This window comes from Populus trichocarpa, chromosome 14 (genome assembly GCF_000002775.5).
Source record: "Populus trichocarpa isolate Nisqually-1 chromosome 14, P.trichocarpa_v4.1, whole genome shotgun sequence".
In the NCBI taxonomy this organism is placed as follows: Eukaryota; Viridiplantae; Streptophyta; class Magnoliopsida; order Malpighiales; family Salicaceae; genus Populus; species Populus trichocarpa.
The window spans coordinates 7,187,405-7,258,403 of record NC_037298.2 but is presented as its reverse complement, the minus strand read 5'-3'; the positions used below and the strand labels follow the sequence as shown (position 1 = coordinate 7,258,403).

Sequence of the window (70,999 nt, the reverse complement as noted above, 5' to 3'; positions counted from 1 at the left end):
TTACACGTGATCTTGTTTCCTTTTTGCGTAGAGGGAATTCGTTCTCTGCAAACTGAAGAAAGATCCACATGCGATCAAGCCAACATATGAAGAAGGTGAAGCAAGCTTCAATGTAACTTCTGATCATTCTGAAAATCAAAACTCAACTGAGTGTCATCATCCCCAAACCTTTGAAGAAGGTGAATATGGTGCCTGGACGGTTTCTAATTTCACTAACAACGAGCCAGAGGTGATAAACAGCACCACTAACAAGCAGTTTTTTTTTGCAAGTTATTTCATGTGTAAGAAGAATATATCAACAACTTGTGTTTCTTTTACAGGAAGATACTTATCAATTCCAAGCACAACTGGACTCATTGCGTGGCTACGATATTGAGGGATGTTATAGCCTGGACTCTGCCCTACAGTTTCCATACGGGGATATTTACTGAAAAAACCCCTTCCCGCAATGGGTTCCTAGCATCCATGTCTGTCAAACTTTATCTATATATAGCACTGTACCAACTTCATGCCCTGAAGTTCCTATTTTTAAGTCTTAATAGCGTATTTGTATTAAACCTAGGACCAACTGGTCAGTTCATCCGCTGCATGCATTGGATGTGGCTGATCATATGTCATAGGAAAGTACCTTTGTTGTTTTTCTGGAGTGGAATTTAATGCATCTCGAATGTGTTCTGCTTTTTACTTGATTGCTGACTGTTTAATTGTAGCCTGTGAGATTTATAAGACCGTGTACTTTCTAAAAATGTCTTTGGTTCAAGTAAAGGTGCGCATTTCCATCTCAAAACCTGCGACGACGGTTCAATGCACATGCCTCAGGCTCAGGGTCCTCCATGAGAAATGACGGCATCCAGATGAAAATCAACCAGCACCCGCGTAAATATTTGCTGGTGAATTATACATCCACATGAAGTAAATAAATTTAATAAAAAGTTGAAAATATTTAACAACTTGAACTTCTATTGTGAAGTTTATGTTTTTTTTTTTGATGAAATCGTTACTTAAACCATTACATATTCATATATAAAAGGAAACATAAAAATAAAAAAAAAGTAGATTGAAAGTTGTAGAGCACAGGAATATGGAAAGAAGGGGATAAAAAGGAAAACATAGGTGCGTATAAGGGTAAAAGGAACAGGGACTTTTTGATACTGCAGTCCGACCTTTTTTTTTTATATAAATTTTCTAATATTTTTAGTTTTATATTAATATTTTTTATTGTTTTTTTTATATTATTTTAATATGCTCATCTCGAACACATTTTAAAAAAATAATTTAAATATATTACAATCTTGATCTTTACTTAATAAATAGGACTCATGACTAGATGGGTACCTATTTTATGCTGCAGATCCATATTATTTTTCCAGTACAATACTTAGGCATCACAAATGTGTTTTTTTTTTTATATAAAAAAACCCAATAATTTATGTTATAGTCCTGACCAATAACTCGGGTTATTGTCCACACTATCTAAATAAGCCGCTTTTATTTGAATCATATGGAAAAAAAGGGAGGCAGCAATAGCAAACAAGTGTGTGAGTAAGCAATTATAATAACATGGAAAAAAACCTTTATCTATGAAGAAAAACGATCATTTACCTAATTGTAATGAAAATCAATACACATATAAAATTAATAGAATAAAAGAAATGAAAAGAAATATTATGGAGGCTGTATATATTAAAAATATCATAAAAAGTAAAAATAATTGAGAAGAGGTATTAATTAAAAAATAAATTGAAAATTATTTTAAAAAGATTGATTTGAATTAATTTGTTGCAATGTTCTTACATGGAAGGGGAAAATAGCCCAAGTAAGTTATGGCTATCATTTCTACGAAATTGGAAACTTGGATGTTAATCTGGTCCTTTACTTTTTGCTCAATTATCATACCTCTTTATTATTTCAAGCTGTAAGGAATGGTCATATACTCTGTTGGGTATGGAGATTGTAGTCGGTAATTTTTGGTTCTTAAGTTCTGTTCGTTCGATTTTACTTTGAATATCTGGTGATGTAGCCGCCCCCGTGTTTTTTTAGAAATTAATTTGCTTTTACTGGTGTATGCTCTTATGTACTAATAATTCACTCGATGAATCTAGGTTTTCTGTTTCAATATGTGCAGGGGGGATATGTTCTCTGCAAATTGAAGAAAAAACCAGATGTGAAGACCACCAAAAGTGAACCAAATCACCATATGGTCTCGATCTCTGATTTCGAAGCTGCAACCGAACTGCAGTATTGAAGGCGAATGCGGGCCTTCGATGGAGATGCCTAAGAAAAAAACCATGTGATCACGTCAGGGTGATGCGATTCATTGTTAAAGAAGGACCTGAACTTGTCAAAAAAACCAAGGACTAGACTCATGACCACTCAAGATTTGTGTTTTTTCTTTTTTTGTATGTGGTTTTTATTTGTGATATTTAATTAAAGAACGGGCCAAATAGCAACATATAAAATAATTAGAAAAAAAATATTTATTGATATTGTTAAATACTCTTTTAAATAACAAATTATAATTTTCATTATTTTATTTTATTTATGACCGCAAATAAACAAACCATTACTAATAATTGGCTTTACTATTACATATAAGGACTTCTTAATGGATCTATATTTGAAAAACTCTTTTGAAATATCACTTGAACTTATGCACAATTTTTTTTTATATATAGATTTTGAAATACTTTAAAAAAAAAAACCATGAAAACTCGTTCAAGTTAACCTAAAAATCAAACTTGTCAAGCAAGTGTGGTTCCAAAGAAAAAAAGACCACACACTCCTATAGTATAAATACATGGAAAAGGATACTCACCGTGCAGAGAAAGTGTAGTCATCAATCCTTTTCCGTGTCAAGCTAGCTACTTGTACTTCCCACCTGCCATTAATAACCTGAGCGGAGGATCAAATCAACAAGAAGCTCCCTACAGACACTCGCCATGTAGAGCATTAAATAGAGATTTCATATAAATGTTTTTTTTTTAATTTAACGTGGGTGTCCGGGCCAGTTTGCACGTACCTCGACTAATCCCATGGGTCCTGAAGTTAACGACCATGTAAATCTCCAGTGGCCATCATATGAGCAACCACAAGACTCGAACCTGAGACCACAGAGGAAGCAAACCTCTTGGTCTCAAGTTTTCATCACTGGACCACCACCTACATAGTTGATTTCATATAAAATTTTGCAGCATAACATCAAGGCTTGTAACAATGTATTTCGAAGTATAACATCTATGCTAGATGCAGTTTAAAATCTTTTTAAAAATAATTATGATCAAACAAAAACATGTATTTACGTAATTAAACAACAAATTTAGCAGGTAAGATTCAAACTCTCAACCCCGTACGTAGAAAAGCATTTTATAAATAGCTCGCATCATTTATTAATTTTATATCATGTTTATCGTTCTGAAAATCCTTCTATCTTTATCACGAGACACAACAATGTATATTATATAAAAGACGAGATGTCACGCAAGCCATCGAGAATTCAGTTAGATTTTTTTTTCATGCTACTTGATCGACTATCAATGTGTTTGGGAAGAGCGTATTTCGAGAGGGAAGAAAATAAATGGAAAGGAAATAAAGATGGATGTACGGATTTTTCATGTTTGGGACACGAGGGGAATTGGAGGGTAAATAACTAAATATTTTTCCAAGGACATATGTTGATTGTTTTTTAATTTCTCGCATGTTTAGAAGTATATATTTTCATCCTTCTTTTCCAAACAGAATGTAAAGGCAGAACAAAAACAAATGAGTACATAGTTTGACTTGCATTGGTCGTTATTAGTGATTGTTCGCGAATGTTCTATGATGGTTACAGAAGTTAAGTGCAGACCCAAGAGCTTGGATTCCAAGTTGTGGAATTCTAAGTTCTCACTATTGGAGTACTAAAATGTGATTTTTTAAAAAACTTTATGTTATTTATAAATTAATTTTTAAATAATAATAAAATATTATTTTTATATATTTTCTAGTAAAAAACATTTTTTTTTAGAACTTACCACATTCTATATATATAAACACTGTACGGACAAGGAGGACACGGTTTAATATTGGACCCACTTAGACCTCTGATGTCTTCGAAACTACGAACTTCTGAGTGAAGTAGATTCTGTGAGGGGACTGGGTGTTTGAAGTCTTGGATATATAGAAGCGCAAACATCCCCTGCATCCCCATTCCCCTATATATATTTAACGCACACCACAGCTTCCAGTGCACACCAACAGCTTCCTTTTCAGTACTTACTTGTCTCTATACTTCATTCTTCTCTTACAAATTATAGAATTTATTCTTGCAACCTCTGATGCTTTGGTAACTTTCTTTATATATATATATATATAATCTGCCTTAACTTTCTCTTAGTTATACAAACGTGATCAATCAAAGACGACAAGTACAACAATGAATTCTCGACCACCTCCCGTAGGCTATGGATTCCATCCAACCGATGAAGAATTGGTGACCTATTACTTGAGGTTTAAAATGCACGGTGGCTATGAACAAGAAGTCAGCATAATCGCAGAGGCTAATGTGTGCGATTATGAGCCTTGGGTTCTGCCTGGTACGTGTTCATAGTCTACGTGTCCAGTGCAATGTTTGTTTTTTTTTCCTTATCACTTTCCTATTTTTTCCCTGTTTTCGAACTTGCAATTTCTCAATCAACAACAAATCATGCAGAGCTTTCAGCAATTAAAGAGCCAAACGACCCAGAGTATTATTTCTTCTGTCCTCGCAGTTACAAGTACGCAAATAGCGACCGGGCTAATAGGACAACTCAAGCTGGATACTGGAAAGTCACAGGCAAGGATCGTATAGTCAAAACTAAAACCACCAAGGAGCATATTGCTACCAAGAAGACTCTGGTTTTCTACGAGGGGCGTGTTCCTAACGGGATCAAGACCAATTGGATCATGCACGAGTACCATCCAACCTTCAGCTTCCCTAACCAGGTACCATTGCTGCACTTCTTAAGTTGTTTTGTAGTCTTTTCTTTTGTCTCTTCCTTCCAAGAAAGAGACTTGAATTCGAGGGTATAATAGCAATAAAATTAACGAAAGGCTTGGGATCAGACCAGTCGATCACCAACAGTACTCCTTGGCACTTGTGTTGAGAATTTTGGTTTTGGATACCAGCTAACTAAAATGATCGCTCGTAAGACTTGAAGTGCTCTTTCCCCCTGTAATATTTACACGTGATCTTGTTTCCTTTTTGCGTAGAGGGAATTCGTTCTCTGCAAACTGAAGAAAGATCCAGATGCGATCATGCCAACATATGAAGAAGGTGAAGCAAGCTTCAATGTCACTTCTGATCATTCTGAAAATCAAAACCCAACTGAATATAATCATCCCCAAACCTTTGAAGAAGGTGAATATGGTGCCCGGACGGCTTCTAATTTCATTGACAACGAGCCAGAGGTGATAAATAGCACCAATAACAAGCAGTGTTTTTTTTTGCAAGTTATTTCATATGTAATAAGAATATATCAACAACTTGTGTTTCTTTTACAGGAAGATACTTATCAACTCCAAGCACAACTGGACTCATTCCGTGGCTATGATGAGGGATGTTATAGCCTGAATGCCCTGTTTCCATACGGGAATATGTACTGAAAAAAACCCTTTCCTGCAATGGGTTTCCTATCATCCATGTCTGTCGTCAAACTTTATCTATATATAGAGCACTGTACCAACTTTATGCCCTGAAGTTCCTATTTTTAAGTCTTAATAGCATATTTGTATTCAACCTAGGACCAACAGATCAGTTCATCCGCTGCATGCATTGGATGTGGCTGATCATATGTCATAGGAAAGTACCTTTGTTGTTTTTCTGGAGTGGAATTTAATGCATGTCGAATGTGTTCTGCTTTTTTTACTTGATTGCTGACTGTTTAATTGTAGCCTGTGAGATTTATAAGACCGTGTACTTTCTAAAAATGTCTTTGGTTCAAGTAAAGGTGCGCATTTCCATCTCAAAACCTGCGACGACGGTTCAATGCACATGCCTCAGGCTCAGGGTCCTCCATGAGAAATGACGGCATCCAGATGAAAATCAACCAGCACCCGCGTAAATATTTGCTGGTGAATTATACATCCACATGAAGTAAATAAATTTAATAAAAAGTTGAAAATATTTAACAACTTGAACTTCTATTGTGAAGTTTATGTTTTTTTGATGAAATCATAAGTTAAACTATTACATATTCATATATAAAAGGAAACATAAAAATAAAATTAAAAAGTAGATTGAAAGTTGTAGAGCACAGGAATATGGAAAGAAGGGGATAAAAAGGAAAACATAGGTGCGTATAAGGGTAGAAGGAATAGTGACTCTTTGATACTGCAGTCCAACCTTTTTTTATATATATATATATATATAAAATTTTAAATATTTTTAGTTTTATATTAACACTTTTTAGTGTTTTTTTTTATTATTTTGATGTCCTCATCTCAAACACAATTTAAAAAACAATTTAAATATATTACTATCTTTATATCTAATTAATAAATAAAACTCAAGACTAGACTAGTGCTCGCTCTATGCTGAAGTTCCGTATTGTTTTTCTAGTACAATACTTAGACGTCGCAAGTGTGTTTAAAAATAGTAAAGAAACCCAATGATTCATGATATAGTCCCAACCACCTAAATAAACGGGCTTTATTTGAATCATATATACATATAAATAAACCATCACGACAACATGGAAAAAAACTTTTATTTAAAAAAAAATGATTCATTTATCTAGTTGTAATGAAAATCGATACACATATAAAGTTTATGAAATAAAAGAAAAGAAAAGAAATATAATGTAAGGCTATATATATTAAAAAAATTATAAAAAATAAAAATCATAGAGACGAGGTATTAATTAAAAAAAATTGAAAATTATTTTAAAAAGATTGATTTGAATTAATTTGTTGCAATGTTCTTACATGGAAGGGGAAAATAGCCCAAGTAAGTTATGGCTATCATTTCAACGAAATTGGAAACTTGGATGTTAATCTGGTCCTTTACTTTTTGCTCAATTAACATACCTCTTTATTATTTCAAGCTGTAAGGAATGGTCATATACTCTGTTGGGTATGGAGATTGTAGTCGGTAATTTTTGGTTCTTAAGTTCTGTTCGTTCGATTTTACTTTGAATATCTGGTGATGTAGGCGCCCCGTGTTTTTTTAGAAATTTGCTTTTACTGGTGTATGCTCTGATGTACTAACAATTCACTCGATGAATCAAGGTCCTCTGTTTCAATATGCGCAGGGGGGCTATGTTCTATATAAATTGAATAAAAAACCAGATGTGAAGACCAACAAAGGTGAACCAAATCACCATATGGTCTCGATCTCTGATTTCGAAGCTGCACCGAACTGCAGTATTGAAGGCGAATGCGGGCCTTCGATGGAGATGCCTTCTAAGTTTATAAATCACTCAATCCATGGTTACGGAGAGAGTAGCCTACTGGATTTTGATTTTGATAATCCAAATCTGGACATATCAGCCCCCGATGAAGGTGAAAGGAATTCTCTTACGGTTCTGCCTTCGGGTTTGGAAAATGGAAATCCGTGGGAGAAGACTGAAGAAGGTTGTTTGCGTCCCTCAGTGGTTTCACCAGAAACTAGTCCAACAGATGCTATGCTTCCTGACCTTTCACAGGTTAGAACTTATATGGATTCTTTTTAATCTCAGTTACGTGGAGTATAAATAAACAACAGACAGCTCATTCTTGCATCGAATTAATATTTCGATCCTTCCTGCAGCTAATCCCTCATCTACGGGCAGAGCTGAAAGCCTTAATCTCGGAGCTAGAAAACAGCATTCGTTCTCCATTTCAGCCGGCTGCGTCTTTGAGCACTGAGGAAATCCCGTTTCACAGGGGATTCGATGCCCCCGTGTCTACCTGAACAGATCTGTTCCTGTCTATATCTGTGTCTTTAAGGTGCTATTTGAGTATTAGTAACATATTTGTACCGAAGAATAAAGCTACTTTATGGCGAATGCTGCAAATTTATATTCCTAAATCTGCTACCGAGGCAACTTATGTTGCTGTAGGCCTGTAGTTGTTTAGATCCTTGCGTGGTAGCTCATCTGCACATTTCACTGTCTTTATGGTGGATGCTTCTGAGCTCGACTTTATCCAGTCCGTGCAGCTTCAGGATGCTAATCTCTGAAGAACAGATGCCCTCCAAAGTCCACGGCTATGTTCAAAGGAAAGCTTTTCCAACTAGTAGTAGAAGATGAAAGTATTTTGTCCTAGAATTCTGATGCGATTGTTGTCCAGTACTGAAGTTGTTAAATTGGAAGTACTACGTAATTTCTATATATATTTACCTGGTTCTTATAGCCATCGAGAATTTCAGTTAGATTTTCTTTTCATGCTACTTGATCGACTATTAATGTGTTTGGATTTTGAGAGGGAAGAAAACAAATGAAAAGGAAATAAAGATGGATGTACGGATTTTTTATGTTTGGGAAACAAGGACCCGTTATAATTGTTTTTTTTTTTCTGGAATGTTTATAAGTATAGTAAAATTTATTTTTTAAAGATTTTTATTTAAAATATATTAAATTAATATTTTTTATTTTTAAAAATTTATTTTTAACATCATCATGTAATTAAAACGATTCAAAAATATAAAAAATTCATTTAAAATTAAAAAAATTCAGTTTTTTAAATACAATTTGATATCAAAATTAAACTTAATTAATTATTTTTAGAATTGCACTTTGCTGAAAGAAAATTTCTCCTAGTGTATATTTGTAGAACTGTAAATGATGGTAAAAATTATAATTTTCACAGCATAATATTTTCTTATATTTTCAAGAAATTATTAGGTATATAAAAAAAATTAACATAAAAGTCAACAAATAAAATACCTTAATATATATACAATTTTCCTACGTAGAAAAATCATTTTCTCTTCTAGTATATTTTCATCCTTCTTTTCCAAACAGAATGCAAAAGGCAGAACAAAAACAAATGAGTATTGGAGTACATAGTTTGACTTACATTGGACATTCGTGATTGTTCGCGAATGTTCTATGATGGTTATAGAAGTTAAGTGCATCCCCAAGAGCTTGGATTCTCAGTTGTGGAATTCTAAGTTCTAACTTTTGGAGTAGTAAAATGTAACTTTTTTAGAAAATTTATGTTATTTATAAATTATTTTGATTTATTAATATTAAAAATAATTTTTAATTAATAAAAAAATAATTTTTATAAATTTTCAAGTAAAAATTATTTTATAAAAAAAACCGAAAACATTCTATACACGTCGTGGCGCCCTGTGGCTGGAGAAATGAATCGCTAACTTCCTCTATTTATTTCTTGTCTCGGTGAAAAAGGTTATTTCTATAATTGTCTTACATTCCCTGCTTCCTCCTAATAGGCTATCGACGGAAGGATATATAGTGGGAGGGGTTAAAATATTTATAATAACACTGTACTGACAAGGAGGACACGGTTTAACATGGGACCCACTTGGACCTCTGATGCCTTCGAAACTACGAACTTCTGAGTGAAGTAGATTCTGTGAGGGGACTGGGTGTTTGAAGTCTTGGATATATAGAAGCGCGAACATCCCCTGCATCCCCATTCCCCTATATATATTTAACGCACACCACAGCTTCCAGTGCACACCAACAGCTTCCTTTTCAGTACTTACTTGTCTCTATACTTCATTCTTCTCTTACAAATTATAGAATTTATTCTTGCAACCTCTGATGCTTTGGTAACTTTCTTTATATATATATATATAATCTGCCTTAATTTTCTCTTAGTTATACAAAACGTGATCAATCAAAGACGACAAGTACAACAATGAATTCTCGACCACCTCCCGTAGGCTATGGATTCCATCCAACCGATGAAGAATTGGTGACCTATTACTTGAGGTTTAAAATGCACGGTGGCTATGAACAAGAAGTCAGCATAATCGCAGAGGCTAATGTGTGCGATTATGAGCCTTGGGTTCTGCCTGGTACGTGTTCATGTCTACGTGTCCAGTGCAATGTTTTTTTTTCTTATCACTTTCCTATTTTTTCCCTGTTTTCTAACTTGCAATTTGTCAATCAACAACAAATCATGCAGAGCTTTCAGCAATTAAAGAGCCAAACGACCCAGAGTGTTATTTCTTCTGTCCTCGCAGTTACAAGTACGCAAATAGCGACCGGGCTAATAGGACAACTCAAGCTGGATACTGGAAAGTCACAGGCAAGGATCGTATAGTCAAAACTAAAACCACCAAGGAGCATATTGCTACCAAGAAGACTCTGGTTTTCTACGAGGGGCGTGTTCCTAACGGGATCAAGACCAATTGGATCATGCACGAGTACCATCCAAACTTCAGCTTCCCTAACCAGGTACCATTGCTGCACATCTTAAGTTGTTTTGTAGTCTTTCCTTTTCTCTCTTCATTCCAATAAAGAGACTTGAATTCGAGGGTATAATAGAAATAAAATTAACGAAAGGCTTGGGATCAGACCTGTCGATCACCAACAGTGCTCCTTGTCACTTGTGTTGAGAATTTTGGTTTTGAATATCAGCTGACTAAAACGATCACTTGTAAGAGTTGAAGTACTCTTTCCCCCTCTATATACACGTGATCTTGTTTCCTTTTTGCGTAGAGGGAATTCGTTCTCTGCAAACTGAAGAAAGATCCAGATGCGATCATGCCAACATATGAAGAAGGTGAAGCAAGCTTCAATGTCACTTCTGATCATTTTGAAAATCAAAACCCAACTGAGTATAATCATCCCCAAACCTTTGAAGAAGGTGAAGCAAGCTTCAATGTCACTTCTGATCATTTTGAAAATCAAAACCCAACTGAGTATAATCATCCCCAAACCTTTGAAGAAGGTGAATATGGCGCCTGGACGGCTTCTAATTTCACTAACGACGAGCCAGAGGTGATAAATAGCACCAATAACAAGCAGTTTTTTTTTTTGCAAGTTATTTCATATGTAAGAAGAATATATCAACAACTTGTGTTTCTTTTACAGGATGATACTTATCAATTCCAAGCACAACTGGACTCATTGCGTGGCTATGATGAGGGATGTTATAGCCTGGACTCTGCCCTAAAGTTTCCATACGGCGATATTTACTGAAAAAACCCTTTTCTCGCAATGGGTTTCCTATTATCCATGTCTGTCAAACTTTATTTATATATAGCACTGTACCAACTTCATGTCCTGGAGTTCCTATTTTAAAGTCTTAATAGCATATTTGTATTAAACCTAGGACCAACTGATCAGTTCATCCGCTGCATGCATTGGATGGGCTGATCATATGTCATAGGAAAGTACCTTTGTTGTTTTTCTGGAGTGGAATTTAATGCATCTTGAGTGTGTTCTGCTTTTTACTTGATTGCTGATTGTTTAATTGTAGCCTGTGAGATTTTATAAGACCGTGTACTTTCTAAAAATGTCTTTGGTTCAAGACTTCAAGTAAAGGTGCTGATTTCCATCTCAAAACCTGTGACGACACATGCCTCAGGGTCCTACATGATGGTATAAAAAACAGGGTGGTTTTTTTAACCCCAAATCTTATTTTCAACCAATGTTTATTTTTTTTTCCAAGAAAACACTCATTAAACCTTGTCTTACTGACATCTAAAATCACAAAAAAAAATAATAATATAAAAACTCATAATCAACCTAAAACAAATTGTTTTTTTTAAGTTTAGCTATATTTTTCTAGACCCTTTCAAGATAAAAAAAACACAATCTTAACTTCCCTTATCATATGAAATTATTTTACATAAAAATTAATTATTTTAGTGGGCGAAATTATCTCTAACAAAATTTTTTTCCCTCTAAACTGGAATTCATTGACCCCTTCTTTCTTCTCCATAAAAAAAGATGGAAAAAGAAGAAAAAAAAATTTGCATCAAAAATAAATATTTAAGAATTAAAAGGAATGATCACTTTATATCTAAAAAAAAAATTGGACTAAACTAGACTTTCAAATAAATTTCAAAGTCGTCACCTATTTTACATGTCTTTTTCGTTTAAGTCTTTTATCTTTTAATTTAACTCTTTTTAAAAATATATATATACAATTGGATATTATTTTAGATTTAAACAAGCTCAATTGTGAACAAAATTAATTTTTTTTTTAATTTTTTCTATTAAAATCTAGAGTAATATACATCCATCTCTTCTAGTTTATACTATAATATAATAATATGTATCTGGACTTCTACGAGGGATGATTTTTTTTTTTTTTATTAATATGAGTATTTGACTAGTTTATATATATCTCGACTAATTTTATAGATTCTAAAGAAATTTTATAATAATATGTTTCTAGACTTCTACGAGGGATGGTTTTTTGTTTTTTTATTAATATGAGTATTTGACTAGTTTATGTATATCTTAATTAATTTTATAGATTCTAAACTAATAATTATGTAAGTTTTTAATAATTTAAAGAAATTTAAACTCGAATATTGAGGATGAAAACAAGTTTAATTAGAAGAGAGAGAGAAAGAGTGTGTGTGTGTGTGTGTGTGTGTGAGGAGAGGGACGTGGTTGCAGTGGTGGTTCCTTATGAGTAGCTTCTCACGTAAGGAGGTACTTTTGATGAAAAAATAATAGAATCTTTGAGTCAATCCCGATAGATTTCTCAAGTCAATGTTTTCTTGAAAATAACAACAGCAAAGAAGAAGAAACACCCTATTTTTCTTTTTATCTTATTACAGTGGAAACTCTCTGACTCTGTTCTGTCGAGTTGCTTCTCTTTTGTCAAGAATTAAGGTATCTGTTCTGGTGCATTACATTAGTCAACCTGTTTTAGGAAGAGGGATGAATCGTCTTCTCGTTAATAACTTTGCTTCTTGTTATATTTTCAACTTTGCTTGATTTCTAGGTTCTCTTCTATTTAAAGAAACTAGCACTTTTACCGGTGATTGAGTGTGATGGAGCCGGTGGGATACAGATTCCATCCAACTGAAGAAGAAATCATAGATCATTATCTGAGTTGCAAATTGAACGGCCTTGATTCCCTTGTTGATGCTTATATTGGTGAGATTGATCACCTTTATCAGTGGGATCCATGGGATTTACCTGGTTAGTACCATAAACAGTGATGATTGTTACGAAAATTCTAAGCTATTCTTGATAATTAAATCCACACTTTCTTGATAAATCCTAATGTTTTTTTTTATGTGATCATGTATTTGTAGACTTTGCAGTAATTCAGTCAAATGATCGAGTGTGGTATTTCTTTTGTCGGCATGACTACAAGTTCCCAAATAGTAAACGAGTTAACAGAACAACCAAGAATGGAAACTGGAAATTGACCGGCAAGGTTCGTAATATCACGCGTAGAGGCACAAATGAGGTGATTGGTACTAAGAAGAATCTGGTTTTCCTACACAAATGTCCTGATTCTAAAAAAACTAGGTGGGTCATCCATGAATTCCAGGCTAAAACTCCCCCTCCTGATGAGGTATTATATAATACTTTTTTTTTTTGGTATTAAATCATACAGTATACATGAGATTACCACCTTTTCTTTTGTTTGCATCTAGGGATTAAGGTTAGACCGTTGTGTTTGTGTGGAAGAATTTGAGTGCTGGAGTTCAATGTCGTGCTTCGATGGGATTGTTTGACATGATTTTTTGAATTATGACTTTGGATTTTTAGTCATAATCCAAAAGTTATTTTTCATTAATAACTTGTGAAAAAGATGAGTTAAAATGATTTGAAGTTGAAAATATATTTGGTTAAAATGACTCAAAGCAATTTTCTTAAAGAATAGATGCAGTGTAAGTTGAAAGATAAAAAATCAAAATTTTAACTCAATTTCCTTACAAGCTTTTGATTCAAGTCAAATGTTATTTCTAACCAAATATACATATAACTTTTCTTTGGATAAAGAATTTAAAAACAACTTAAACCTATTTGTAAAAATCATACCGAACATAAACTAAATTCTTTGCCATTATTGGATATTGCTTGCCTTAAACTTAGACTAGTTAATCTTGCTCAGCACACTCTCCATTACTTTTAAGCCATGGGAAACTGTCTTCCATGTGATTAGAAGAATGTCTGCTATATCCTAGCTTGTTTGATGCTTGAGTTCTATTTGTACAAACTGTTTTCAATGTGATTTGCTGAATGTCTGCTATATCCAAGCTTGTCTGCTATATCCAAGCTTGTCTGCTATATCCACGTGTTGTTCTATCCTGAAACTTTGGGAACAGACTGCTGCTTGATTTCTTATTTTTCGAGTTCTTTTTACTGTAGAGGGCTATTGTTCTTTGCAAGTTAAAGAACAAGGCAGATGACTCAGCTGCCAATTCGCCTAATGATGAAGGTGCAGAGACTAATATCCTAGAGGTGAGATGGAGCTTTCCCAATTGCAGTTTTAAGAATGTAGTTTTTCATGTGGAGCATGAGAAGCCTATGTGTTTACTTGTATATGATTCTGAGTCCAGGTAGATGCAGAGCAACGGCTATCTCTCTTTAACAGCCAGAGGGAGGATTCCAATTTTCCTTCGCCACTGCAGTCACTGATCAATGCACAGAATTACCTTTCAGATGAAGAGGATTTCAATTTTCCTTCGCCACTGCAGTCACTGATCAATGCACAGAATTACTTTTCAGATGAAGAGGATGTGACAGGGTTTGCATTTGCGGACTCATTAATTGTTGATCCAGATGAATATGGCACTGAAAATGCTGCACTCTCTCTCCCAAATGACCACAGCTCACCAAGGTCATCAAGGAAAGCTTATGCTGAGGATAGCAGTGACAGAACAACTTATCATGCGAATGGAGAGGTAATAAATAATCTCCAATGACCATTTTTAGTAACGCCTGATTCTCTCTATAATTATTTAAGAGAATGCTAATGGGAGCATTGGAGTAATATGTGACTTGCTCATTATTTCAATGCAACTAAGGACATTCTCTTTAGAGTCTTGAAAGACCTTCAGGTGAAATGAAATTCTATGTTTTACTGAGAGTTCGTGCACAGGTCAACCATTCTAGATTTGCTGCATTTCTGGGCCAGGAATCATTTTGTATTTCATGTGTATTCTTTGAGGACACTTAGAAAATTTAACTTGTCTGTTCATATCTTTATGACAGTCTGCAAACTTGTATGGTGGGCACGGTAATTTGAAAATATCTCGGCAGCTGCAAATGGCTCACGGTGATGATATTCTCTTGATGGGGGCATCTTCCACGGATTCCACTACTGCAACTCGACATGAACATATCAAATTAATGCAATCAGGTGGTGAAGTAATTCCAAGGACTCGCCAACCTCCGCCTCCAGTAGCGCCCAGCTTTGTAGAACGCAAGGAAGTTTCTCATAAAAGAGTTAAATTGCTGCGCGGAGTTTCAAAGGTGAGGAGTATACATTGGAGGACAAAAAACATGGAAGCAGCTTGTCTCTAACTAGCGAATGAAATTAAACTCTTTATGATTTATCTTTGCAGGCTGGAGAAGGTAGAAAGGAAAGTGCTGATATTGATCTGCCTCAGAAGGAAAGTTTAGGAAGAGAATCTGAAACAAACAGGAAAATAGTTCCGGTTATCAATGCAAAACCACGTGCAAAATCGAGATCAAATGAGTTAGGTGGCAACGATAGGAAGGGTCGTTTCATTCACCTTGAAACAACTATATCAAGCCATGGATCAAGCCCTCTATCGGTTTATCTTTTGAACGCAGTCTTAGGTCTGCTTCTATTCCTAATCATGCTTAGAGAAGCGCTGACTGTTCACTGAGAGATGCCGCTCTTAAAAGGGTATACGGTCAAGCATTCTGTCCCAAACAGAATTGTCTATCCAGTATAATACATTCTTCTGTGTTAGGTATTGTGGTAGCTTTGTAGTTGCGGTTTGAAAAAAGTTATTTTATAAAAAGTATTTTTAGTTGAAGTTGGTTTGATATTTATATATGTTTGCTTAAAACTGTGGTTAAAATTGAGATTGAACAAAAAATAGTTTAATGTGTTTGGTTAAGAATGCTTTTTAAATTGAAGTTATAAAATAAGTAATATATATATATGGTTTTAAATTTAAATATTGTAGATTTAATTATTACTATTATATATCATGAAATAAATAATATTTTATATAAAATATTTTTTATTATTTCATTAAACCATCTATAATTTCATTACGTATAAAATTCATCCGACAAGAATTATAGTTTTCATGATTTTTTGAGCGTGCAATAAAATTAGATAAAATATTATCAGGAATAAAATTGAGATTACAATGCAAGTGAATTTAATTCATTCTACACTAGTTTTTCAGGAAAAAAAAATATTGTTCACATGACAATGCGAGTGAATTTAATTCACTCTAAACTAGTTTTTTTTTTAAAAAAAATGTTCACTTAAAAAAAACTATTTATGTGAACAGCGCGAGTAAATTTATAATTCATTGCACTGTTTTTTTTTTTAAAAATTATTCACGTGAACAGTATAAATAAATTAAAATTCTTCATTTAAAAAAAGTAAACTGTGAATAAAAAAATCAGTTAAGAACTGCTTCGGCAAAACTTGTGTTTTAAACGTGAATTGTACTGGGGTCATAAAAATAAATTGTATTTTTAACTTTACTAAATGTTTGTTTTGCTGTAGTTATTTCAAACGTAAAAGTAACCCCGCACACACAAATAGACTCTTGGTGAGCATTAAACGTTTGTTTACAAGGTGCGCCTTGTAAATAAACGCAGCCTTAAAATCCTTTAACCCCAAACCCCCTAATTCTCATATCCTTGCGCTACAGTTCAATTCATTAATTACTTTTGTCTACGATTTTTTGTGCTATAAGAATTTCAACCGCAACTTGAGAATCAAGTTTTGTGGGACCTTGTTTCATGATATTCAAAGTTTGGAAGTTTTACACAGTAATTTATTCTTTGATTTTTCGGTTTCTCACAATAAGATCAGTATCCAAACCACTACAAGTATAGTATATCCCAAGGAAACGGGAAGCGTTTAGTTACGAGCATTTTATACATTTAAACAGCAATTTACAGCAAACTTAATACAGATAACAGTTACTACAGTCCAACACCAGCAACTATGACAGAATATATACGAGTTAAATTTTTTTTTCTGATCTCCGGTTAGGACCATTTGTTTCCGTGGTTGTTCCTGCATTTGAAATACTGAAGCAACTACAACAAAACAAACGTTTGGTAATGCTCCAAAACGCAATTTATTTTTGGTTGGATCCATTGAATTTGCGTTTAAAATGCAATTAAATTAAAAGCAGCTCTCAGCTGCTTTTTTCTTCCTCTGCATTGTTCATAAGTGAACAGCGCGAGTGAATTTTAATTCACTCGCGTGAACAGTATTTTTTTTATAAAAAAAACTAGTTTAGAGTAAATTAAATTTACTCTCATTGTAATCTCAATTTTATTCCTGATAATATTTTACTAAATTTTATTACACGCTCAAAAAATCATGGAAACTGTAATTCTTGTTGAATGAATTTTGTACGTAATGGAATTGTAGATAGTTTAATGGAACAATAAAAATATAAAATATTATTTATTTCATGATATAATAGTAGTAGTTAAATATACAATATTTAAATTTAAAATCATTAATATTAATATAGTTATTTTATAACCTCAATTTAAAAAGTATTATTAACCAAACACATTAAACTATTTTTTGTTAAACCTCAACCAAACATATATAAATATCAAATCAATCTTAATTAAAAGTACTTTTTATAAAATATTTTTTTTTAAATTATAATCATAAAAACTATCATAATACCAATCACACTAAAGCAATCATCAAATCAACTCGATGGTGTGATTAGAGTAGAAACCGGGCATGATAACCATTATGGTATCTTAAAAAGAACCCTTTTGAGCAATCAAATTTGTAGCCTCCGTGTTACCTGATCATTAAGAGTTGGACAAATAAGTTCATTTCAATTAATAATTTGACGGATACATCTCACATGTTAAGAGACGAAGGGCGCATGAAAGTGGGGAACATAAGAGAAAAATTAAGGAAACACAGGTGAAAAGAAATGAGATTATGATTGGCAGCATCGAAAAATGAAGGAAGAAGGAAGGAAAAGGAGAAACTTGTGGAGGAAGTTTAAAAAAGTAATGCTTGGACTGGCAATGGCAATGGCAATGTATGAGCGTAGAAGACTTTTTTTTTTTAAAAAAAAAAAACCTATCTATTAGTAATCTAATTTCTTAAAGAAGCACACTTGGGAGCTTCTTGATAGTTGCAGTCATGTCAGTACGGATAATTTGGACTGGAGGTTTGGCAGGGCACGTCACTGCAGGAGGGCTCCATTTTAACTGGACGTGAAAAGGTCGCATTCTCAAATCCCGATCCAAGTTCTAGCAATCTCACACCCATTCCCAGGTAGCGTCTCATGCAAGTAGACTGTAGACCCACCAAGGCACCAACTAGTAACTAAACTTGGATTATTAACCAACAAAGACATAAATACCTTTGTACTTTTTTTGTTCAGTTTCAGTTTTAATTGGTCTAGTGGGGTTTAGGTCATGAAATCGAACACTATTCTTACATTCTAATACACTTTCACTCTTATAAAGGTTTGAAATTGAGACTTTTCTTTGAAAATGACAAGTCTAGTATTAATTACTGAACTATTCCCTTAGTTCATAACTACTTAGTTATCTCGAACATCAAGAACTAACGCTTACTTTTATGTTGTTATCCTTTCAGGTAGACCAAGGGATGCAAGTGCAATCTATATTTACTGGAAATGGACTGGGTTTCCAGTATCCCCATCCAATTCAGCAGCAGATGCACATGGAGCAGGGCCTCTCTTTAGAGAATACACCATTCACCAATGAGTTGACATTTCAGTTTGATGCTGATGATATGAAGATGTGGAGGAAACCATAAAGTTGGCAGATTCATTTCTTGATGAACCAGCCGGTTTTAGCTCTAGAAATGTGTTTGTCCGCATGAATCTAACTACAAACTTCAAACACTCCTCTCAATGATTCCAGTCCACCAAAGTCATTGAGTAGAGTAAATCCTGAAGTTATTGGTGACAATGACATTGAAGTTGACCATCTTGAGGTAAACAAATGTTCTCCAGTGGCTATTGGAGAAAGTTTCTCCGAAGACATGTAAACTCAATAAATAGCACAGGAGAATATCATTGGGAAGCATTGCAACTTTATGCATGCTCATGTTATTTCAGTGTTTTCAATGATGTTCTCCTGTGGAATATAGATCTCATATATGTTAAGGAATAGTCTAGAGATCATAGATGCCTTCAAAGTAGTACACAAATTATAATCGTATGAATCCCAAAATAGTCCATGATTCTTTTATAGAATCTCCAAATAGAACAAAAAATTCATAGATCTTATGAAAATAATATACAAGATCTTCATCAATAGTCTATAGATCTTATATATGTCCAAGCAAAATGAACAAAGCAGGGTTGCATTGACATCTTACACAGGTCAAATACTCTAACTTCGCCGCATTCCTTTTATTTTAGTCATTTTGAGTTTCTTACTATTTAGACTTCTTGAGGAATGTAGCAAAATTTATATCTTCATACTCTTATTGCAGTCTTCCCAGCCTCTGGGAACTTCAAACTTTTCTGGTGGAAATGCCAGATGAAATGAATACTGGCTGATGCAAACCATTCAAGCACTTACTGAAACCCTGCCATCTGAAGAGATCGGTTCTTATCGTGATGAGATCCTAGTAACAGAGGCTTCCTCATCGGGATCAGATACAAAGAAATATATCTGTTGCATCACTTCAGTCCCTGAAGTTCCTGATTACGTAACAACTAAATGACATAAGGTGAGGAAATTAAGTTGCACGTATAAATCTCGAAGAATAACTTATCTGCGGTGCTGAATTCAAACTTCATTTGATTTCTGCTTGCAGGCTCGAAATGCTAGAAAGCACTTCAATTCCAAAGATTTTCCTCAGAAGGAAACATTAGTTACGGAGTCTGATCATGATGACACCGAAGTAATGGAGGCTTCCTCAGTCGTGGCTTAGAATCAGAGAGCTATATCTCTTCCCTTGAACCAGTCCATGAAGAAGTTCCTGATTATGTAACTTGGAAATGGCTCATGCAGAAACAAGTTTGAAGTTGAGAACAATTGGTTCGTCTGAAAACTACTGGATGTCTTCTTTCATTCACTTGGAAAAGTGTCCATTAAGCCACAGACAAAATCCCCCATTAGTGAATGTTGTTGGATTGATTTGTGTTGTCTTCTCTATCTGTCTTCGGTACTCTTTTTATTATTACAATACGTCTAATACTAATTACTATTGTTAAATATAATTAATTAATATTAAGTATCACAAAAAAAAATTTAAAATCACTAACAAATTAGTGTGGACATTTATTTAATTGGCCCTATACATTCACTAACAAAAGAAGAAATCGACGTAAATGTTGTTGATAGTGACAATAGACTACCTTCGTTAAGTTTGGTTTTGAAATAAAACTTCTAAAATGGAAAGATAAAATCATTTAATTTTAAAAAATAAAAATATCTTATTACACCATTGCCATGTCTAGATTTTTTTTAAAAAGGATAAAATCATAATTTTATTATTCTAATCTACAGTGCAAATAAATCTTGAGAATTACTACAGTAAATGTGCCATGAATATTGGTTTTTTTTTTGTTAATATTAATTGCCAAACCAAAATCAATCATTTCGATGAACCAAAAGAAAGACCTGAAGAACTTGCTAAGGAAATAGCCCTGCAAACATGTCCATTGAAGAAAAGAACAATATCTTCAATTAGATTTTCTCAAATTTTAAAATCAAATCCTAAACGATAGAAAAAACTATGTTTTGATATATTTTAAAAATAAATAATTTCTTAAAACTGTTTTGAAAATTATTTATAAACTATTTAAATAAGTGTTAAATTTAAAATCAAATCAAATCAACATTTTAAAACCTGATCCTAACTAGTATAGGAATTTGAAAATATCAACACAAATAAAAAAATAAATATCATGAATAGCAATTTTAATTAATTACGGGTAGTTAACCTACTAAAAAAACCAGGCTTATAAAATATACTAGCTCAATTTCAACTCAATCTGAAATGCACAAGCAATTTACGCGTAGTTAACCTACTAAAAGAGTCGATCGTCTTTGAAGGGGCTCCAAGGCACGATTACATTTCCCGAACTTCAATATTTGCGATTCTGGGTTTAAAATCTGCACTTCTCATGTTTAAAAATAAGACAAAAATAGTATTTTAACTGAAATGACTAAGCATAGCATGATGTGCTTAAATACAATGAAAATGAACAATCAATGCTTTAAAATCTCAACGATCTCCGAGCGGGCCCCTGAGTGACAAGCAACTTAAGAGCCTGTGCACAGAAGCAGGCTGCAATGCATCTATTCATGGCTGAATCAGTGATCACTGCTTCATAAAAAAGAGCAAAGGTGTGTAAAACTACGAAGTTCATTTCAACTACGATCAATAATCCTCCAAGAATCCACTCGGAAAAAAAAAAATCAGTTAGCAATATTCCAATATTTGACAGAACAAATCCAGCAAGATAAAAGTACTTCATGAAAGCAGGACAGTGTTCATAAGGAAATATTCTGAACACCGCTAAGCAAATGTTTGGGAACTTCAATATTAAGAATAAGAACTGAAAACAGACAGTGAGTAAAATTTTTATTGAAGTGCATTTCTAGATCTCCTACAAGTTAATGGGAATATTTGCTCTTTCTGCTAATTGTGCATACAAATACACGTGGACCCAAATATTCAGCTTTCTGCTAAACATATTTTCAATTATATAGCCAGGACCTAAAAAAGTAAATAAATACTTAAAAGCTGCTATAGAAAACATATACTATATTTGAAGTATTAACAGTCCACATGTGGGATAGATTGCTACATAAGGGCATGTCCAAGGGATGTGATAAATGAAAAGCCAAAAGGAAAAAACAAAATTTTGGCCTTCATCTCTTATTTTTACAGCTCGAAGGAAAGAGCTATACCGGAGAGCCAAAATAACATTTCTATGTTGGAGAGTCATTCCTCCATATTGGACAAAAGTGCTAAAAGTTTGTTTAATATATTTTTATGCAAAAGAAGGGTTTTGATTGGACTTGTATTAGTTAGTTACAATTAATAAATAGTTTTATTAATATCAAATATATTAAAATACATATTTACACTATTCAAAAAACCATATTATTAATTTGGCTCTTCTAAATAGTATCGCATCTCCCCTTGGAGATGTGGAGATGCTCTAATAGTCTAAAATTTTCGTTTCACACTCAACCATAGACAACAGATTCGTGCCAGTCCACATATTGATGACTTGCTGCAGTAATAATAATTACTAGCATGGTACATCCATGAAAACTGGTGAATAAAGGTTAAGCATAATTGTATTAGGGCAATGAATGCTTTTACCTAACCTTTTAATGCCACGGTGTTGGATGATAAAACAAATAAATCAATGATGAAGATTACAGAAGATGGAAATTCCCAAACCTGCGAAAATGCATGTTTAGAAAAGTTAGATTAAACCAAACTTCAAGCTCAAGCATTAAACAAGAACCAACACCAAGAAGATTACGGAAGCTGAAAGAGTAAAAGTGTTGTCAATATGGTTTTTAGTAAGCCATACCATTGTGGCAATAAGAAAAATCTTGAAGTAACTTGAAACTAGGATGGCAAGCAAAATGTCTTTGCACCTGTGAAGTTAAGGAAGACCAAGTCAAATTACACTATTCTTTTATTTTCTATGGTTGACGCAGATAATCTAGATCAAATATCACCAGTATAATTGTCAACAGAAGCGTACATAATTCTAAAAGTTCGGTAACAAAAACTACTTTTCTCTATCTTGCCTTATTTTGGCCATATCTCTTTAATGATCTTAGACATCTGTTTCACATAGACAGAGGTGTCAGACCACAAGTAGCCAATGATCATACACGACATCTATCCCAGTCCATTGTTATGCACGCATAAAAACAGATTTATAGATAATTATACTAATTTGGATTAAAAAATCCCCCCTCAAGGTAATCTCCATCATGAGTTTGTCCTAAAAAACAATGAGTGGCACACATGGCAGTTGATATTAGTGCTTCACACTCCTAATATTGCAAGTCCAAGAAATAAATGAAAGGAAGAAACAGCATGATACCGAAACAAACATTTACCTGGAGATTTGAATCGATGTGTTTAGCATCAGCCTCATTGAAAGAAGAAAAATACAGAAAAACACAAAGTTTCCGACAAAGACATCCACGACAATCTACATAAGACAGTAGCAAACCCACTTTTCAAGAACCACAGAGAATCCAACTCCAACTTTAAAGCTGAAATTTATCCCCAATTCCCACCGGCATTTCTAACCTCTTCGAATGTCCAAACAATTGAAGAAAAACTCATGGAAGAACCCCACTCTCCCTCATTTCTTTTCAAAAGCAGACTTCTATCTTTGATCATTAAGGCAGACAAATTACATCATAAAAGTTTAAAGGGGTAATTAAGTATTCAAACAAGAAAATAACCAATATGAGAACGGATACAAGCATCCAGAAGGAGAAACGCAAAGATTGACTTCCATAACGAACCCTGCAAAGCAGCCCTATGTTAGAGTTAATAACCCATATGCACCATAGCAATAATTACAAATACTGAAACAGAAAGTGCATAAATAAATATAAGTTTGCCCCCGCCAAAAAACTCTGATTAGAAGCATTAATATCCTCGAAGCATTCTGGAAGAATACACCATAAGAGAGTGTCCAAATTAAGAACGCAAAGCTTATAAACCGTAAGAAGCCAACATAACTAAAGGCAGCAGCTTGTACCTCAAAATTGACGGTATGCTGATTAATTACATTGAAGAGAAGATGTCTATACGCTTTTGTCTTGTGCAGAATCAGATCAATCAAAATAATCTACACCCATTAACCCAAAAAAGAAAAAAGAGACCTCTAAATCTTCACCAAGTGAACCCGAAAAAAGAAAGGATAAAAAAGCAATCCATAGCAAGTCAAGAATCAAAAGGGTATAATAAACTCACCATGAATTCACATTCGATGTACTCGTCTGCAACTGCTTTGCAATTCTCCTACAACAAGAACAAAGTTAAAAAAAAGAAAAAAAAAAAAGAAAGTGGTAAAGTTGGGTTATATAAATGAAAGAGAGAGATTTACACATCTCATGAGCCGAATATTGCCAGGTGAGTATTGGACGAAAAGAGTTTTGATCGGAAATCCACACTCTACACATCTAGGCTCCATCTTTTTTGACTCTCTCGCTCTCTCAAGTCTGCATTCTACAACGTTTCTACTGTTAGTGGTTTTATTTATTTATTTTTGTAATCTCTTTCGGGCATAAGCCCAAAGCGTATGGGCTATAATATGGACTTTCAAAGTTTGCTGAAAGCAACCATTCTAGGATCTTTTTAATTTTTCTTTTGGATGATTGCATTTTCTTCTTCTTTTTTTCTGCCATTGAAAAAGAAAAATTGAAGAATCTTCGCCGTTCATGATCATAATCCTGTTGCATAACACCTTCGTTTCTAGTTTCTAGAGAATCGATTGCTGAAATCAATTTGATTTTCAAAATTCTTTGCTTGAAGAAAATAAACAAGTATTATGTTTGCTTTGTGCAGTATTGTTTTCAAAATGGTTTGTCTCTTTTCTCATCTCTTTTTATTTTATTATTTAGAATAAAAAACCAAAAAAAGTGCTTTTTTGGAGGAGCAATTTTTCTTTCTTTCTATTTTTAATGAAAAATTGGTGTGTTTTTGTTACATCTCTTTGGACAAACATTTCTAAATTGAAAGAAAAAAAAAACATAACTATTTTATGAGAGTAAGTATTTAATACCTTTAATTCAAAGTTGAAAAGGGAAGTAATTAATTCCCATAACATTTTTTTAACATTTTTTTAACGATTCTCAAGGTCTCATGATCCTTTTTGTATGAATAAAGTTCATGTAATTATAAATCTTGTATCTTCAAGAGCAAGTCAAAAATTTTGTTTGGCTCTTCCTTCAATTCTAAAACCAGGTCAAAGATTTTTTTTCAAATTTGCTTAAAATAGGATTTTTTAAAAAAAATTATACTTGACCTCCAGTTAAAAAGGCCAGCTCACCCTGGAAAGCCTAAGGCGAGCTGGGCGCGCTAGCTCGTCCTAGGCCAGGCCCAGGGTAAGCAATTTCTATAGGCTAACCAATCCAAGTCACCCAAGCCCTACCCGACCTTTCTCTTTCTCCATAACTTTTCTTTTCCCTTATTTTTTATACAATCCTATATTTTTTTATAAAATATATTTATAGTGCAATAAAAATATTCTCAAACCAGCATTTTTATTAGACAACAACATGATCAATCATGTGATTTTTTTCATAGCCAAAGAAGCTCACTCTTTTATTTCATAAGGTGAGAATCTTTAACTATTCATCAGCGTAATTACCAGGTCAAAACATCGATTTCTCTATGACATATACAAAAAAACACCTTTTTCACTTCTTGATCTTTTTACACGCTTATCACTTTAATAACCAAACTCAAAAATTCATTTAAACATTAGAGAGTTTTTTTTTTTTTTACAGGCAACACCAATCCATCAGTCATGGAAAAGCCCAGAGATCCAATGAAGTTTTTCTTTAACTTCATCAATGACATTGTTTGTGGGAATCTCTAGAAAAAAAAGCCTTCATTCATTTCCTATCTAAACTTTTCTCATCCCGAACCTGATTTGAGATATTTCATGGATGATAACATGGAAACACCAGGTAAAAGAGTTACAAACCTTCCATAATCTTCATCAACTACGATTAACCTCCAACATTATGCTCAACAAATGAGAGCACTCACAAAAGTTGTTTTTAACTTCCTAACAACAACTCAAGGCTCTTCCTATTTATCCATAAAATATACAACCAACTTTTCAACAGCCCTCTCTTCCCATTTCTCCTAAGTATAGGCAACTTAATTTTCTGAATGAAACTAGACAAAACAAAGTGGAAAAAAGCAGATGATACACCCTCACAATTTTAATGATATGGTCTCGTTATCACGAGGAACATTCCTATACGGGGTCATCTAGACAAGATCTACATAGATCAAAAGACAAGGTCATAGGCCATAGCCTTCATCAATGACATTATTCTTCATTAGAATCTCATTTCAGTAGTCTAGAGCAAAAAAAGCCATACAGGGATGAGGAAAAATTGATAAAAAATTTACATGTTAGGTAAGATATTCTCTATTATATCAAAGTGTGTTAAATACATGTATCCCTAAATATTTTATAGTAATAAAGATGAATCTAGACAACTACGATGACCTATCTAATTCTAGGAAACACATTCAAAATGTTCAAAATAGTCTTGAATTGGCAAGACACAAACACCATATGTAAAATTCTCCCTGCCACTTTTTATAGGTCTGCTCGAGCATGGTACTACAGTCTAGAACCAAGTTTTATACTTAGCTTTGCTAACTTATGCCATAAGTTAATTGCATGTTTTAGCACCAGCATACATATTAAAAGGAGATCTATCATTTTTTTTCCCATCACCTAGCTAGAAAATGAGAGCACCAGGGTATATTTAAAAATATTCAATTAAAAGGTGTTTAAAGTGAAAAACTTGCTAGAACTTATAGTGAATGAAACTTTCATTAGAGGGGTACATAATTACTCTTTATGGGAATAACTCTATGCTCTACCTAATATGAGTCTCTTTAACATGTAGCAAACTATAAAGAATCATGTTTGTATGTAAGAAGTGAGCGTGGCTATATAGGGGATATCCACACTTTTATAGACAAAAAGATGAGTCTCTAAAACATGATAAACATCCCCCTTATGATGCACATGCATTTAGAAGTAGTTCTAGGTGTCCTATACATAATAAATTAGTGTATCCAGAGTTGATGATGACTCCATTAAATACGACCAAGGCAAAAATGTTAGTAGTAATTAAGGGAAACGATTATATGCAGTATCTACCACCAATGAAGGGAGATGCAAGAAAGAAAAACCTAAAAAAGTATTGTTTATTCCACAAGAATAAGAGACACGACACATAAGAGTGTTATGCTCTAAAAAAACGAGAAGCTCATATCTAAAGGTCATCTTCAATAATTTATAAAAAAAAGGCTTAGAAAATAAAGAAGAAGAAGAATTTTATGCTCCTCATAAATCTACTAGAAACTAATGTGATTTAAGAAGGAATATTGGCGGATGGAAATTATAATAGAAGTAAAAAAGGCTTATAAAAAGCAAGTGCTTGTATCATGGATATCTAGAACCTTCAGAATAAGCCCATTGTGTTTACTTATAAGAATGGGAAATGAAAGACATTTCCCTATGAATATGCTTTAGTTATCTCCATTATCCTGTTTAACAATAATATACATAGAGTATTTATTGATGATGAAAACATCCTTTCTATATATATATATCAATTTGTTTATCCCATACAGAGCATGCATTAAAGTGTTGAAAGATAAATTATTAAAATTAAAAAACAACCAACTTGTAACAAAGTAAAAGTGAAGGGTATTATGTTTATCATTATAAAATAAATAAATATCTTATTGAATGTAATGTGATGAAGATCCAACCTTAAATATTGAATTAAATGGTATATAGAAAGGAAAGGTTGTGCGAGTTGTTAAATAAAATATATATAGAATCATTGTAAATATTTTAGGATTGATGAGTGTGAATGTAGTTTGAGATTAAATGTATGTTAGTACAACAAGATATGTTGGGGAGTACTAAATAAGTTTGGAAACTTGATATTGAAATATAAAGAAGTATTAATGAATATAAAGGTTTAATATAAGTAATAAAGAAATAAATAACATCTTTTGTTACGCATGTATGCATGCATGTATAATGTGTGTATAATTGCAAATTCACAATATATTAAAATGTTATGGAATTGTTATGAGATGTGAAAGGACTTAATGGATGAATAAATGAACTTGTGGTATGCCCGAAGCTATTGTGTGAAAATTTAATTGTGATGTAGTTTTATATAGAAAATAACATATGAAATTTTGAAGGGTCTTATATAAAAGAGATTTTACTGAAATTTTATGAAATTAGATAAAATTTCTTAAGTAGTTTGCTTTAAAAGGATATGAAAGGTGTAATGGATGTCGCTTAAAAAAAAATTAATGAGTAAAATCTAATAATATTTGTGGATATAATTGAATGTTATAATGTGTTGAAATATCCACACTAATAAAAAAAAAATGTGTTAATTTGTTTTTCATCTCGTATAGAGAACAAATTAAAGTGTTAAAATATAAATTATTGAAATATAAAAATAACCAACTTGTAACAAAGTAAAAGAGAAGGATATTGTGAAAGGATATTGTGAAAATCAAATCTAAAATAGTGAAGTAAATGATATATCGAAGGAAAATTAAAGTTGTGCGAGTTCTTAATTATATAAAATGTATATGGAATTATTTTAAATGTTAATTTTAGGATTGATAACTGCGAATGCAATTTGAGATTAATTAAATGTATGTTAGTAAATAAGATACGTTGGGGGTACTAAATAAGGTTGGAAACTTGGTATTGAAATGTTGAGTAAATAAAGTTTTTTTTTTTTTCAACATGGGAGAGAATTGATTTTGTTTCCTAATATGCAATAGAATGATTTATATATCCTCTCATGATCATATATAGTCTCAAGAGAGAAACAAGTTCACTTAATAATTTTTCTTTATTAGACGGCAATATACACAAGAAACCAACTTTAGTGAACTCCCCAGTTAGTAAACCCAAGTCGATGGATCGTTTGAGCTCCAACAGTTATATAGTGAACAACAGTACATCTCTATAGATTTGCACTGATAGAGGAAGAAGAAGAGAATAATTACTTTAAGTTGTTAGCAAGTATATATGAAGTACGCATTCCTTCCCCTGATAGAGGGAGAATTGGCAGCCAACAGCGCAGAACAATAGGCTGCGGCGCCGATCATCAGTCTTAGCAACCTTTCTTCGTAAAAAATGAAGAAGAATTGCTGCCATGATCTTTCAGCTAGTTAATGTATACAAACCAAACTGCAACGACTACGTGCAAATTAAGCTTCAAATGAGCAGTTAATTTTAGTAAATTGATAGGTAATACCCCCATGATCAACTCGCTATAGAACGATGGTCTGTAATTGCCCCGAGTTATTTTCATCTTAAGAAACTAAAGCGGATCGGTCATGGATAGATGTAGCCGTATACCGCCAGAGAGAGAAAGCAATAGCTAGGAGGGCATGCGGTACTTGCTACAATAAATGCACAGAAACAAGAACGTGGTCCATGCAGATTCAACTACATGTACAGGGAGTAGTGCTGTACATCACCCCCGTTCCTAATTCTGAGAGTGGGAAAAAAAGGAGGACCAAACAGTGAAAGGAGCTTTAATCTCTTTTCCTTTCTTTTGTACCAGCTCACACATGTGGCTTCTTTATCATCATCAATTGTGCCTATTAAACCTAACCTATATATACTGTCTTTATAGGTCGGGGAGGGGAGGGGAATGGGACTTCAATTTCAAGACTTAGAGTATGGGAATCTCGTTAGAGAAATTAATGAATCTTTTACGACAATAATTGGACCAAGTTGCTAATGAATCTTTATGACAATTAATAATGGTGGCCATGGTGCTCTCGTATTACTATATGTTTATTGCTCCAATAAATCTCCCAACATCCTCTATTAATTACCTTTATCAGATGTACTGTGATTAGCTTTTAATATATCATCATGCAACCTGCCATTACTGAATTGTATGCAGTAGCTTTGTTTCTTTATTTATATATATATATATATATATATATATATATATATATATATATATATATATATATATATATATATATATATATTGAGCGTATTTGTGAGGAGTAATATTAATTAAGTCAATAATACGACAAGGGTGTGTTCATATATGTCCTGCACCACCAAGACATATTAAGCCAGAAAGATAATTTAATCTGTGTTGTGTGTGCAGTATCCCATTGCCCCGTTCTCAAGATCAAGCTACGTAGCTATTTATACAGTCGTAGAAATTGTGCATCAATGGTAAGAGGGGCAAGCACGCAGGCTTTTCTGAATTTTCTCTCAATTAATGCATGGTACTGTAGACTCTAGCCCAGCATCTTTGAAGCATATCTACAAGACCTGGCCGGGAACATACACGAATTAAGGGAAACTATTAGTGTACCTCTATATATGTGCATGTTAACACCATATATACATAGAGTTCTTCTTTTGCTGTTCTTCTGGTACTCGTCAACAGTACGGAACTTGACTATCTCGAAGCTTGAGCATAGAAACTATTTAGGTAGAGGCATGATTCGCATGAGATAACAATCTTTTGCATTGATTTGAGATTGCGTTTTTTATTTGAAATTGCTACGGCCTTGTCAGGAAAACGGATGAATAGCAGAAAGAAAGAACTGTACAGGTTTGAGCTCGGAGGCAAAATTTAAGTAAATAACCAACAATATATCTGGCTCCTTTTCTTCAAAAATTACTCTTATAAATGTGCTATTACAGGCAGCAGTACTCGTCAGCTGGTAAATCAGAAAGCTTGAGTTGCTCTTGGCTCATATGGCAAAGACTCATGATCGGTTGCAACTCCTAATGCAGAGACATCATAGCTAGTGCTTGCCATTCAATTATTGGTGATAGCGCATTCTTATAATCCAACAGTGGAAGAGTCTTAAATTAATAATATTTCAAAAACACTGCATGTACAGCTGCAAACGGAAAGATATTGAAAGGAAATGCTCAGCAAGGACAGATACATTTTTCTGCAGTAGGTTAGCTGGCGGGGAAAATGCAAATTCCGATTAAAATACATCATCTTGATATTGTTACTGATGTAAAATGAATAATAGATCAACTCTGCATTTTCATAACGGGGATGGCCAGTGTATAGTGTAATATTTCAATTTAAGGCTGCGCCAATCACTGTAGTTCTTACAAGAACTATACATGCATGTAAAGACAACACTTACCGCCGAACTACTTTCAACTACCGAGACAAAACGATCATAGCTAAGAAGAATGATAGATTGAAAGGTTTATTTAATAACATAATGCAGAAGACTATAGTCAATATCCTATTGCGCAAGCAATTGATATGAACTTCATAATTGTTCAATGAAAACTCAAAGATATTGATGACACTATATATAGCCCATATATAGTTTTATTTAAATAAATAAATGAATGAAAAAAACAATTTCGCTGCAAATCATAATAACTAGCCAGGTGCTTTGGAAGGACACCGTGGGTGATTACTGGATTTACTCCCCTCTTGTAGGTTCGAATATAAGGAAATTGGACATAAGAAGAAAGTTTCTTATGGAAATTAACACGACTGGGAGAATATTATCATGATTATGCATTACTAAAAAAAAATGAAGATAAAGAGAACTAGATTTGTTCACATGAATCTAGATAAAGCATGCATTATAGATCAACTGTTAGCTCCTTCCTTCTGACTCGGTCAGCCATGAAAATTATCCATACACTAGCAGAAACAAACATATATGTGAAATAAGGCAAGCTATTTAATCTTTTTCTAGACTTAATTATCTGTAATTAGGTTCTCCCTTTGTTACATTAATTTATAATTTATGTAAAACTAATCATTTCAATCCAAAAATTTTTAAACTTAAAAATTATATAGTTTCACGCTACTTTATGCTATTAATTAATTTTAATTAAAAAAATAAAAATGATGAAATTCAAATACATAACCATTTAATTATTAATATTCTAATACCATGTTAAAAAACTATCTAACTTCAAAATGTAATTTATATTATTCTATAAAAATAATTATAACAATAATAATAATAAGTTATTCAACTAACTAATTACATGAGCAATTCTCAATGGTATTTTGCGATGGAAAGCAAGTGGACTCTCGAATATATATGCAACAGCGTTGATCTTAAAAAGAAAAAAAGAAAAAACAAGAATTATAAAACTATATAGATTCATAGAGCAATATTGCATTGCATACATAATAATCATTATTATATATTATGGCTAATTGGCTTCATAACTATTTAACTCTAATGCAATCAATGTCTTCTCTTTTCTTGTTTTATTTGTTTATTGAGAAAACAGCATGCTTCCATAAAACAATCCATGGTCAATGGACGCAGACGACACATGCTTCCTCGCTCACTCTGAAATCTTGATAAATGCATTTCCACCACATGCCGTTTTATTATCTTAATTATCACTGCTCCAGCTACTTTGAAGTCACAACTGATCAAGAGTCCAAAATAACGGATGAGTTTTGAGGCTCCAAACAATATTTTTGGCACAACCATCTACTTCACCAGACGGGTCATACTTACCAATTAACTAATAAAACATGTATAGGAAACACACGTACATATTCCAACCAAAACATGTTGTATGTCTGATCCAATATTCAGCATGTGCATCAATTGATCTAATTTTTTCAATTTGTACTTAATACTATCACCCCCCCCCCCTGATTATGGTCATTAAGTTCCCTAATTAAGAGTGATTTTTTTTGCAACTGGTAATTTCTTATTGATGATGAATCTAAAGACGTTTTGGTTTCTAATTTTATTCAGCAGGTATTTCTAGCGACCATATGGTGTTAAAAAAAATGCAGAGTTTCTAACAGAAAAGCTATTCAACAAACTTCCATAAATGAAGAGTCCAAAGATTTTATAATAATGTTTTTGTGGATTTATGGTCTTCATGTGGTCTTTTTTTAAGCTTAATGCCAAGTTAATGCTCTTTTCTGCAATTTAGAAACATAATATTCAAGCAGCTTCCGCGCGATGATATTCTCTCTAAGTTAAAAACATGAATTTTTAGGTCTTGAAGTATGAATTAAAACCAAAAAAAAAAAGCACTGGGAGAAGATTTGTTGGCAGTACACATACCATGAAAGTAACTTTCAGGAACTATCCGAGAAGGCAGTAATTCCAACTTCAAAATAACAGCATTGAATACAACAGAACCGAAGGTCACTTAAAAATGTTTATGGGCTGTGAAAGATGCTGATCATGTAAAGAAAGGTGCATCTTGAATCCCACATTCATCATCTGCACACACACACACACACAAAAAAAAAAGAACAATATGCTTCATTTCCAAATCAAAAAACTAAACAAAGCGGTAAATAATTAATTCAAGAAGGCTATAATCGTTAAATAGTAATTAGTAGATAGATTGTACTTGGAAAAATTAAAAAGAAAAATACAGTTTTAAGGAGAACCTGCAGCTATAAGTACTCTTCATTAGTTTCTCATCTTCATGATTGAAAATTTGTGTGTGTGTGTGCAAACAATCACTACATTAAAGAACGACCTGACAAAGAATTAATGCTTGTAGGCTTTGCAATAACGAAAACATAAAGTCACCAAAGAGCCCATTAAATGTCCAACTGGTTAAGTTAGGAAGGGTAACCAATGTAAACAATGTTAGAGCTAGATTCTAAACTTAGAACCATAAGATATACAATTTAACCATCATATAAAAACTGAATCACACAGGATATAGTGCTTTCTTTGACCTCAGATTTCCATACATAAAATGGGCTTCAAAAGACATTAAACAAAGCACTTAATCGCTTAAAAAGATTCAGTGGTGTCATGACTCCTTACGTGATAAATCTCTTTCAGCAGAAAAGCAGTTTTTGATTGTGTTTGCTGCAATCCAGACAAGAAGATGGCTGTAAAAGAACGAAAACATATATCTATTACCGAGAAAGATATGTAACAATGCGATACTAGTTTTTAAGATGTAGAAAAATTGATTAAAAAGAAATAAAGTTAAAAGAGTAAGAATACAGAAGCTACCTTTTACAGCTGCTGAAAACTTTCTGCCCAAAACCTGCAATCCAACTTAACTAAGCAGCAGCAGGAATTTAACCCAATATGGTTATAAAAAAAAAAAAAAAGGATAAAAACAGAGAGAGAGAGAGAGAGCTGTAGGAAGAACTTTCGACTATATATATATATATCCACTCTCAAGCTAGCAATGTGCCATAAAATGCGTCATCAAGAGAGAGAGAGAGAGAGAGAGAGAGAGAGCGAGTAAGCTTGAAATAATTGATAGCTAAAGAGGGAACAATATTAACCCAAACAAACTGGACAGACACCATTGCATGTAGACAATTAATATATTATATAGCAATAAGTTAAGTCACTACTAAAGGAAAAACAATGATGGAAATATTCCTGATATTTATCTGTATATATGTATTATACACAGTTGAAGGATTTGTCGAACTCCACATTTCTTGCACCTCTCTTCCATCTCTTGCTCTTCACAATATACCCAAAACCGCGTCTATTAATCTACCGACAATATTTAAACAATCGACAAAAAGAAACTCAAAGAAGGCTAAAACTTATAAATTGCTAGAAACGAAAGAAATGGGATCTTCATCACTTGATGTGCAGGTGTGATCAAAGATCCAAATCAAAAGATAAGGAAGCCTTTCCTTTCTTTGAAAACTCAGCTTGCATTGGAGCACCAGTGGGTTCCCTTACTTGGAAAGGAGGAGGGAGAGAAGAGGAAGCCAAACGAGGTGAGAGTGAATCCAATGTGCCATGTCTGATCATTGTAACCGAAGATGACGGGTCATTTTGTGTAGGACACTCCATGTTTACACCAAACAGCCTGAGCCGCTTCCCCACAGTCTTACCATGAACAACTGGCACTGAGTCTATCACCACTGGCACATGACTTCCTCCTTGTTCATGCACTGCCCCAATTGGAAGTGTACTCGCCGGCGGCCTTAAGTAATACTGCGCTGCATTGCCATAACTAATGTTGGACGGTTGATGATAATGATACTGATGATTATGGTGTTGATGTTGTTGATAAGGATGAATGCTGTAATTCAAATGTTGCAATTGAGGTTGCTGCATGGGTAAATTAGATTGGGGCATGGAGTACAGCCTGCCCCACCGCAAGGATTGTGGATAGTGTAGCTGATTTTGGAGCTCTAAATGTGAGAATGATGTTGGATCTGGTGCATTAGGCCTGCGTCGCCAGTCTATGAAAAGACGGTGCTTGCCTGTCTCACCAACACCGCGTTGGAACGACACAATATCACCTGCATAAAGCCTTTTCTCTTTGACAAACCTGCTCCAGCCTTTGGTCATTACATAGCTTTGACTACTATTCCAATACGAGTATCTGAACCGCCATGGCTTGCCGTTCCGGTCTTCAAAGTTCAAGAGGAGGCCTTTTTCATTCGATGAAGAATCAAGAGGGAAGTACCTCTCTGCGTGTTGCTTTGGTATAACAAGACGATTTAGTTTGCCTACATCACTTGGGGTCACTACTTTGTCAAACATGTGCTCTCTCTCAATAGACTCACTAGCACCGCCACCAGCATCAGTACTAGAGCTCTCACTTTCGTTGTTATTTCCCAAAGATAATTCCATGAACTCTAGCTTCTTGACAAAATTGAGAGATGGTTCTTGGGTTTCGCTATCTTGCCGTGGCTGATCAAATAAACGAGGCCACAGATTCTGGTGCTCAGGAAGAAAATTTTTGTATTTGCTAGAAGATGATGATGTACAAGGAGAAGCAAAGGGAAGCTTACTTGACATGGCTTCCTCTTCTTCTTGTTCTTCTTTATCAAAATACCCTCTTTCTCCTCCAACAAAGTTCATGATGATCCACTAAAGAAATTCTTGAGCTTCTTATGATCGCACTAGATCTTGAATAACAGAAATCAAACAACCACAATAAAAATAATGATTGAAAAGAAAGAAAGTTATGGAAAAAAAAAGGTGGGGTTAGGACTTTATAGCGAAATGAACAAAACAAGGCCTCGCCTCACCTGGAAAAGAAGATTTGGTCTCTTGTTCAGAAGATTTTCTCTTTCAAAACTGTGAGGCCACAAACAAGAGAAGCTAAAGGGGAGCAATCTAGCTCAGTACAAACTAACCAAAGAGTCGGTGCCTTCTTCTTTGACCAAAAAGGAGCTCTCAAAACCCTAAACAAGACAAGCCAGTTGGTAATTCGGTATTAGAATGAAAGAAAGCCAGTTGTTCATCATGTGGTTGACCTAGCTACCACAGAGGGAAAGAGAGAGAGAGGTTTTTTTTTGCTTCCCAGTTATAGTTTCCAAGAAGCTTCTCTCTCTACAAGTGATGCAGCAGAAGTATTTTCTTGCTTTTTTCTGCTCTTATTAAAGAAAGACCCATGAGGATTGAGAATTGAAAGAGAAGAGTAATGCGTAGGGGCCCATGAATGATCTGGTTCGGCTCATGTGAGCTTGTCTTTTTCATCATTTTTGTGTTTTCTCTGTATATCTTCTGCACCATGACCCAATACCGAGAGAATTGGCCGGTTGGTTTTATTCAGAGGCGAGTAAATCAATCAAATTATCTAGAATATTTGTAAAAATTCATCCATAATTAAACCTAATGGTTTTTTGAATTTTTTAGATATTTTTGCTAGAAAATTTAAAAAGAATTCGGTTTTGGTTTTAGATTTTTTTCTTAAAAAAAAATGAAACCAAACCAAAAAAATTCATTATAAACTAAAAGCTAATAATTGACTAAATGGGATTTATTTGATTTTTGAAGTTGTAAAATCAAACTATATCCACCGGTTCAGTTTTCTTCTATTCGGTTTAGTTTCATTTAATTTTTTTTAAAAAAAATCAACTCGGTTGAATTTTTTAGTTCAAACAGCTATCACGATAGGAATTGCTTCTTTATTTTTTTTCTCCCTAGAAAGTCACTATGGTTATTTTTGGGGTGGGTGTTCTATTTTTCTAGAGAAGGGCATGTTCAAGTTAGGTTTTAAGTTTTGACTTTGGTGCCATTGATTAATGTGTGCTGGTCCAGGGGGTGAGAGAGAAAGAAAAAGGTTGCGAGGGGAAACAGACAGACCTGGCGCCCTCTTATTCTCATCCTCATCCTAACGAGATAGATATCATAGATTCCTCTATTTTATCTCATACATGATTATACAAAAAACCAAACTCTCATTTAGGGTTATATTTAATTTCTACTTTTGAAAATTAGCTAGAAGACCTATATACTAATTGGAATTACCCATTAATTAATATTGATGACCCCCTCTAAATTATCATTAATTGTATATCAGAACTCCAAATTGTATTAATTAGGCATTTGAGAATGAATATAAACACAATCTACATACCATACATCACGATATGAAACAAATCTCTCATTGAGCTAGGGCTCAAGTTATATTAGTTAATTTTCTCAGAACCCAAATATTGACATTACTGTTTCATCGATCTTCCTTAGAAAGGTTTTCAAGTTCAAACTTCTCCTATACAACGAGAAAACATGAAACAAGTTTTGGGATTAACAATCTTCATTCATGGAGATTATTTATTTGACCTAATTACTCAAAAAAAAAAAAAACTGAAAAACATATTATTAAGTGTGTGTGTGTGTGTGTGTGTGTATTCAAGTCCTGGAATTTTTATTCTTAGACATGTGCAAGAGAGGGGTAAGAAAGAATCTGTCAAGGAGCACAGGGTAAGAAAGGGGCAGGCCTAAGCTAATAGTAAAACATGCTAAAAGATTAATAAAAGAGAGAAGGGCTAAGAGCTTAAGATCAGAAAGAAGAAGAAGGAGAAGATATCAAAGCACATATATTTCGCAACATTTCAAATGTAGGAATCACTCAACATGCAAAGGGCATAGAAGAAAACGTCTACTAGTACAAGGAGTTGCTTGGAGTTTGATCAGTCTTCATGGTTGGCTCGATTTAACTTTCAATGCTATAGGTAGTTATACGAGGGAGAAGAGAGGAACTACTGGTTTGGCAATGGAAGAACTCTGAAATGGACGGAACCTGTGGTTGAACATGTCACACGTTTCATCGTTAGTCTATTATTACGTACAAATTTATCCCAAATTTGATGTTCTAGTACAAAATATCTACGTAATAACAGCCAGCTCATGTTTTATTTTTGTATTGATATACAATTGTATCGACAGAAGCAAGTTCTATCAGCATGTGTATTATGATAACATATCCTAGATCGATTTTAGATGGACTGGCAAGAGGGCTGTCTCTAATTCATCAATCATTTCACTCTTGAAAAGCTCATCGTCTCTCTCAATCTAATTTTTTGTGTCATTACGCATGGATCGTTGGTGAATTCACAAGGTCCAGTTTTTGTGTTTTACGCATGGATCGTTGGTGAATTTTCCTGTTGATCTGATCATGGTTAATCCAACTACATCATCTAAAGTTGCTTTGTAAGGTACATGATCACTAATCAAGTGATGTGCCTATATATGTGGTCCTGTTCGATCTTCCACTTTATGGGTTTTGACGGAGCCTCCTGCAGCAGGCACCATATGTTTTTTTTTTTTTAAATTTATTTATATATTATAGATGCCGGTCAGAAATGCTAACGACCTGATATTGCTTTGATAGTTACTACACCAAGTTGTAGAGATAAAAGAAAGAAAAAAAGAAGACTGGTTAATACATAGAAGGACTGCATCAATTTTATTTTGAATTTTATATCTAAAAGATATGAATGGGTAAAGATATATTAATTAGTACTTCTCAAAATCATTTCAAGTATTTTTATCTTCCTTTTCAAGGTGATGGAAGGTTTGTAGTTTAATCATTATTCTCAAGAATCTCAGATAGTTTAAATTTCTTTGATGTGTTTACTTAGTTAAGGGTTTTCCATTTTTTGAAATATAAAATAAATCACGTGTTTTTAATTGAAAGTAAATCTTCCTAACTTAAAAACACGTGTTTTTAAATTTCTAAAAAACTAGAACTTACTGAAATTTATTTTTCAGATTCTTCACTTTAAAATGTAAGGATCATGTTTTGTTTGTACCTTGTATAATGTTAGTATACTTTATATTATTCCTTATTTATTTTATTCAAGAATTGATGGCTATCGTCATTTTTGTTCTATTTTTTGCACGTAGGAGATGATAAAAGAATCAAAAATCGTATAAAATCTAATCTCCCATAAGAAAACATCTATCCACATCTTATATTTAAGCCAGTGATATTGAAGATACTTGAAATTAAATTTTATCCACATATTTTTAAAGTATAAAGATGTACATGGAAGCATTTTGAATGCTTAATGATGATGTCCCAAAAAAATCCAAAAAGTTTAAGAGTAAGATTTATGTGTTGAATAATCGGTTAATCTCTTGGTCCTAGCAATCTGATCCATTCTTTCTAACTAGGTGGTCGGTGCCTAGTAAGCCAAGATGCATGGCCGGTGACCAATACATGCAAAATATCTCTTTTGATAGAATTATGAACTCTCAAAATATTTAAGTAAGTATCTTTTTAGAAAGAGATTGAAATGCTATTGTAGAGAGAGGGAGAGAGAGAGAGAGAGAGAGAGAGAGAGATGCTTAGAAAATATGAATGCAATAAAGAATAGAGATTTGTGAACCTGGAGTTTAAAGGATTCATGAGGTATTTATAGCCCATAAGTCTTGTCTTTTTATAAAGAGAAGGAACTAGAAAGTAGTTTTTTTTATAATATCAATGAGAGATAAATATCTCTTATACATTATTAATATTGATGGAAAAGTAGTAGGTTTAGAATATTTTTATACATCTAAGGGTGTTGAGAGATGAATATCTTTAACTTAACATTTTATGTTAAGAGTCACAAGAATAAACAAACAAAATCTCGTGGTTGAATATAGGGCCTGAAAAGATCATTAGTTTTATATCCATTTGATCAGTTTGGCATGATGTCGAGTCCATAGATGTTGGGTTTAGTAACTCGTTAGATCAATATGTAATTGGGCTCAGTACATAGTTAAGTTCAAAGATGTTGGGTTTTGACAGCTTGTCAGAACCACATGTACTTAGGCTCGGTGCATAACGAAGCTCAAGAATGTTAGGTTGAGAAACTCTCAGGCTCACGTGTACTTGGGCTCAACGCATAACTAAGTCCAAAAATATTGGGTCTAGTAGCTTGTCAAACTCATATATGCTTGAGGCTCGGCACGTAGCTGAGTCCAAGGATATTAGATCTAACATCTCGTTAGACCCACAAATTAGATCCACATATACATGTGCTGAGCTAAAAAATAATGGGTTTAACAGCTCACCAAACTCGCTTGTACTTGAACTCAACATGAAGTTGAGCCCTAAGACGTTGGGTTATCACCCAACTTTTGCCCTTTTTAAACATGAATTCAGACAAAAATAATATATATAAAACACATTGATCAATCACTTAATAATCAAGAAATTAAATCAACTATGTATACTTATATTAAAAAATTAGATGAGTTTTGTATGATTAAAGAATGTCAAATATCTTTTATGAACATGTTTTCATGTTCTAATATTTTTTTTATAATAATAATAATAAATAAATAAACATGTTTTCATGCTCTAGTATTTTTTCTATGAACTTATTTTTCGAGAAATTAAATCTTCAATACCAAATGTACAAGGTTATGTATATGTTAGCCCATAACACTAAGAAACTCGATTTCTTATGGTTTCCTATTTATATAAATAGTGATGTATCGTAACATATATTTTTAATTTTTTTGGAACAAATCCAACTCTCAACTTAGTCAGTTAGGTGCATGACAAACAAGACATCACGAGTGTGAAAGCTAGGAGGTGTGCTTATTTTTCAAGTTATGATAGATGACATGTTGTTTATCATATTTTTTCAAAATAAGGGGTGGACAACGCACCCGCATTTGGGCTAGATAATGTTGGGTATATCCCTTTGATTGCTTTTCCTTCTTCTTTTTTCTTTGGATTTTGTTTTTTTACACTTCATAAAACATTTACTAAATTCACTTACTCTTATTTTTTATATAATTCGTAAATACTATTATAAGTTTTTGTTTTTATTTTAATATTTTTTGCTCAATTATTATGCATTTGATTTGGAAATAATAATACTAATGATAAATTATTTATGAAAATGTGATTGAAAGTAGTGGTTTATTATTAAAATATTTAGATAGATTTGAAACGTGATTTTATCATATTTATATATTTTTTAGCTTTCAATCACATAAAATATGGACATACTATTTTTATTTTTTTAACTTACTTTACCAATCATAATTTAAAAAGAACAGAAAAAAAAAGGCTTGTGGTTAAAACTATTGTGCTAACAAAGATAAACAAGAAATATATTGATACAAAAAAAATTATCTTTATAAAAATAAAAATTGAAAATGACTTAATTTGTAGATTTAATAATAATAACAAAAAAATTCTTGAGAACTAAATTTTTTTTAAGTCCCCCGTAGCATAGAAAAAGCATACAAACTAGTATTATCCAGAAAATATATGAGTATAGGTAATAACAGAAACAGAAAACTAATAGGCTCCGACCCCTATAAGGAAAAAGGAATTTCTAGCTCCCTGACAATATTTATAGTTTTAGCTCAAAACATAAAACAAACTAAAATTTAATCTCTCTATAATAATTTTTTAAATTTAGATCCTTAATTTTATTTTTTGATTTTATTCCCTGTGAAATGAAATATTACAGTAGTTTCTCTATACCTTTTAGATTGTATAATGCTTGATGCAAGGGCCTATGATATTGACTCACTTCCTTCAATTAATTAGTGTACCAACATCACAGTTGGAATTAAATAACAACTTATGAATTAGTGCTCCGAATATCCACTTTAAAAATGTCGTTTAGTCCTCTTGCATTAGTAATTGGGGGAAAAGCATAGATAAACTCAATTTTAAGAAATAAATGGAAAATGAGTTCTATCGTGTTTTTCTAAGATTGATAAAATTCAATTTTCAAAATTTTCTTTTAAAGAATTTTATATTTTGAATCCTCAATACATTTAAAACTTGCCATTTACCCTTTTTTTTCTTTGGAGAATTAAAACCCTACAACAAATTATGTGATTTCTTCGTTAAGAAAATATTTTTAGGCTTTTTATACAGAAATAAATTTTAAAAACATCTATGCACTCATTTTCTAGGAAGCGATATTCACACTCTCGAAAAGACCCGGTTATGTTTTAATTGAAGAAAATACTCTTAAAGGCAGTTCTTTCCTCTCTCTCTCTTTTTTCCCTGAAACATTTATATAAAACATTTATATTTCCTCCAAAATCCATAGAGAAATCGAGCTCAAAATATTATTACCCTGAGCCACACATCTCATCCACGTATATATATACCTCGAAAATTATTCCCCTCTTTTAGCCATTTTCGCTCACTTCCATGCTAGTAATATAGAATTCACTCCCTTCATTCCGCGGCTAATTAAATTATAACTCATCATTGCAACTAATCAACAAGAACTACAAATCCATGGGCAAATATCAAACACTACGACTGTGAAGTTCTCTGGAATGTGGAGATGCGACCACTTATATATATTTCATTTTTTTTTTCTTTTATTGAACTCGAAGCTTATTTAAGGAAAAAAAGGGACACTGATACAGTTTAGCTACTCCTTAATTCTACTAGATTATTGATATATGATGTGTTGCAGATCAGATCAATATTTTTAAGATAAAAATATATTTAAGCATTGATTACTTTTATATTCTATAATAATAAAGAATTAATTATAAACTCAAAATATGATATATATATATATATATATATATATATATATATATATATATATATTGGACTAAATCTTTTTAAAATATTAATATGAAAATATATTGGATGATATTTTTTAAAAAATATTAAAACAATGACGTATTGAATCAACTTAATTAGTCTAACCTGTCAAATCTTTGATGTTGATCATGAGACCAATATAACACTATAAAAAAAATCAAAATAAATTATGAGTGTCAATTTCTAATCAACTTAATGTTGAAGGATGAAATTTAAAATATATATTAAATTAAAAAAAAGGACAAAAAAACTACCCGGCTAGGTCAACCTGTAAACCAGCAACTCAAGTCATGAGATCGGGATAACTTCATGAAAAGTAAATAAAAAAAATATAAAGCCCAATTTCCAGCCAACCTAAAGTTGAAAGATGAAAAAAAAAGGAAAAAAAACCAACCCAAATCAACCTAGGCTAAACTATTAAACCCACGACCTGAATCATGAAATCAAGATAACTTCATAAAAAATTAAAAAAAAATTACAAAGCTTCATTTCTATCATATCCAATGTTGAAAATAGAAATCGAGAAAACAACTAAATTCATGAGACCAAAGTAACTTTATAAAAATAAATTGAAAAAATCATGAGGTTCAATTCCCAAACAACCTAATATTGAAGAATAATTTTTTTTAAAAAAAAAGTAAATGAATAAAAGAAGATTGAGTTGTTAGAGAGTGAAATTGAAAAAAAAAATCTAATAAAAATTATCCTAAAGATCTTTTTTTTTTTAGATCTTAGGAAAACCAATCATACACTTTAGTCATTGATTCTTCCAACAATTGACGAATCACATATATCTTTGATCAAAATTAGTCCCTAACCTTTTAATTTTTAATTTTAAACCCTAAAAGAGAATTAAGTCAAAAGCAAATACGGTAAAAACTAGAATACAACAAAATATACTAAAATAGTCCTGATTAACCAAGAAATTTAAAGAAGCAGGAGTAGGATCATGATCGATTAAGAAAAAGCAATAGATCATAAAAGTTTGAACATGCATGGAGAAGCAGAAGGACTAATTTTATTCAGAGTGGGAGCCATCAACAAAATAACTAATAAAAAATCACAAGATTAACTTATAATTCACGTGATATCAATAGAGAAGAAGTTTAGTTTGTATTATAATTCAATAAAGCATCTTTATCCAATACTAATATTTGTATAGGATTAGCTAGGATTTACATATTTAAATATAATTCAAAATTTATACTAATATATAAAGGTTCATGCAGTCAATGTGAATGATGATCAACGTACCTAGCATATGTAATTTCAATACAATTTTATCTTTCTTCTAGTTTTTACAGCTTTCTTTACTAGTTTTTTATTTTTATTTTTCTGCACTTTAATTTATGTAATCTCTTTCTCTCCTTCTTCGTAAACCTATTCTTTTCTTTGTGTAGTGTTGTTATAGAATAAATAATCTTTTCTCTTATATTCTGTTTGATTTTATAAGGTTGTTACCTGTTTTGTTTTTTAATAAGTTTCTATTATATATATTATTTTAGAAAATAGAAACAATTAACTGGTAGCATATTAATAATAAAAAAAAGGCATCTAAGTGATCAATAAAATTAGAAAATAATAAAAATATAGGTGTGTGTGGAGAAATCATTGAGGATTGCCAATAACCCCTCGCTCCTTTTTTCCTTGTTAATCACAAACAAACAAAAGGTTGTCGTCATAGAGCAGAAAACTTTGGTTTTGATCAAGGGCTTTTTTCCTTTTCTTCTTCTTGATATATTTCTGACAAAGGTTTTCAATGGTTTGGAAGGACATGATAAGGGAAAAAAGTTTCAATGGTTTGGAAGGACATTCGGTGGACATAATCTAATGCGTATCAAATATCTGGGGATATGAAAAAAATAAAAAATGAATTTAAACTTGAATATGCGGAAGGCACGGCCATGATATGCTGCAGACACGATTAGGATTTGTTAAGGAATAATTTGTGTTTAAAGAAAAAACGTGGTTCAAATATTATTAAAAAAAAAATTATAAGTTAAGATAATTTAGTATATAACTAATTAGAACTTTAATTTAATATTTTTTTAATTAATATTTTTTTCAATAAAAATAAATGATCATATTTTATATAAAAAATATTTTAAATCAAAATAAGAATATAATAATTCTTTTTTATATTTTTTATTACAAAAATATGATAATAGTATTTCTTAATTTTATCACAAATAAAAAATTAATTAAAGGGAGATATATAGTGAGAATTAAATTAAAGAGAAAAAAGAAATTATCACCAATCCTTTCATATGATCATCACAATAATTATCAAGAGAATTTGGTTTTTAGATGTCTAAATATATTTCATTGTTAAGCAAATATAAATAACATGATACTTATCGTTCTCTTTCAAAACTTCGTATATTCATGCATTCAATTAAATAAACATTACTATTGATTTATATTAACCTTTTAGTGTTATTGTTATTTATTTTTAAAAAAAAATTTATAGTATATATGAAATATTTAAATCCGTGTTATTGTAGTACTTAATTATTTTTATACTATTTTGTTCCAAGGGTAAGGAGGCCATTACCGAAGCACTAGAATGAACAAAAGTAGTGTTTCTTTAGTACCTTAACCAGTTATGCACCTAGTTACTTCGTTTGACATGTGGTTGTGTGTGTATTATACGTGGAGTACACATGCAGCTCAGTTCATAAATATTGTAATTATACATGGTTATACACAAACAGATCGTAAGGAATAGTTACCAAGACTTTCGAGGATATATCATGAGTTAACATCAAAGTCCATAGGGAGAAGGGTGGGAGGTGGGGGGTGCCCTTTTTAGAGCTAAAGATAAAGCCTATGAAAAAACCCTACTGGGGACCTCCTTGCCCTCTCTTTCATCATTTATTCAGATGAAAGTTCCTCATGCTTGCCCATTTAGACATGGTTGATTATTAAGCTGAATGCTTGTGTGATTTCTAAGAGTTAATAGTGTTTAGGGGCTGCAATTAATTGCAGATTTTCAATTTGCAACTGTTATATACGTGTACAGAATAGGCCGGTAGCTGTTCAAAAAAAATATCTAGCTAGGGTTGGACCACTCCTAACTAGCTGGAGATCCAGCCACAAAAACACACACCCTTGCACTATGATCCAGTTGGCGGTTATCTTGTTTCATAATTCTTGCGCTGGCTTTTTGTCCCCTTCTCTCTTAACTCTTCCACTGATCAAGAATGCAAGTACCGCCCCTTGGTTCTGTGTTCTGATTTTTGACCATGAGCTAGCTGCCGTGTAAAATACCACATAGAGACTAGCTACATTCAACCTGGTGAGATACAATCAAGAGCATGGTGCAAGGAACACTTGAGATGCTTAAATTATGGCATCTAGCTAGTCCAGTTTTGAGAGAAATATATGCATAGCTGAAGAAGAGGGCCAGGAGTTAGCTAACCAGATAGTACACTAAATTTTGATATTTCTGCACCAAAACTCCTCGAGACAATGGGATCGATGGTGTTCATTTTGTTTTGTTTTTTTTTAAAAGAAGAAAAGACAATATTATATCAGTAACCATAGCATATAGAAACACAAGGATGGGTCTCCATCAAGTAGTGGCATCCCTTTCGTGAGGATGATAATGGTAACAACTGGCATGCCCCAGAGTCTAGGACTAAGTAGCATAGGGTGATAGACAAATTTCATGAGGGCTATGCTACTTGAGGGTTAAATAATGGTATAGCAATTGGGAGAGACTATTAAGTGGACCCATGTGTAAGGGGAGGGGGACACACGCAGATCAACCAGGTAGCTTGGAAAGGAACTTGAATGGGGGCGACGATACCCAAATAATTCCTTTTGAAAAATATTATGGGCACGAAACAAGTGGGGGCTACAAGAACTAATAGGATTAGCAGCAGAAGCAGCAGCATATATACGTGTGTGTGTGTGTGTGTGTGTTACAGTCCAGAGCCATAGCTTAGCCACCGCTAGCCTCACCGCTAGCCTCTTCTTCTTCTACAACCCCACACTAGCAGTCTACTGTCCCACCTCTGCCCCTGTAAGAAACCGTTGAGCCTCTCTGGTTGTTAAATCGCTTTCCCTCTTCATTAGATGACACAGAGCCCATGGCTAGATTAGCTAGCCTTTCATTTATTCATGTTTGTGGTGTCTCTTTTTAGTTTTCTCCCCTTTTTCCACCATACGTGTATATACTCGCAGACTCTAATCTTATCGATCCGCCTACAGGTAACCACAGAATTGCATGCCTTCCTTTAGCTGGTTCAAGTGCCATCGCTTTAAAAAATATAGAGGTTCCAAACTCGCTGAAAATAAGTAAAAAATAAAAAATATAGTCCAGGCAATTCCTGCTCACTGCTCGGTACAGCAATATTAATGGCAATTTTACCCGATACGACGCAGGCGAGTATTAAGGATGTCTAACCATCGCTTGATCTGGTTGAATATAATCTTAACACAATTTTGATCGGATCTAATTAGATACATATGTAATCCGACCAAGTTTTTAATTGATGTGGGTGCATCTAATCTATCACTCAACTTGTATCCTGTCACTTTTTTTAATACATATAGTTTTAAATTTTATTTTATGATTTTATATTTTTATTTTGTGATTTTGTGATTCAATTGATGAAGATTTATTAATTCTATTGTTTTAGTTCTTTACAATTTGATTTTATGTGGTTTTTAATAATATATATTTTTTAATTAAAGCGATTATACCAAGATAATTCAACTAGTGGCGGGTCTAGAGCCAAATTCCCTTTATATATATATATAAATAAAATCAAAATTGACATGTCTCTCTTTATTTTTACCTAGTATTATTGTGCTTTAAATCATAATTGAGGAAAATATATTTCTTGATATTATTATTTTTTCATAATTGAGGCACGAGACCCAAATTAACAAATTAAATGAATATAAGATTTTAATTATAGTTAGATGAGCACTATATATATATATATATATATATATATATATATATATATTAAACATTATTTTTTTTAAGAGGTTTCAAATTCGAACTTATTCCACTTAAAAAAAGACATCAATGCTTAATAAATGTTTATAAACTTGCTCGTCTGTTTGCGTTTGTTGGTAAAGTTGCCGGTTCTTTTCATTCTTTTATTCCATGAATGAAACCTTCCCCAGCTGCTTTTGTGATGGGAGCCGCCAGACAAATAAGAATACGAACAGAAATCCATAATATATACTCACGAAAAAGTCTCTTAATTCAACAGCCTAAAAATTATGGCTAATGAGTTGCCGATTCCCTTCTCCTCTTTTTTCTTCATCCTATTAGCCACTAGCTAGGCAGCTATCATTTTAATAAATTTTCATTCTTCTGCTGACTTTAATCTGTTTAGAAATGTGATTGTGATTGTTTTTTAAAGTATTTTTTATTTAAAAATATATTAAAATAATATTTTTTTTATTTTTAAAAAATTATTTTTAACATCAACACATTAAAATGATCTGAAAATACCAAAAAAAATTAATTTAAAGCAAAGAAAAAAATAAAATTTAATTTAATTTTTTAAAAAACGCTTTTAAAACACAAAAACAAACTAGCATTTATTGTTGTCTTCTTCTTTTTTCTTCATCCTATTAGCCACTAGCTAGGCAGCTATCATTTTAATAAATTTTCTTTCTTCTACGGACTTATGACCTGTTAAGAAATATGGTTGCGGTTGTTTTTCAAAGTATTTTTTACTCGGAAATACATCAAAATAATATTTTTTTATTTTTTTAAAATTATTTTTGATATCGACATATTAAAATGATATGAAAATACCAAAAATATTAATTTAAAGTAAAGAAAAAAAATAAAAGTTAATTTTTTTAAAAACGCTTTTAAAATGTAAAAACAAACGGGTATTAATATTGCTATCTTTTTCTTTTTTCTTCATCCTATTAGCCACTAGCTAGCTAGGCAGCTATCATTTTAATAAATTTTCTTTCTTCTACTGACTTAATATTGCTCTCTTCTTCTTTTTTCATCACCTTTTCAGTGCAAATTAATAAATGCTAGTAACCAAGAAAAAAAAGAAGAGTAGTAGGTATTAGCACTATATATAGGATTTCCTTTAATTAGTTCCTTTGTTTTGCCCTTTTGTTTTACACCTCAAAAGCAGCCTAGCTAAGCCTAGTTAGCTAGCTACCACACTCATCCACCCCCAGTTTTGGGTTTCTAGCATAGGTTTTACCCCCATCCGATTCTGTAGAGTTCCAATTGTGCGCGAATGGGATTTTTATTATAGATCACTGACAATTTTACAAAAAGATGTGCCTAGCACTATTTACATCTTCAAACTTGAGAACAAGATTTCTTCACTTTCTCATATGTATGGGGTACTATTCATTGCACTATCTCGGAGATTAGAAAGGTGTCTGAGATTATATCACACCTTCAAACAGGAACTAAAGATACGTTACTGATGCGGGACAAGAGAGAACGGAAGAAAGAAGAGGAGGAAAATAAGAGAAAAGAAAGGAGGTGGGAAGAATGAGAAAAGGAACAGGAGAAGAGAAAGAGAAAGAGAGAAGAATGAGAATTGCAATTCTTGTCGCCTTTCTATAGTTCATCAATAAGATGTCTCTTATGTAGAGAAGAATACATCTAAATAATAAGATTTATAAAACAATCAATTGGATTTATATAGTTCATTAATTAAAATTAAATGTTCAGCAATTAAACCAAATTAATGAAATTTCTTCACATAAATTTAAGCCTAATCTTTTGAACAAAAAATGACAAATTAGATTATCATTCCTCGTTTTAATTTTTTATCATACATGTATATGAATTGGGTATCAATTAGTTTGAACTACCATTTAATTTCAGAGCTCATGATGAAATACAATCCCATATTTTAATCAATTCCAACAAATTAGGCAGATTTAAATGTGTGCGGTTAGAAAATAATATAAATCATATATTGAGACTTTACCTAACAGCTTAAACTATTGAGTTGAGATGATTCTTTAACATGGTATCAGAGCCTTGATGACCAAGTGGTCACGAGTTCGAATCTCACCATCTCTATTTATTTGATAAAAATTAAGCACAAGGTAATGTAGACCTGTATAAGTTTCAAGTCTAAAAAACTTTCACTTAAAAATATATATTAAAAAATAATATAAATCAAGAACTTGAGCTAATCCTTTACAACTAAGTACGTACATGCTCATTTATATATTTTAGAGCCATCATGTTTCTTTCGTACCAAAGTTATTGCAAACATATACTTTATAAGATTAATAATGGTTTAGTTTAGTTGAAAATGAGTTTATTTTTAATTTTATTAATTAGTTAGAGATTTAAATTATAAAAGATCACCAGAAAAAAATTATAATATAGGTGGTGGTATACTCAAAACTTGATGGAAAAAAAAAACTTAATCACAATAGAATGAAAGGTACTGACCCTAAGACACTCTAACTTTATATATATATATATATATATATATATAATTGTTATTGAAAATATAATGACAAATGATGGTCTTAGATTGAAATGAACATGCGATATGTAGTACTGTACATCTCCTAATAGAAAAGAGAGAGGGTTACACATAATTTTAGAATCCGTTTGTTTACGCGATTGTTACAGTTTTTAAAACAAACTGTAGATGTTAAATGTTTGGTAATGATAAAAACACAATTTACCATTCACGTGGAACCCATTCAAATTTTGTTGAAACCGCAGGTTTGCGGAAAGCAGCTCTCGGCTGCTTTTCGCAAACCTGCGGACACAGTAGAGAGTGAATTACTTAAGTGAACGGCGAACACAGTGGAGAGTTTCACGTGGAGAGTGAATTATAATTCACTATCCACTCTTCACTTAAGTGAACAGTGGAGAGTGAAATCCATTGTTCACGTGAACAATGGAGTCATTCTCCACAGTTACGGCCGGACCGGGTCCAATCTAAAGTTAAATGCATTGAACCGAGTCTAACCTATTAAAAAAATTCAATTTTTATTTTTTTTAATTGTGTTTTATTCAAAAAAAAATTAGAAGGAGATCGCTTGATGACGTAACATTTGCAGAATTTGATCGCAATCTCAATTTTGTTCCTGATGATATTTTACCTGATGTTGTTACACGCTTAAGAAACCAAAGAAACTGTAGTCCTTGTCGGATGGATTTCGTACGTGATGAAATTGTAGATAGTTTAATGGAACAATAAAAAAATATTTAATATAAGTCTTATTTATTTCATGATGTAATAGCAGTAGTTAAATTTACAATATTTAAATTAAAAATCATCAATATATTAATTATTTTATAACCTCAATTTGAAAAGTATTCTTTTAACCAAACACATTAAACTACTTTTTGTTCAACCTCAATTTCAACAACGGTTTTAACCAAACATATATAAATATCAAACCAACCTTAACTAAAAGTATTTTTTGTAAAATAACTTTTTTCAAACCACAACCATAAAAGCTATCACAATACCAAACACATAAACTCCTTATCGATCTCCAAGTGTCTTTAATGATTACCATATTATTTCCATTAGAAATAATAGAAGAGAGGGTGCTATTTAAGATTTAATTTTTTATTAGCAATTTATTTATCAAAATATTTATTTGCTGGACCAAAACATTACCAGAATCATAAAAAAAATATAATTACATTTTTATAATTATACCGTAGATGTATTAGATATATAAAAATAATACATTATAATTTTTTGGAACCTGTTTTCAATGTTATTATAAAAGATTTGCAGAGAAAGCCAAAAAAATAAACAAACTTGAAAACAAAAACAAATCATGAAAGGCTAGAAACAAATATCTTGTTAATATTAAAACAAATATTTTTAAGATATATTTCAAATCCTTGAAAAAAAATTCAAAAAAAATAGAAATAGGCTAAAGGAAAAAAGTTACGCAGCTAAACTTTAGTGGATTAGCGCCTAGCCTATTAAGAGATAAGAGCCTTGCGAGGACTCGCAAAGTCAAGCACATACACTCAAGCTTTTTTAAAAATAAAGAGGTGAATGATACACTTCTCTTTTAATAATAATAATAAGTTCAAAAATCTTTTTTCAAACTATTTTTACCTAGCTAAAAACACCTACCAAACATCCTTATAATGTCCATAAATTAATTTAGCAACTCAAAACACCTTGAAATTTGTCCAAAACACACAATTAATAAAACAAAACAAAAAATCTTTCTCACTCCCGGTCTATTTGTTTTGGCAAATTAAAAATTAAAAAATTAACACCTTGAATTGCTCTCAAGAAACCTATTGATATAAAAATCTTATGTTTTGGTATTAGAATATGGTTATCTAATAACTGTTTTTTTTTATAAGTTTCTTTTTTCAATCTCACACCAAGAAATAAAAAAAAATAAGTTTTTGAACCAAAATAACTTTCCGCATAAAATTCTTATTAGTAATGTGGCTTCGTTGCCTTTTACATTTTCATCATTTATCTTTGAATTTTGTTTTTCTTTTACAAATTTTATCTATCAGTGATTAAATAGAAAGCAAAAGAATCTAATCCAAAAAAAAAAAGGTAAGGATAAGAATGAAAAAAAAGAAGAAGATTAAAGTGGTTCACTGTTAATATTAACAATATTTTCACCTTAATTAACTTTTTTAGTTATACTGTTAATTGTTTATTAAAGCTTGCATTTGTGCAACGAAATTACGTGGAATACCACTAACATTAGCTTCTTAGAAAAGGCGAAATGCAGGGTAAAATAAGGAGGGCTCAACAGCTAAGCAAAACAACCCAAGAAATGCGCAAGAAGAACAGTTTGTTTTTGTATTTTAAAAATATTTTAAAAAAATTTGAATTTTTTTTATTTTTTTTGTTTTAAATTAATATTTTTTAAATTTTTTCAAATCATTTTGACGTGCTGATATCAAAAATAATTTTTTAAAAATAAAAAAAAATATCATTTTGATATATTTCCGAGTAAAAAACACTTTGAAAATCAACCATAACCACACTCTTAAACACGCATGAGAAAAGGTCCATGCGGTAGTCTTGCGTTTGTCATTGCCATAGTTTAGGGTTTTTATATCTTAAAAAATATTTTTTAAAATAATTTATTAATAATTTTAATATGCTATTATAAAAAAATAATACTATTTCAATTAAAAAATACTTTTAAAAAAATCATCCATCATACCATGCCATGAAACACACACTTGACTGACACACACTTGAGTGATCAGTGCAAAACCTTCAACTTTTTTTAATGTTTTTGTTAATTACTATCATGCACCTGAAAGCAATTTCTATATCCAGCTGGGCAGATATGATTTATTAGGCATATATAATTACATTAATTGCATTTTTACATATATATACACAATCTTTTTTTAGCAGTTTGACAAGTACTACACATTGCTTGGATCCCATAGGCTCAATATGGCACACTGTTTTGGTTAGAAAAACATTTTTCTGCGTCATGGTAACTTGAAAAGGATTTATTTATTTTCTCTCTGAGAGGAAATTAAGATATTGATTTGGTGTGGTGGTACTGTAGGGCATAAGCCAGGTAATGAAAGTGAGATTTAAGAACTAGCTAGGGCACTGAATGGACGGTCCCGACCACCTGATAATTGAGCTAGAGTCCGATTATATATGTGATCGAAGCATGATCCACACGCACTTTAAAAGCTGGGTGGGGTCTTGGCTGGAGATACGGCAGAGCATGCACGATGATGACACTTTTGAGAGGTTTACTATCCTGTCAACAATGCATGTGATCGATTCGGTTCACATGATATAAAGCCTGCATATAACCCAATGGATTTCCATGTCTAGTCTCCCTACGACTAAAAGACTTCAAATTCCTTTTCGATTCGTCGAGCTATTGAAAAGGGAATTTGGAAAATGAATATCTAGACGTCACCTCCTCCATTAACAATATTCCCCTCTCCCCACTAGTGCTAAGAATAAAATAAAAAACCTTCTTAAAGTGCAATATATATATATATAGAAAATAAAACACGAGTTTTATAAATTAGTTGTTGTAGTCAATAACAACATGGCCAGAGTTGAGAAAATAACACCCTTGAAAAGTTAGGAAATTTACTCACAAAAAAAAACAAAATTATCTATCATAATCATATTTAAGAAGACTCTCAATGAAGAAGTTATAACCATGTACTTCTCTCTATGAACATGCTTAAAAAACACATAAAAAATCAAATTGCATGCAATGAAAATTAATATCATTGAATTCAATGATAATGTTCACATGATGTTTTTTCCTTTAATCCAAGTAATATTGTAAGAATCAAATTTAATGGCCCTTTGATTTGAAAAAACATAATTGCAATCAATATTTTTAAAAGTATTATCTTTTGAATTGCCAAGACCTCAGTTTCATTGGAGTTCATATTAACTATAGAACAAAAGAAAATATAAAGAAATTTATCTCCATGATCTCTTAGAACTCCACCAATTCTAGAAGGTCATGGATTGTTATATGCAGACATGTTAACATTTCATTTTAGCATACGATTAATAGTTCATATTAACTATAATGTCATTCCACAATTAAAAAAAAAAAAAACACCATCTAGAGACTAAGACAAGATTCATTGATGTCATGACCAGTCTACCAACCGAGACCATAACTTTCAAACCATATCATAATACAATATAAAATATATTTCATAGTTTCACTCTTTCTTTTTTTTATAAAATAAACAGATTAAATCATTAATTTCTAATTTGAGCCTAGAGAAGCAGAGTAAAGCCGTTTTGTTTTGAAATTTAGCAGACATCATATTGGTAAAATTATTAAGATGCAAAGCAAACTGATCTTTCAAGAGATATGGGATTAATTTCAAAGGAAAGTTAGGGAGTTGGATGTTACGAACCATTGATTTTAAGAGAGAGGTATTTGAGTTTCTTGCTTGTTTCATAAATTAATTAATTAATTCTTTTCGTGAGGAGATTTCACATGTAATTAGAAATTATGTTCGTTTGGATCTTTGAAGGAAAGAGGAAGAAGTGGAATGGCTACTGAAACTTCTTGTTAGAATGTAAGTGTGTTTGTTCCCTGATTGAAAACTATTTTCCTTTTCTATTTTTTATTTTTTAATTTTCTTTTTTATTTTTTATTTTTTAGTTTTTAGTTTTTTTCAATTAAAAATTTGGAAAACATGTTTATTTATCGATAATGAAGAAATTTTTACATAAAAAATAAGATATACATCAAGATTACAACTATTTTTCATAAAAAAAAAGTCCAAATCATAATTTATAATAGTGATCTTAATATTTTTTAGAATATTAATATTGTTTTATTCAAATTAGAAATTACCATAAAAAAATATTTTATTAACTCAAAAAAGGAAAAATAAAATCTTTATTTTATATTTACAATAAAAATTAAATTTATGAAACTAACTAATTATAAGAATACTTATTTTAATCTTATATTGTTAAAAAAATGCTTGTTTATAAAAGAAAAAAAAATTATATTCTTCATATATTTTCTTCATTTGAAAGATAATAAAAAAGTTGTGAAGAAGAACTATATATGAATAACATCAAGAATGTGTTTTGTAAACTCAATATTTACAAATTTATAGTTAATTTTTTGGCTGGTGAAATATTATATTTGAATAGGAAACTCTAATTATTATTATTTTTCTGACTCTAATTTTTCAAAATATTGAAAATTTTTATGAACAACCTCTAAAATATTCAAAGAGCCAGCGTTTTTATTTCCACTCTTTCCATAGCACAAAAAACTAAGAGGAGAAAACGTTTATACGGAGCTTATTAATGGTTAAACAACCGCAGCGTCATGAATATAAAATATTAGATTAAAACTCTATAGTTTTTATGTTTTAAAAGAATTTTTGAAATAATATCTGTGATGAATATTTGCCTTGGACATATTATGTTGATAGACTAATAAATATATTTATGAATCACTAAAACAAGTTTAAAACTAAAAAAAAATTTGATCGCGCGTTACATCAGAATGATGAGTCAAAAAAGCTATAATTTTTTATCCGGCTATTGAATTGGTTTGAAATATTTACAAGAGTTTTTAAATATTGTTTTCTCTATAATAGTTACTACGTCGCTACGCGAATCGTTAGATCTTTAGATATAAAAAAAATCCCGCTTAGACCCCAGTTTTGGTAATTTTGTTATTTCCCATGTAATTTTGGATTTCCTCCTTTATTTTGGATCTTTTCATGTTTTTGTGTTTGTTTTTTAATTGAGATAGAGTTTCTAACCTATTTAAGGTTTTGTGAATCTCCTAAAATAGTATACTTTATTATTATTATTTTGGAGAAAATAAACCTTCGAATTTGGAGTTTATATTTTCAGTCCCCTTCGCTCATCAAATTTCTATGTTCTTTATCTGTTATTGTCTTTAACTTACGCCTGCATTAGTTTACATCTCAATATTTAAAAAAAAAAGATGTTATTTTAAAAAAAAAAATTATAGTTAATTTATGTTTTTAAAGGGTCGTCTAAGTTATTTTTGGACCTGTCAAGATAATCAGATCATGCCAGGTCAACTCCTATATAATTTAAATTATTTTTCTACTAAAAAGCATATTAGCAATTAGATGTTCTTTTATATTTTAAAAAAAACTAATGCTATAAAAAGAGGAGAGATTACAGATGAAAACTGGTTGAAGTCTTGCTTTTTACGCCTGCGAATTCGGAGCTTCCCATATAAACATGCTGGAACCCCGGATATCGGCCCATTGTTCTGTTCTATATTTTCTTATTTAGCCTATAACATAAGTAGCCGGGTTCTTGAAAATAAACATGGGCCGAGCTATGGTAACCATCGATGTTATTGGGCTGCTAAAACTGAAAAAGAGGCCCATCAAGAATCCTAATTTTTGTTTTTCTCGATAAGAGACCTACCAGCATGGCTGTGTAGGGGAAAAAAAAGGTTTAAGAGCATTTTTTATTAAATAGACTATTTTCATTTTATAAAACATAATTAATTGATTAATAAAAGCCCTTAATCATTACTCGAGTGTCGTCGTAAGCTTAAACTGGCTCTGATTATGGTCAACCATACATGCTTCAAAAGCTAGCTTGGAATCCTCAGTCTTTCAATTACTCTGTTGCAACTTGTAATGACCAACCTTTCTCTTTCTCCAGCGTTCCACGTTTTTGCTCGCGTGAAAAAAATAAATTAAAATCCATTGCTCAGGGTCAGTCAACTCATATTATCTGGTGTGCTCTCGACAGATAAACCACGAACTACCTTTTTTAAATTCTAATTAAATTAAAAATTATAATCTAAATAGAAAGAAAAATCGGAATATATTATAAATTTTAAATAGTAACTTCTAGTTATTATTTTAAAGCCTCCACTTTTGATGACAATGAGATTTTAATCTCATGAAAAACATGGTTTTTAAAATCTTCCATCAAAATATTTGTTTGATTTAAGAGTCAAATTAAAAATTATGTTTGTTTTACTAGATTTTGTGTTGGACTTTTCTAAAACTCCTCAAAACCTATAAAATCTTAGCAATTAAGAAAATAATATAAAAATAATAATCATTTCAAAAATAATAAAGAGAATGCCTCCCCTCATCTCCTCTACTAGTGAAAAACTCACCCTCTAGTTAATTGTTAGAATTTTAACTTGACTATAAATATATTAAATCCAATTTTAGTAGAGATATATTCATATAAAATCTCAAAATCCAGACAAGACAAAACTTCTCGAAACCTAATAAGTCAAGGTCACATGAAACTATCTTTTTTTAAGACGATCAAAACTTCAATTGACTTGTCAGAGTCTCGATCACTGATTGAATTTATAATTTTAAAAAATTAATTCAGTAGAAATACATTTAGTTTGAATGACACATTCACACTTAATCAACCTCTTGAGCAATACCAATAAGTTGTTTTAGCTTTTCTTTCAAGATTGCCTGATTTAAAATATATTTTAAAGTAATTCAGGAGCTTTTTTTTTCTTTTTCTTTATGAAACGTTTTTGCAAAAGTATTGTTGTTGTCGTGGTTATTACAATGATAAAACTATCTAATTTCAAGAGAAGACACCTCATTTATATTTTCAAGAAAAGGCCTGGTGGAGAATGTTGATGATGGGTTGAGATTTTGGTGGTAGTCCCACAAAATGAAACGACGTTGCATTGCTCTTTCGGGCAGAGAATGCTGCATAGTCTTTCCGTATCAGAAACATTCCGTACTGGATTATTATTTGCAACGAGGGAGAGCCTCGGCTTACTAAGGAGAGCAAAAGTTTTATTGACGATTACTTCATCGTATCCAATCTCCTTGATCAAGACTGACATAAATGATCTTGCAGCATTGTTTAAAACAAACAAGCGCCATAAACAATTCAAATCACATAAAGTCCAAATTGAAGTTTGAACATAATCTTAAATGATGGTTGATAATCCCCTTATTACAATCAAAGGAATTCCCTCAATGGAAAAACATGGAACACGGCCATGTCAGGCGTCTACCGCCGCAGCGTGTGCAGAATGTACTCAGCATAAAGGTCCCTGCACCGAACAATGTATAAAAGTTCATAAAAAATGGTACTGCATCGAATTCGATAACTGGCATTGGAAGGAGATACTGAGCACAAATCCTTTTGTTGTTTTGAGAAACTTACATTGAGTACTGGATAGCTTCAACAGCAGAATTTGAAGGTAAAAAGTCATTAACTGCAACCTCCTTGTTCTCATTTTTCTTGTCTGTGCAAGTGTGTTAAGAAATCAGTACTCGTCACATTGTAAACAAACATCAAACAATACTTGCTAAAATTAACACTGGTTAATGCAAGAGAGAAAGGATACAATCTTCAAAGAAACGGCGGATCTCAGAAAGACGATGAGGGGCCAGCTCCCTGATGTCAGTGTAGTGCTTGTACTCTGGATCATCAGCACAAACCGCAATAATCTTGTCGTCTTTCTCTCCCTGCATCAAAATAACAAGGTAATTTAATTGCAATATAAAGGAAAGAATTATCAATGGTAGAAACGTAAACTTTTATGTATCAGTGATTCAATTAGCTTTAGAATTCCAGAAGATTACCTGGTCAATCATGGGCATAAGTCCAATAGCCCTGGCTCGCAGAAAACAGCCAGGAAGGACAGGCTCCTACTAAGATCAGAAATTCAATTTGATCACAAGGTGGGAAATTAAAAAACGGTACCATTATGTTTGCAGGAAAAACATTAAGCAGAATCTTGAATTTGAAATTAAATATCAAATAGAAATCAAGTCACCTGCATGAGTACCAAAACATCCAAGGGATCATTGTCTTCGCATAATGTGCGAGGGATGAAACCATAGTTGTGGGGATAGACCACCGAGGAATATAAAATCCGATCGACCTAAGCATTCATTTTGACAGAAAAAACAAACAAAAGGCTATGACTGATATGAAAAGAAAGTGTAAAGAACTTCCTCCATAGTCCAGAGTCTAGGACTATTTTTTTTCAATTTTGATGGATGCAGAATTATTCATACCTTGATTAGTCCTGTCTTCTTGTCCAGTTCGTATTTGACCTTACTTCCTTTTGTTATCTCAACCACCTGTTTAATCCAAGGGGAAAAAAATCAAGAAAATACTTTACCATGAAAACTACGAGCTTGGAAATCACCACTCAAATGTGCACTCTAGTTACAAGTCACAATTGTTTCTTGGGCAAAGGAACGTTAGTGAAAACTTAAGCAAAGAAACAAATGATTTGACGCAATAGTTTTCATATGATCATAAATATGTCCTTTATTTCAGCTTTTTTGTAGGGTCTATGCAGTTTAATCTTATTTGATAGATAAAGTTAGAAGAAAGACTTACAACATTGAAAATGTGGGGAGCTCCAGGCCCTGCAGACAACATTTTTTTAGAGCATAATTAATTTCACAACTCTTCTTGAATGTAAATCAAATACAAACATCAAATACGATCATCTTCTGCATAAATACCAATTTCAAGATCATGCCAAGGATGTGCAGCAACAGTTCTCCTTGACAAGGATGAAAGGATTCTCTCGTTCAGACGGGGTGCTTGGCGCTTAGCTTCAACAACTTCATTTTCTTGTGTTTTCGTTTCATCACTCATCTGTAACCAGAAGAAGAAGTTACTTCAATGTCTGATGATGATTGTTGAACTTGCAGCAAATTATTCTCAGCTAGATAAAGCTCAATTCAAGGCAAGTCTAAATATTGTATAAACATACAGCCCAGGAGGGACCAAGAGAATGCAGACCATGGATCAATATTATTCATACAATTTAGGATTCATTTACATTTCGTTGGTATAAATAGCTAAATGACTTAACACTGATCTAGTGTCATCAAAGACTTATCAATAACATCCACACAGGAGATTGACAATCCAAACCAGTTCTTGCAGTGCCAAGTTACCAAGACCTAATACAATGAATCAATATCATCAATTTCAATGGCGCGGAGGTGATTTATCGTGAAGATTAGTTTGTGTTTGCATTTAAATGGATCTCCAATTATTGTATCATTCTCAGGAATTCAGGACCACAAATTTAATTAAACAACTTTTCTCTTCAGTGGAGTTCAAGATGAATATATATCTGATCTTGACCTTAGCTCAAAATCTTAGTATCTAAGCAAAAGTTAGAACCAAAGTTTCTCCCACCCAAAAAAGAAGAAAAAAAGATTTGGGATTTGTGCCTGTGCACAAGAACCCAGAAAAAGACATAACATTATGAAATGTACGGTGATATCTACAAAAACAAAGAGTATCAAAAAGTTTGATCGGTGAGTATTTGCAAAGAATCAGAAAAAGGGAAAAGAAAAAATAAAGAAAAGAAACCTTCTTTGCAAGGAAAGAAGAAAAAAGAGCATACCTTGGTCGACGAAGAAGGCACAGAAATATTGAAAAGAGAGTAGGGGCAGGGAAATGATCCTAACCTTGCGAGAAGGGTGTGCAGTATATAAGCGAGATATATGTTGTATTGTATGGTATTTATGGAAGGAAGAGGGAGAGAAACAAGGGTTGGTCAAATCGTCGTGTCTGAAGAGGAGAGAAGGTAGCTTGAAACCTCCTACAGCTATTTTTAGCTCAAAATCCTTAAAAGATTGTTTGTGTTGTCATCGTGTGTAAAGAAAAATGAATTTTAATGTCAAAGGACTGATAAAGAAACGCAAAGTAATCGTCCATGGCCATCTATTGTGATGCTGGTTAAAATTGACCTTGTCCATGGCCATTTCAAAAAACAAAAAACAAAACAAAAAAGGGGGGGAGAAGACCTTGTCGATCCAACCAACACAGGATGACAATTGCAATCGGTAGGTGAGAACTTGTACAGTTTTTTTTTTTTTTGTTCTTTCGATTCCAATCACTTATCTCCAATTAAATTCTTTTGAAATTTGAGACCTGGGAGCTCACAGAAAAGAAAAATACTATAAATTACACATTACAAATTACAAAAAAAGAAAAAAAAGCTTGTAGGAAAATCGCTGTACACTTGGAGAGAAAATCACTGTGGAGTATTCCATGATAATTTAAAAAAAAAAACAATATTTTTGTCCTTGTTTAATTCGTTGATATCAATGGGTCAAATAAATATTTTATTTCATACTTAGCTTTGAATAAAAAATCAGTTTTATTAGTTTAGAGGGATTAAAGTTTGGGGCCCCGATTTTAGAATTTAACAAATATTAAGTCGCTTTATTTTGTTTCATTAGGGATTGTTTGCGCGTTCAGGGCAAAAAATAAAAAAACACACACATGTGGGGATGTCCGAGCTAATTTGTACAAACCTCGACTAATTTTTACGGGTTTTAAAGTTAACGATCAGGTAAATTTCTAGTGGCTATCAATATTAACAATCACAGGGATCAAACCTAAGATTATAAGAAAAACAAACTCCTTGATCTCAAGTTTTTATCATTAAACTACTTACTTGATAGTTAAATATTAAAAATATATATATATATTTTTATCTTTTATATTATGAGTTGCTCATCTTTATATTAGAGATTTTGAATCATACGTATCATATATCATGCATCGAATGTTGTAACTCCTTGGCCATAGACTACATGCAAGATTTTGATTCAGATTCATCCGGTATATTTTAGTTTTTTTTTAATTAACATGGACGTTCAGATTAACTTACGTGCATCTCAACTAATTTCACAGGCCTTGAAGTTAACGACCATGTAAGCTTCTAGTGGCCCTGAGATTTACGAGACTCGAACTGGTGACCTCTAGAAAGCAAACTCAGAGTCTGACCATTTGAGCTACACTTATCGAAGTTAGATTTTAGTTATTTTTATTATTGTTGTTGATGTTGTTACGAAGATTATAAGAACCTAAAAGAATATCTTGTCGTTAGTTTTTTATTAGCGATATAAAACTTATTTGGGATTGTGATAACGATTATGGTTTAAAGTATTTTTAATTTAGAAATACATCAAAATAATATTTTTTTATTTTCAAAAAACTATTTTTAATATAATACATAAAAAATATCTAAAAACATAAAAAAAAATTAAAAAAAATATATAGTTTACATCACATTTCCAAACACAGTGTTTGTGCTGTAAGAACATATTCCTCCTTCGTGTTCAAGGCTTAAATAAATAAAAACAGCTAGGAAAGTCTTGACCTTCCTTCCTACCTGCTGGTCCAATTTCTCCAACACGTTTCCAGTTGGCTGCACGTTCATCGAGTGACTGAGAACCCCCCTACTGTCCATAGTAGGTAGGGTCTCAGTGGGCTGTGAGTGTCACTCAGCGAGGCCTTAGTTTATTCCTTGATTTGAGGCTGAGTTTTGTGCATTTTCCGGATAGGAAGTGTAAAAGAGGCGACATCCGCATCTGTGCCTTATTCCCTCTTCAAAAAATCAGTCATTTTGAGATGCTTTCTTATCGGCTAGAAGGCTCCCTCCCTCTTTGATGCGCTTGTTGTGCTGCCATTTTATGTTAAATTTACGGATTGATGTCCTTCTCGGAAGATCAATGCTATTTTGCAGCATAGCAATAAACATTCAACAGGAAAGAGTGATGTTACGAGAAACTAGAAGAATAAACCTTGAATGGAGAAGAAGCCTTCAATGGAAAGAATTGTGTTGCAGAAGCAGAAGGAGTAATAGCAGATTGGAAGCAGCAGGCCAACATAACAGTTAGGGTGGTTAGCAAGAATTTGCCGTGGGGTACCAACAATTTGACACGTGGAATTGCTAGTTAAGGCTGTTACTAGTTGGTTAAATAGTAGATCAGTGGCATGTTGTACTATGTCCTGGTCGGGTTAATTTTTATTTTAATATAAAACCGATAATCTCTTAGACGTTTCTTTTAATATAAAAAAATTTGTCTAGGAGTTTATAACGATTTTATAGGAGAAAAAGAAATATGGCATCCGAGAGTTAGATCATTGACTTGAAAGAACGAGTTTAATAATTTTAATTAATTTAATATTATAATTAAAAAAATTAATTTTAAAAAATAGTAAAAAAACCTAAGTTTGGTATGAAGGTTTTTGTCTCTAAACTTCTATGAGATAGTATATATAAGCTTGAAAAAAAAATATATTCAATTTGGGTGGAATTTTTATTTTTCAACTTAATTTTAGATTTTTAGAGTTATTAGATGATTTAGAAAGGGTTTGACTTTGTTTCTTTAATTATTTTGTGAATAAAAATAGATTAAAAATAAATTTTTTGATCTAAATGGTGGTTGGGTTCTGAGCATATAGCTAATTAATCGATATTGATTTAGGTTGATCTAACATATTAATATTTTAATATTTTATATATATATATAAAACATCTTAAGATTTTATATAATCAATCCACATGGTTGGATTTTTTATCATCTAATTTTTTTTATATTAAAATAAAAGTTTTAGTTTGATCCGGAGCGCGGTACAGTGGCATTGTAACCCGCTAACCGTCCTAAATGAACATGTATAAGATGGTGGTTCTGTCCTCTTAGCTTGATGGACTCCACATTGTCCAAGACACAAGGCCCATCCCCTTTTTTGGGCTCATGCCTCCTGTGTATTAAGGCTTATTAGATAGGTTATCTGGGGGGGGCCATCTTCATCTCGAGGGCAAAGTTTTTAAATATTCAAGTCAAATCTCAAAATCCGAATATCACTTTTTCCCCAACCCCCGAAACCGACAACGGCATATATTAGCCAACAGAGATTTATAAGAATTTATTTTTTATTTTTTAAAAAATCTTTTATTGTATTTTTGAATTTTTTATGTGTTGATATTAAAAATAAAATTTTAAAATAAAAAATTATTATTATTATTGTGTATTTAAAAAAAAAAATTATTTTAAAAAACAACCACTATCACACTCTCAAATAACTATAAGCATGTTTGTGTATCATCCATCAATATTTCAATAGTATTCTAGGATATGAGAGATGAAAACAAGAGAGACAAGATAAAAAAAAATAAAAAGATATATTTGTGTTTGCTAGTAATATACAAGATAAAATAATTGTTTTTGTATCTTGTTTAGTTATAGTGGACAATATAAAAAAAAATACGAAAAAAATATTATTTTATCATTAACATGTATTACTATAAAACTTATATGTTTTAAAAAATAATTAGATTTTTTTTTTTACTTTAGTTTACATTAAGTGTTAAAATTAATAATATTATAATAAATCTAGTTATAAAACTAGAACTAACCTAGCAACGTGACCTGGAACTGGGCCAGCCCAGGGCTTGTAATAGTCCTAGTTTTTAAAAAAAAAAGAATGATTAACTCGACCGACCCGATTAAAAAACTAGGATGAAACACAAGTAAAAAGCTAGTTGACTCTTTTTTTTTTTTTTTAAATAACAAGGTTGCCTCAATTATATATATATATTTTTGGGTTGACCATCTAGATCTGTGACTTGAACTTGTCTCGAGTCAACCCTTGAGTTAACTTTTAAAAATATAATAATAACCATTTTTATTTTTACATTGACTCGGGTCAACCAAGCCCGTGACCCGACTCTCGACCAATAACATGGGCTTTACCTTATATTAACTTTCGAATTGGGTTTATTATTATATATTTTTTTTAAATTGAAAGATTTTTACAAGTATATTATAAAAATAAAAATAAATATTGTATTTGGTGACATGTTCTCTTTGCAGCTTTTATTTTGAAAATATATAAATTCTCTTAAAAATTATTCAATTTTTTTTTATATATATATATATCTTTAACCACCACGTACATTTGTATAGTCACTGTTTCTGTGCCTTGTATTCCAGCAATGTAATGAAAAGCTACCTAAGTGATTAGCATGCACTTAATTAATGTTCCTCTTTTTCAGCCGTAATTATCACATATAAAATAAAAGAGCCATCAATACCGAAACAAATAATAATAATAATAATAATAAGAAGAAGAAGAAGAAGAATTTTAATGGGAATGCTCACCTAAATTAAGATGTATACACGCACAAGGAATTATAATCCATAACCAAAAGGAGCCCAAAATTTAATGCCACGTTATATATATATCCCAAAAAAGAATTTATACAGTGCAAACAAAAACACCGAAAACCAATAAATAAAACAAATAATAGAAGAAAAGGAGCATAATTTGTCTGTCGACTTTGCGTTCTCCGATCCCCTCTATCCTGTCATTCATTCATTCCATCCATCTATAGGCTAACGGCGTCTTTTCCCCGCATTACACAACACCGCACCACACGCATAAAGATCAGCAACACCAAGACAAGACACAACTACATGAAACTGCTGCAGCAGCAGCAACATTATAAATATTTTTTCACTCTTTAATCACACCTCCACCAACACCAACACCCACACCCAGTTTTTTTACTACTACTTTTTTTTTTTCCTTACTTCACTTGTTTCTTATTTTTAGATGGAACCTAATCAGACTCGTTTGGTCGGTGATTATATACTTGGCTCCAGAATCGGGCGGGGTTCTTTTGCCGTTGTTTGGAGGTCTATACACCGTTTTTCCGGTTTACAAGTTGCGGTTAAAGAAATTGACAAAAAACTGCTTACTCCAAAAGTTAGTGAGAATTTGCTTAAAGAAATTTCTATTCTTAGCACTATAAATCACCCCAACATTATTCGCTTTTTTGAGTCTATCGAGGTAACTACGCTCCCCCTCCCCCTCCCCCTCCCCCTTTTTTTTTTACTACGATCTTATGTTCTTGCAGTTATTTGATTTTTTTTTTGTAACAATATCGTTTTTTCTAGACTGAGGACAGGATATTTCTTGTACTGGAATACTGTGAGGGAGGTGATCTTGCTTTTTATATTCAACGCCATGGGAAAGTGACTGAGGCTGTTGCAAGGCACTTTATGAGGCAATTGGGTATTGTGCATGATCAATTTTGTACTATCAATCTTGCTTTTATAAAATTTTCCGGTGGTTCTGTTTTTATGAATTTTTAAAATAATTTCTTAACGTTTGAACATGGAAAGATACTGTTTTGGGTGTTCAACTCACGCTTTTAGTGTTTTCTGCAACTGGGTACCTGCCAATGTAACAATTCTTTTTGTCCTGGCTGTTTAATTAGTGTTATATTGATTATAGTGACCTATTTGGGTGTCTGTTTAAGTTTAAGATGGCTTGCGGTTTGTTTTAAGGATGATAAATATAAATTGAATGGGGAAAGAGGATATTTAATTCAAGGTTTTTTCATAATCGGAAAGCTGGGAGGTTTTTCACAAAACAATTTGTTGGGAGTATATTTATCCCTTCCTTTTACTGCTGTTCACGAGGGAACTAAACAAACATACTCTATTTTCATTTTTTGGATACAGCTGTGGGGTTGCAAGTGCTTCAAGAAAAACATCTTATTCACAGGGACTTGAAACCACAGGTACTTGATTATTTTCGTAGTTCTATTCTGGCAACATTTAGTGAGATTATCTTATTGCTGCAGTTGCTGTGAATAATCTTATTCTGGAAACAGAATCCTTTTTGTTAGGGCCTGTGCATCTGCACGTATTTTTTCTCATCTACTCACACAGTACTCTTATGTTCCATTCCAGTTTGTTTGCCCTGGTTATTAGCAGCTAATTTAGCTTCTCTTCCTAATGTGATTTTAAACTGAGAAGTTATCGTACTTGCAGAACCTACTTTTGTCATCAAATGATTTAACTCCGCAATTGAAGATAGGTGATTTTGGCTTTGCAAGGTAAGCATGCTTTGATGTTTATGATTTTTTTCCCGGGAAGTGCTACTACTTTTCAATCCTAGTAATTTCCCCCAAGAATAGAAATGTCATTTGTTTTTAGCATACTCAACCAAGTTGAAGCTGCCCAATTTCCATTTATCTGGCTTGCCTTCGAAGTTTCACCGTGGTGTATCTAGCCCCTATATATTTCATAAGCCACATCCTAATTTTGTTTTTGTCCTTCAAAGAGACAATTTCAATAATGTGTTCCAATTCCATATGAGACCTCTTAAATCATTTCAATAACACCACATGCTGCTGAGTGCAGATTTATGTTCAGCTCTTGGTCTAGGGAGTGGTCATGGAAGGGCCATTGCTGGTTTCTATTGTCAGACCTCTGTGCAAACATAATTTTTTAGTAGCTTTGCTAATGTATTTGTTAACTATACATAATAACTAGTATGTAGAAAAGTCTAGTTCACTGGGAAAATTGTGAAAGCAACTTCATTCAGCAGCTAAACATGACAAAATTCTGTTATTGATCTAAAAAGAAAAAACCTAAAATACTAAGTTGCCACGTAATGTTCATGAGATACTCTCTTACACTCAGTCATCTCCCTGAATTTCTAATATGCCAGGTCCTTGGCATCATCAGACTTGGCTGATACACTATGCGGCTCACCATTATACATGGCTCCAGAGATTATTCAGAATAAAAAGTATGATGCAAAGGTGATGTAACATTGAGTTTACATGAAATTGAGAGTAGTCGAAGCTAATTTTCAAGTATTACCATTAACATAATTTCTCATATATGCAGGCTGACTTATGGAGTGTTGGCGCAATTTTATTCCAGCTGGTAACTGGGAAGCCGCCATTTGATGGCAATAGTCAATATCAGGTTTCAAAAGAATTATATGCAAACCAAACATAATGAGAAACATTAGGTTTTTCCATACATTATGCAGCTCAAGGCTAATTCTCACTGCTATTTCTGTACACAGCTTTTCCAGAATATTTTGACATCTACAGAGCTGAGGTTTCCACAAGGTGCTTTGGAGGAGCTGCATCCAGATTGTGTTGATCTATGCAGAGGCCTTTTACGCCGAAACCCAGGTACTGATTACTATGGTGGATTTTTGTGCTTGTATATGTGCACATGCTTGGTGCATGTCTTTGCGTGTTGGTGGGGTGGTTTAGTGGTGGAACTACACAAGCCAAGTTAAAAATGTACAAGGGTCACTGCATAGTCAGTGCTATAACTTACCTACAAAATTTTCATGTAAATGTTTCAAAACTTTCATTTGCAGTTGAGAGGTTAACATTCAAAGAGTTCTTCAATCACAAGTTCCTTGGGGAGCCAAGGTAATGTTCTGAAGTCTGAACCTCCATTTTTATTATGCATTCTTATTGGTGCATTTCATGTAAGCTGACACTTTCTGCTTTGGCTCATTAGCAGTTTGGCATATTGAAGCTACTTACATATGTTTACTAGCACAAAATTTTGTAGGCTATTGGTGAGTGCCAAATCTTCTCCACTTCCACAAGTGAAATCAGTGGCTGGGCAGTTTGATGCGTCTGCTTCTGATACAAGGTCTCAACTGGAGCATGACAACTTAACAGTGCTGGAAAAGGTCTGTGACAGAAATGAAAGTGTTCATGGGTCTTTGCCAAATATTGTGCATGATAGGATGGGGAAATCTGCTGATGGCAGCCAATCTTTGTCGGATCAGCTTCGAGGTCTGTTTTTATTATATTTTATCCTGTTTGTTTTCTTAGATGTTACAGTTTAAGCTCGTGTTTTTTTTTTTGGCAAGCAATGATTGTCTCTTTTCTATTCAGTAGCTGATTTAATGGAGTCCATAGAGAAGGATTACGTTATTGTAAATCGTCATTTTGCTTCAATGGAAAATTTCTCTTATTACCTTGAGACATCCCTGCATGATAGCTCCACCAGCAAAGCTTCCATATACCTGCCTCAGAAGAATAACCAGGATACAGTAGTTGCTACACAAACAAAGGAGTTTACTGGTAGTTCTGTTGGCAGTGCAAACAATCCTGAGGTTCATGGATCAGAACCATTAAGTGCGTCATGTGTGCCAACTATCTTAAGGGAAGCACAACGACTACCCATACTACATCCCTCGATTAAGCTTCAATTCTTAAATCAGTATGCACAGGAAATTTCAGAACTAGCCCAAGAAAAGGTGAGTTTTTAGGTATGTTATGCTGAGCTCTTGTCTAACTTTTGTTGATTAATCCGTCAATTTTGGACGGGTCATGTAATGGAAGTTAAAATTCAGAGTCATCACTCATCAGGCATATTCTTTGGTTAGCACAAAGACGAAATGAATTATAAATCCAGATGATGCCTGTTGAGGCAGATGTACTATACAGTTGCAAAATTACATGAACAGAGGTTTTTTTTTTTTTGCTTTGCTCTTAAGTTCTTTTTGAGCAGCATGTTCAAAACACTAACTCAAGGGAGCTGGCATTTTTTCCCCCAAAGCAAGGAGCTTGCAGCAGATGGCAGATGTTATATGCTCATTGTTTTTCATAGTATTTTATTTGTTGTGATGTTTGAGTTCTTAAGGTGTTTACATGATTCCTGTTTCCTACATCATTGATCATTAAGGCACCAGGCATCATTATCACAAACCTTATTTCTTACGAGAACCACTTTTAGTATTTCACATGAATTCTTGAGCTAAACCACAATGATGTGTGCAGAAAATTTCATGTGCTATCACCAAGCAGCTGAAGAGTAGAAAGGATACACATATATAATACCACTGCTAAACATACTTGCACATGCCCAATTGCTCTTGAACAGATCTTGTCTATTAGTTACTGTTTAATTTCCTGGAGAAATGGTCCCATTCTGTTTTTGATGTAAAGTTTTGCTGTTGCTTGCAGTATGATGCAGGAATGTTTCTAGAATCATTTTCAGTTGAGCTTGTTGTTTTGGCTATATGGAAGAGAGCTCTCGAAATTTGCGAACACTGGGTGGCCTCTACTGGAGGGAGCAAATTACATGAAAGCAGTTCAGCCAATGAATCTGCCCTTGTTTATGGAGGCACAAATTTAACTCCACCTGCAATTGGGAAATTGGATTTTATTGAGCCTTCATCAGCCTGCAAGTGGGCAGAAAAAGGGTTCATTCTTGCATTTGATCATGCAGAGAAGTTGTCAAATAGCCTCCGAGACATGGATGGTATGGCTTATATCAATGTGCTGTACTTATGCATGTATTTTTTTCCCCCGTGTTACTGCATTTGCAATTTCCTCATCTGTCAAATATGCTGTAGCTGCTGCTGAGATGCCTGATGCCATGGAGCTGATATTCCAAAAAGCACTTGCTGTTGGGACAAGTGGTGCTGTAAGTGACCAACATCTGTGCTGCATGCGTCAATTTTCCTGTTCCTTTTACAAATACATTAATGCTGGGCAGTTCTTGTCTTCCTTCAGGTAGATGAGTATATGGAGAACAAGGGTGGTGCTGATAACTCATATTCCAAAGCAATGCTTCTGCTACATTTTATAATGGAAGAAGCAACATCTCTCCCATTGAACCCTCCATTTTCATTAACTCCTGCTAGTAGGAAGCGAGTCAAAAGCTACATTTTGAACTTGCAGTCTCGTAGGTCTCGCTTTTCAATGTTGCAGCCATTTCCTGAACAATCCTCGGATTCACTTACCAAGTAAAATGCAACTCGTGTACAGCTACTTTTAGAAACTTTCCTATGCTGCAGATCACCAACACATCACCTGGAAATTAAGGTCAGATGTGGCATGCAATTTTAAGTTTGCATGTTTTGTAAAATGGACGCGCACAGTAATATGCTAACATGACTAAAGAAGCACTTTGATGCATGTATGATGTACAGAACATACAGCAGACTCGTCATCCTGGAAAAGCAATAGTCTGTGTTTGAGTTGTGTAAATAAGACAGATTCTTCATTTTTTTTTCCTGGAAAGAATTGTGAATATGAGTGCTTGCTTACTTCAAGTTTTAAGTTCATCATTGTTACCTCAAATCAGTTGTATTCAAGGTCTAATATGATGAGGTGAATAACAGATTCCCACTTTCAAGAACAAGGATGACAAATAGAGCATGCTAGTATTTGGAGGCAAAATTACGAGCCTGACCCATACGTTATTCGATTGTTCGATCAGCCATCTAATGGTCTTGTTGGACGCAAAGCCTCAGACACGACCCCCTGACCTCCCCAGGTGAG

General features: G+C 32.6%; 6 protein-coding genes and 1 long non-coding RNA gene across 26 annotated transcripts in view; 3 read left to right on the top strand and 4 right to left on the bottom strand.

Moving 5' to 3' along the window:
* Nucleotides 1-11,365, top strand: part of LOC7462047 (NAC domain-containing protein 71) — an 18,169-nt gene extending 6,804 nt beyond the window's left edge. Inside the window, exons 5-8 of one of the 11 annotated variants that reach the window (XM_052446930.1) lie at nt 4,946-4,959; nt 5,227-5,290; nt 10,777-10,910; nt 11,004-11,365. In XM_052446930.1, the coding sequence (XP_052302890.1) occupies nt 4,946-4,959; nt 5,227-5,290; nt 10,777-10,910; nt 11,004-11,111 (320 nt within the window). In that variant the 3' untranslated portion in view covers nt 11,112-11,365. Of the gene's footprint in view, nt 1-31; nt 230-320; nt 560-4,945; nt 4,960-5,226; nt 5,876-10,350; nt 10,365-10,628; nt 10,911-11,003 lie in introns of those variants that run through there. The other 10 variants (XM_052446928.1, XM_052446926.1, XM_052446931.1 and 7 more) reach the window with 10 other exon arrangements.
* Nucleotides 11,366-12,499: 1,134 nt separating this feature from the next.
* Nucleotides 12,500-15,911, top strand: LOC7486813 (NAC domain-containing protein 40). Of its 2 annotated transcripts, XM_052446922.1 has the most exons (8): nt 12,500-12,761; nt 12,874-13,073; nt 13,190-13,455; nt 14,256-14,348; nt 14,447-14,542; nt 14,609-14,791; nt 15,102-15,362; nt 15,455-15,911. In XM_052446922.1, exons 2-8 carry the CDS (start codon nt 12,923-12,925, stop codon nt 15,740-15,742), a joined length of 1,338 nt encoding a protein of 445 aa, XP_052302882.1. In that variant the 5' UTR covers nt 12,500-12,761; nt 12,874-12,922; the 3' UTR covers nt 15,743-15,911. The 2 variants fall into 2 exon arrangements, with proteins under 2 accessions (XP_052302882.1, XP_052302881.1); XM_052446921.1 differs by having other exon boundaries at nt 14,447-14,791.
* Nucleotides 15,912-21,101: 5,190 nt separating this feature from the next.
* Nucleotides 21,102-24,334, bottom strand: LOC7455372 (protein ARV 2). 4 transcript variants are annotated; one of them, XM_006375337.3, is made up of 9 exons: nt 24,179-24,334; nt 24,046-24,093; nt 23,831-23,920; nt 23,547-23,592; nt 23,371-23,453; nt 23,175-23,269; nt 22,634-22,700; nt 22,417-22,497; nt 21,102-21,405 (listed from the first exon to the last, which is right to left on the bottom strand). In XM_006375337.3, the coding sequence occupies exons 1-8, from the start codon at nt 24,263-24,265 to the stop codon at nt 22,417-22,419; spliced, it is 597 nt and encodes a 198-aa protein (XP_006375399.1). In that variant the 5' UTR covers nt 24,266-24,334; the 3' UTR covers nt 21,102-21,405. The 4 variants fall into 4 exon arrangements, with proteins under 4 accessions (XP_006375399.1, XP_002320240.2, XP_024440337.1 ...); XM_002320204.4 differs by having other exon boundaries at nt 22,422-22,497; nt 24,179-24,333; XM_024584569.2 differs by lacking the exon at nt 23,831-23,920 and having other exon boundaries at nt 22,422-22,497.
* A 6,601-nt stretch (nt 24,335-30,935) lies between these two features.
* LOC112324049 (uncharacterized) lies at nt 30,936-33,852 on the bottom strand. Its single transcript, XR_002977632.2, has 2 exons — nt 33,664-33,852; nt 30,936-33,102 (listed from the first exon to the last, which is right to left on the bottom strand). It is a non-coding gene; the product is annotated as an uncharacterized LOC112324049 (long non-coding RNA).
* Nucleotides 33,853-34,167: 315 nt separating this feature from the next.
* On the bottom strand, nt 34,168-36,335 carry LOC18105255 (B3 domain-containing transcription factor NGA1). 3 transcript variants are annotated; one of them, XM_006375333.3, is made up of 3 exons: nt 35,859-36,331; nt 35,619-35,735; nt 34,168-35,517 (listed from the first exon to the last, which is right to left on the bottom strand). In XM_006375333.3, the coding sequence occupies exon 3, from the start codon at nt 35,455-35,457 to the stop codon at nt 34,471-34,473; it is 987 nt and encodes a 328-aa protein (XP_006375395.1). In that variant the 5' UTR covers nt 35,458-35,517; nt 35,619-35,735; nt 35,859-36,331; the 3' UTR covers nt 34,168-34,470. The 3 variants fall into 3 exon arrangements, with proteins under 3 accessions (XP_006375395.1, XP_024440381.1, XP_006375397.1); XM_024584613.2 differs by having other exon boundaries at nt 34,168-35,735; nt 35,854-36,335; XM_006375335.3 differs by having other exon boundaries at nt 34,168-35,735; nt 35,859-36,333.
* Nucleotides 36,336-57,866: 21,531 nt separating this feature from the next.
* On the bottom strand, nt 57,867-60,857 carry LOC7486812 (soluble inorganic pyrophosphatase 1). 2 transcript variants are annotated; one of them, XM_024584486.2, is made up of 9 exons: nt 60,546-60,857; nt 59,583-59,718; nt 59,455-59,483; nt 59,124-59,189; nt 58,880-58,987; nt 58,686-58,751; nt 58,448-58,568; nt 58,264-58,345; nt 57,867-58,150 (listed from the first exon to the last, which is right to left on the bottom strand). In XM_024584486.2, the coding sequence occupies exons 2-9, from the start codon at nt 59,716-59,718 to the stop codon at nt 58,108-58,110; spliced, it is 651 nt and encodes a 216-aa protein (XP_024440254.1). In that variant the 5' UTR covers nt 60,546-60,857; the 3' UTR covers nt 57,867-58,107. The 2 variants fall into 2 exon arrangements, with proteins under 2 accessions (XP_024440254.1, XP_002320239.1); XM_002320203.4 differs by having other exon boundaries at nt 60,482-60,825.
* Nucleotides 60,858-65,193: 4,336 nt separating this feature from the next.
* On the top strand, nt 65,194-70,770 carry LOC7455371 (serine/threonine-protein kinase ATG1a). 3 transcript variants are annotated; one of them, XM_024585306.2, is made up of 13 exons: nt 65,194-65,643; nt 65,835-65,952; nt 66,405-66,463; nt 66,717-66,781; nt 67,399-67,492; nt 67,581-67,661; nt 67,765-67,876; nt 68,071-68,125; nt 68,271-68,500; nt 68,603-68,967; nt 69,677-69,974; nt 70,069-70,139; nt 70,229-70,770. In XM_024585306.2, the coding sequence occupies exons 1-13, from the start codon at nt 65,491-65,493 to the stop codon at nt 70,463-70,465; spliced, it is 1,938 nt and encodes a 645-aa protein (XP_024441074.1). In that variant the 5' UTR covers nt 65,194-65,490; the 3' UTR covers nt 70,466-70,770. The 3 variants fall into 3 exon arrangements, with proteins under 3 accessions (XP_024441074.1, XP_024441072.1, XP_002320905.1); XM_024585304.2 differs by having other exon boundaries at nt 65,195-65,727; nt 68,606-68,967; XM_002320869.4 differs by having other exon boundaries at nt 65,195-65,727.
* The last annotated feature ends 229 nt before the right edge of the window (nt 70,771-70,999 follow it).

Bases quoted from the DNA above. Each gene is read 5' to 3' on its own strand.
- LOC7486813 (XM_052446921.1), top strand. From the start codon at position 12,923: ATGGAGCCGGTGGGATACAGATTCCATCCAACTGAAGAAGAAATCATA. The intron at 13,456-14,255 runs GTATTATATAAT...TTTTTACTGTAG, and splicing joins AAACTCCCCCTCCTGATGAG to AGGGCTATTGTTCTTTGCAA. The intron at 15,363-15,454 runs GTGAGGAGTATA...TTATCTTTGCAG, and splicing joins TGCTGCGCGGAGTTTCAAAG to GCTGGAGAAGGTAGAAAGGA.
- LOC7455372 (XM_002320204.4), bottom strand. From the start codon at position 24,265: ATGGAGCCTAGATGTGTAGAGTGTGGATTTCCGATCAAAACTCTTTTC. The intron at 23,454-23,546 runs GTATCCGTTCTC...TAATGATCAAAG, and splicing joins GTTTCTCCTTCTGGATGCTT to ATAGAAGTCTGCTTTTGAAA. The intron at 21,406-22,421 runs GTTAGGTAAAAG...TTTATGAAGCAG, and splicing joins CAACACCGTGGCATTAAAAG to TGATCACTGATTCAGCCATG.
- LOC18105255 (XM_024584613.2), bottom strand. From the start codon at position 35,688: ATGAACTTTGTTGGAGGAGAAAGAGGGTATTTTGATAAAGAAGAACAA.
- LOC7486812 (XM_024584486.2), bottom strand. From the start codon at position 59,718: ATGAGTGATGAAACGAAAACACAAGAAAATGAAGTTGTTGAAGCTAAG. The intron at 58,752-58,879 runs GTGACTTGATTT...TGATCTTAGTAG, and splicing joins ATGTTTTGGTACTCATGCAG to GAGCCTGTCCTTCCTGGCTG. The intron at 58,151-58,263 runs GTAAGTTTCTCA...TGTTCGGTGCAG, and splicing joins GAAGCTATCCAGTACTCAAT to GGACCTTTATGCTGAGTACA.
- LOC7455371 (XM_002320869.4), top strand. From the start codon at position 65,491: ATGGAACCTAATCAGACTCGTTTGGTCGGTGATTATATACTTGGCTCC. The intron at 65,953-66,404 runs GTATTGTGCATG...TTTTGGATACAG, and splicing joins GCACTTTATGAGGCAATTGG to CTGTGGGGTTGCAAGTGCTT. The intron at 69,975-70,068 runs GTATGGCTTATA...AATATGCTGTAG, and splicing joins TAGCCTCCGAGACATGGATG to CTGCTGCTGAGATGCCTGAT.